This window comes from Oncorhynchus clarkii, chromosome 6 (assembly GCF_045791955.1).
Source record: "Oncorhynchus clarkii lewisi isolate Uvic-CL-2024 chromosome 6, UVic_Ocla_1.0, whole genome shotgun sequence".
Lineage (NCBI taxonomy): Eukaryota > Metazoa > Chordata > Actinopteri > Salmoniformes > Salmonidae > Oncorhynchus > Oncorhynchus clarkii.
In genome coordinates, this window is record NC_092152.1 from 6770553 (window position 1) to 6842641 (window position 72089).

The 72089-nt window shown below is 44.2% G+C and overlaps 3 protein-coding genes across 4 annotated transcripts in view; 1 reads left to right on the forward strand and 2 right to left on the reverse strand.

Moving 5' to 3' along the window:
• The window catches only part of LOC139411888 (C-X-C motif chemokine 13-like), a 5712-nt gene extending 1626 nt beyond the window's left edge, over nt 1-4086 (forward strand). Inside the window, exons 3-4 of the mRNA XM_071158636.1 lie at nt 3858-3938; nt 4035-4086. Coding sequence (XP_071014737.1) covers nt 3858-3938; nt 4035-4086 — 133 coding nt within the window. The remainder of the gene's footprint in view (nt 1-3857; nt 3939-4034) is intronic.
• A 12167-nt stretch (nt 4087-16253) lies between these two features.
• On the reverse strand, nt 16254-32919 carry LOC139410573 (trichohyalin-like). Of its 2 annotated transcripts, XM_071155869.1 has the most exons (9): nt 32594-32919; nt 32393-32419; nt 30688-31020; nt 21193-21314; nt 19670-20932; nt 19416-19484; nt 19215-19289; nt 18549-18626; nt 16254-17951 (listed from the first exon to the last, which is right to left on the reverse strand). In XM_071155869.1, the coding sequence occupies exons 5-9, from the start codon at nt 20922-20924 to the stop codon at nt 16672-16674; spliced, it is 2757 nt and encodes a 918-aa protein (XP_071011970.1). In that variant the 5' UTR covers nt 20925-20932; nt 21193-21314; nt 30688-31020; nt 32393-32419; nt 32594-32919; the 3' UTR covers nt 16254-16671. The 2 variants fall into 2 exon arrangements, with proteins under 2 accessions (XP_071011970.1, XP_071011968.1); XM_071155867.1 differs by lacking the exons at nt 30688-31020; nt 32393-32419; nt 32594-32919 and having other exon boundaries at nt 21193-22788.
• Nucleotides 32920-42355: 9436 nt separating this feature from the next.
• LOC139410574 (trichohyalin-like) lies at nt 42356-55394 on the reverse strand. Its single transcript, XM_071155870.1, has 8 exons — nt 55229-55394; nt 55027-55053; nt 52500-52832; nt 46375-46476; nt 45429-46106; nt 45175-45243; nt 44974-45048; nt 42356-44495 (listed from the first exon to the last, which is right to left on the reverse strand). Exons 2-8 carry the CDS (start codon nt 55046-55048, stop codon nt 43222-43224), a joined length of 2553 nt encoding a protein of 850 aa, XP_071011971.1. The 5' UTR covers nt 55049-55053; nt 55229-55394; the 3' UTR covers nt 42356-43221.
• Nucleotides 55395-72089: the final 16695 nt, after the last annotated feature.

Below are 72089 nucleotides of genomic sequence, written 5' to 3' on the forward strand. Positions count from 1 at the left end.
GGAACCCTTTTTTCTACGTGTGTATATGCCTGTCCTGACAATATTGTTATTCTCAGACAATATTATATTTTAAAACTTGAGCTTTGATTACAAAACAGATCAGTTGGTGGAGCACCTGCTAGGCACAGCTGAGCAGAAATTGAAATAATTGGCTTTTATTTTACTGGACTGATGGTATCTGCATCTGCCATGGTGCTTTCAAGACAACTGGGAACTCTGGGAGATAAACTAGGTCAAATCATGAAGTCAACGGACTTCAGGTTGGAAAGTTGGAGTTCTAGAAAGATGTCTCAGTTACCGACTTGGAATTTAGAGCCGGATGACCGTTCAAAATGATTTTTCCTCGTCGGGTCTCGTTTTTTTTTCAGTTTCCAGTTGTCTTGAACACACTGAAGTCGGAAGTCTGAGATTTCAGAGTTCCCAGTAGTTTTGAACACCGCATTAGTCTCAGCGGAGGGAGGGACAGAAGAGCAGAGGGTCCACCTCTCACGGTCCTGCTCTCTCCTTCCTTTCCTCCGGTGAGACTGACCAGAGAGGTGAGACTGACCAGAGAGAGGTGAGACTGACTAGAGAGAGGTGAGACTGACTAGAGAGAGGTGAGATTGACCAGAGAGAGGTGAGACTGACCAGAGAGAGGTGAGACTGACCAGAGAGAGGTGAGACTGACCAGAGAGAGGTGAGACTGACCAGAGAGAGGTGAGACTGACCAGAGAGAGGTGAGACTGACCAGAGAGAGGTGAGACTGACCAGAGAGAGATGAGACTGACCAGAGACTGACCAGAGAGAGGTGAGACTGACCAGAGAGAGGTGAGACTAACCAGAGAGAGGTGAGACTGACCAGAGAGAGGTGAGACTGACCAGAGAGAGGTGAGACTGACCAGAGAGAGGTGAGACTGACCAGAGAGAGGTGAGACTGACCAGAGAGAGATGAGACTGACCAGAGACTGACCAGAGAGAGGTGAGACTGACCAGAGAGAGGTGAGACTGACCAGAGAGAGATGAGACTGACCAGAGACTGACCAGAGAGAGGTGAGACTGACTAGAGAGAGGTGAGACTGACCAGAGTGAGGTGAGACTGACCAGAGAGAGGTGAGACTGACCAGAGAGAGGTGAGACTGACCAGAGAGAGGTGAGACTGACCAGAGAGAGGTGAGACTGACCAGAGAGAGGTGAGACTGACCAGAGAGAGGTGAGACTGACCAGAGAGAGGTGAGACTGACCAGAGAGAGGTGAGACTGACCAGAGAGAGATGAGACTGACCAGAGAGAGGTGAGACTGACCAGAGAGAGATGAGACTGACCAGAGAGAGGTGAGACTGACCAGAGAGAGGTGAGACTGACCAGAGAGAGGTGAGACTGACCAGAGAGAGGGGACAACGTCTTCCACCTGATGGCTAAAGTCGAGTCACACCACCACCATCTGCTTTCAGACACAAATTCATGTTGTTCCTCTGACCAGAGAAAGTATAATATCCCTCCCTATTAAAATAGACAGGACGAGATGCTAATAATGATAGAAACACAGCGTTGTCCATACACTTGGCTACTCATTCATTACAGTGTGAGTGGAAGTAGAGAGAAACATGTGTTATATTATGTAATAGTGTTGAATCAAAACAGTGACAGAGCAGAATGAAAACTTAAACATGAACTCACTCATAAATAACAGCAGCTGTTTTCTTTGATCATTTCTCTCTGGTCATGGTTTTAAAAGTGCCAAAATCTTACATAGGCTGGTAGCAAACTTTGCGTGGGGTTGTGGAAGCTGTAGGCACAGTGATTTGAGCTATATGATTGGCCAGCGCAGTTAGGCTCACTCGATTTATCCACAGATCTTCCTGTCCGCCGGTTAGGTGGAGTTTGTCTTTCCTGACAAATTAAATGGTTTAAAATGGGAACAGTTTGTCTACCCGGTGCGCAAGGCTTCTGAAGTGCACCTGCCGGTAACAGCGCAACACGAATTTAAAAAAGAAGAACCGCAATCCTTTTTCATATGATTTTCTACAGAAATGTTTGGTGATCGACTAGGAATGCCTTGAAGTCGATCGCGATCGATTGGTTGGTAACCCCTGGCCCAGTGGACTCTCCATGCTTGTTGTTGTTGTTGTTCAGGCTTCATCTGTGTCTTGGAAACCGCACCTAAAACCCATGGTGGCTGTCATTGTCTTCACACATAGATCATGTGAGTCAGTCAGCGAGGTCTTGAACGAAGCGCTAAACTGTGGTTTTCTAATGCATAGGGGGAAGAAGCGTGGGGGATAGGTCGTGGTGGAGGGGAAATTAATTAGTCAGTATAGTCACTTTACTGCATGCTATGCAAACCAATCATTAGTCACTGATGATGAGTTCAATGTTCCTATTCGTAACCAAGGCTAAGACATTGTAATAAATGTGGGCATTTGCAGTGGTAGCCTATAGCAATTCCCCCCGAAACTCAGTATGTGGCAGGGACTCCAGACAATCACAGATTACAAATATGTTTTTCTAGTCAAGGCCATCCTATTCAACTATTGCTGTACATATACTATTATATGCTCCCTATTCTACAGATATACTATATATTCTATCCACATACTGTCCACAATGACTCTACATTCAATCACACATGTAAACATATACATACAGTGTATTCAGAAAGTATTCAGACCCCTTGACTTTTTCCACATTTTATTATGTTTACAGCCTTTTTCTTAAAATGGATTAAATAAAAAATTGTCCTCATCAATTTACACACAATACTCCATAATAACAAAGAGAAAACAGGTTTTTAGACATTTTAGCAAATGTATTAAACATAAAAAACAGAAACACCTTATTTACATAAGTATTCAGACACTTTGCTATGAGACTCTACATTGAGTTTAGATGCATCCTGTTTCCATTGATCATCCTTGAGATGTTTCTACAACTTGATTGGAGTCCACCTGTGGTAAATTCAATTGATTAGACATGATTTGGAACATCTCACACCTGTCTATATAACGGTCCTACAGTTGTCAGTGCCTGTCAGAGCAAAAACCAAGCCATGAGGTCGAAGGAATGCCAAGAGAGTGAAAAGCTGTCATCAAGGCAAAGGGTGGCTACTTTGAACAATCTCAAATATAAAATATATTTTGATTTGTTTAACACTTTCTGGGTTACTACATGATTCCATATGTGTTATTTCATAGTTTTGATGTCTTCACTATTATTCTACAATGTAGAAAATAGTAAAAAATAAAGAAAAACCCTGAAATGAGTAGGTGTTCTAGAACCCTGGAATGAGTAGGTGTTCTAGAACCCTGAAATGAGTAGGTGTTCTAGAACCCTGGAATGAGTAGGTGTTCTAGAACCCTGGAATGAGTAGGTGTTCTAGAACCCTGAAATGAGTAGGTGTGTCCAAACTTTTGTCTGGTATTGTATCTATACATACATTTACATATACAGTACTCTGACTTTGCTCGTCCTAATATTTATTGCGGCTGCAGGGTAGCCTAGTGGTTGGAGCGTTGGCCTAACCTAGTTGCAAGTTCAAACCCCCGTGTTCAGGGGCAAGTTCTGCCCCTGAACAGGCAGTTAACCCACTGTTCCTAGGCCGTCATTGAAAATAAGAATTTGTTCTTAACTGACTTGCCTAGTAAAATAAAGATACAAATAAATAGATTTCTTAATTCCATTCTTCTACTCAGATTTGTGTGTATTGTTAGATATTACTGCACTGTTGGAGCTGGGAACACAACCATTTCACTACAGCCATAATAACATCTGCTAAATATGTGTACTTTCATATTGACGTTTTCTGATAGGTTCAATTCTGCAGTGTATGATATGTAACCATGGCGACGCTGTAATATATATATCCCTCCCTTCATTCATCAGCGTTACCAAGAAGGACAAAGCCACCGTCTGTGTGACTCCAGATGCACGATGGATCAACAAAGTCATTGTCAAGTTACAAAGGTAAATACAACACACACACACACACACACACACACACACACACACACACACACACACACTTCTGTTGACTTTAACACAGACCATCTCTTTCTACAGTACCAACAAGAGGAAGAGAAGTGTAGAACTTCCCCATCTCAACCAGCATTGAGTGAATTGGAACAGGAATGTATCAAGTTGGAGCTAAATGGAAATGTGATACCAATGTGATACCAATGTAATACCAATGTGATACCAATGTGATACCAATGTAATACCAATGTGATACCAATGTGATACCAATGTGATACCAATGTGGTACCAATGTGATACCAATGTGATACCAATGTGATGCAAATGTGATACCAATGTGATGCCAATGTGATGCCAATGTAATGCAAATGGATTCTATTCGAATATGATTCCAATACCAAGTTAATTAGATTATCTGAAATGATCTCAGAATGTATTGTTAGGTTCTTATTTTTCAGAGTAAATAACCCTTGGACACTAGAGAAGCTTTAACCAAGTGTAATTCTTCCCAGAGGTTCTGTACAGCTGTAATTCAGACAACACAACATTTGTCCCATCCAGATATTTATATCCCACTTATTAAGACACTCCTCCTTCTCTTCAATCCTTTCATTTTATGGTTCTACAGGAAGAGAGAAAAAGGGAAACAGGAAACCAAACCTTTATTACTCCCTTCAGGTGACCTGTCCTCACCTCCTGACCTCAACCCCTCCTTCACCTAATCCACAGATGTCCATCTGTCTCCCCTGTTTCACACTTTGCTCTCCTCTCGTCCCCCAACACATTCCACCGCTATCTGTCTTTCTACAGAGACCCAGTCTCTTTTCCTCCTTAATATACTATGTGTCTAATCTGTCATGTCTTTAATGTCTCAATGTTCAAACTGTCGAATCCAACAAGTCCCTCGTCTTGAACAACAGCATCCTAATGTTCAATTCATATAAACTTGGAAATTACTAATAAATGTATAAACAATGATAATAAAACATGAATAAAAACAAACAAACTATTAGAAAACATGAATAAAAACTAACAAACTATTAGAAAACATGAATAAAAACTAACAAATGATTAGAAAACATGAATTAAACAAACAAACAAATGAACAAACAACGAACAGACAGTCACCGTGAGGTGTACAAATTCAGAGACTTATGGCCTCTGAATTATGATCACACAACAAAATGCCATTCCAGCTGAATCTGCTGGCTCCTTCAATGGCAGCTGGAGCAGCTTTTAGTCTCTCCACTTTCCCCTTCTGGTTCCTAACAGAGTGATAGCACAAGACTTGGAAAGCAACAAAAATAAATAAAACATAACATTGTTAATACATAATTGTATTAACAATGTGATGAGCTATGCATAATTATATGTGCATGAAAACCAAAGTCTGAGACCATGACAAGTCCCACTCTCTCTTCACCTGACTCTATGCCTCCAGGATACTTTCCTGTTGGGTTCCACAAAAATGAAAGCCCTAAAAAGCTTCCTCAAGCTTACGCCCAGTCTTCCCCTTTACGCCCAGTCTTCCCCTTTAGGCCCAGTCTTCCCCTTTAGGCCCAGTCTTCCCCTTTAGGCCCAGTCTTCCCCTTTAGGTCCAGTCTTCCCCTTTAGGCCCAGTCTTCCCCTTTAGGCCCAGTCTTCCCCTTTAGGCCCAGTCTTCCCCTTTAGGCCCCAGGGTCCGAGAGGTGTTCCCAAGTCTTGTCACTTTCTCTTTGTTCCCCATCTCCTCCATTTCACCTGATTGGCACGTCAGCTGATATGCTAGGGCGTATCCCTAACCCTGATTGGCACGTCAGCTGATATGCTAGGGCGTATCCCTAACCCTGATTGGCACGTCAGCTGATATGCTAGGGCGTATCCCTAACCCGCATGACATCCTCTTGAGGGAACTCAGCACTGTATCTGCTTTCACATCAATACCTTCAACATGTTGTTCACAGTACAATTACCCCTCTATCCTCTATCATATGATGCATTAACCCATAAAGCAGCTAAACCCCAAACCAACTATGATGTTTATAGTAGTTCCCAGACCCAACCCATCTGTATGTCTTACAGTGGACTGTAGTCTTCCTCTCTCTCGCTCTGCTTCCTGTGTCATGGTGTCTTCACTCACCCATTATGCAGCTGGACTTCATGTGAGAACTATGCCCCCCCCAAGGAGAGACACTACGAGCTGAGAACTATGCCCCCCCCCCCCCCCCCCCCCCCCCCAAGGAGAGACACTACGATCTGAGAACTATGTCCCCGCCCCCAAGGAGAGACACTACGATCTGAGAACTATGCCCCCCCCAAGGAGAGACACTACGATCTGAGAACTATGCCCCCCCCAAGGAGAGACCCTACGATCTGAGAACTATGCCCCCCCCCCCCCCCCAAGGAGAGACACTACGATCTGAGAACTATGCCCCCCCCAAGGAGAGACACTACGATCTGAGAACTATGCCCCCCCCCCCCCCCCCCCCAAGGAGAGACACTACGATCTGAGAACTATGCCCCCCCCAAGGAGAGACACTACGATCTGAGAACTATGCCCCCCCCCCCCCCCCCCAAGGAGAGACACTACGATCTGAGAACTATGCCCCCCCCCAAGGAGAGACACTACGATCTGAGAACTATGCCCCTGACAACATCCTTTCTGATATTTTAATAACCACATCCCCTGTTCTCCAATCGGTCCCCTAGTTACCAGTAACCAATCCATGTGACATGAGTCGTCATAAACTGATATCCCAACAATGCTACTAAAGTAACCAATGCTACTAACAACATGGCCCATGACTATAGTCTCACAATACCCCTCATGTACTGTCCCAACAGCTCCTTCAGTTACTGTCCCTACAGCTCCTTCAGTTACTGTCCCTGCTGCTCCTTCAGTTCCTGTCCCTGCTGCTCCTTCAGTTACTGTCCCTACAGCTCCTTCAGTTACTGTCCCTACAGCTCCTTCAGTTCCTGTCCCTGCTACTCCTTCAGTTACTGTCCCTACAGCTCCTTCAGTTACTGTCCCTACAGCTCCTTCAGTTCCTGTCCCTGCTGCTCCTTCCGTTACTGTCCCTACTGCTCCTTCAGTTACTGTCCCTACTGCTCCTTCAGTTACTGTCCCTACTGCTCCTTCAGTTACTGTCCCTACTGCTCCTTCAGTTACTGTCCCTACAGCTCCTTCAGTTACTGTCCCTACAGCTCCTTCAGTTACTGTCCCTACAGCTCCTTCAGTTACTGTCCCTGCTGCTCCTTCAGTTCCTGTCCCTGCTGCTCCTTCAGTTACTGTCCCTACTGCTCCTTCAGTTACTGTCCCTACTGCTCCTTCAGTTACTGTCCCTACTGCTCCTTCAGTTACTGTCCCTACAGCTCCTTCAGTTACTGTCCCTACAGCTCCTTCAGTTCCTGTCCCTGCTGCTCCTTCAGTTACTGTCCCTACTGCTCCTTCAGTTACTGTCCCTACAGCTCCTTCAGTTACTGTCCCTACTGCTCCTTCAGTTACTGTCCCTACAGCTCCTTCAGTTCCTGTCCATGCTGCTCCTTCAGTTACTGTCCCTACTACTCCTTCAGTTACTGTCCCTACTGCTCCTTCAGTTACTGTCCCTACTGCTCCTTCAGTTACTGTCCCTACATCTCCTTCAGTTACTGTCCCTACTACTCCTTCAGTTACTGTCCCTACTAGCACCTGACCTCTAGGAAGAGTTACTAGATCATGACGTTAGCACCCTAACCCCTCACAGAATTCCCACTCCAGGATCCCAATCTGGTGAAATTTGGATCAAAATAAAAACTCAAAGTGAAATCAGCAATATATATATCACAATATATATATCACAATACATATATCACAATACATATATCACAATATATATATCACAATACATATATCACAATACATATATCACAATATATATATCACAATACATATATCACAATACATATATCACAATATATATATCACAATACATATATCACAATACATATATCACAATACATATATCACAATACAGTATATCACAATACATATATCACAATACATATATCACAATACATATATCACAATACATATATCACAATATATATATCACAATACATATATCACAATACAGTATATCACAATACATATATCACAATACATATATCACAATATATATATCACAATACATACATCACAATACATATATCACAATACATATATCACAATCTATATATCACAATACATATATCACAATACATATATCACAATACAGTATATCACAATACATATATCACAATACATATATCACAATACATATATCACAATATATATATATCACAATACATACATCACAATACATATATCACAATACATATATCACAATCTATATATCACAATACATATATCACAATACATATATCACAATACATATATCACAATACATATATCACAATACATATATCACAATACATATATCACAATACATACATCACAATACATATATCACAATACATATATCACAATCTATATATCACAATACATATATCACAATACATATATCACAATACATATATCACAATACATACAGTATATCACAATACATATATCACAATACATATATCACAATACATATATCACAATATATATATCACAATACATACATCACAATACATATATCACAATACATATATCACAATCTATATATCACAATACATATATCACAATACATATATCACAATCTATATATCACAATACATATATCACAATACATATATCACAATACATATATCACAATACATACAGTATATCACAATACATATATCACAATACATATATCACAATATATATATCACAATACATACATCACAATACATATATCACAATACATATATCACAATCTATATATCACAATACATATATCACAATACATATATCACAATCTATATATCACAATACATATATCACAATACATATATCACAATACATATATCACAATACATATATCACAATCCATATATCACAATACATATATCACAATCTATATATCACAATACATATATCACAATACATATATCACAATACATATATCACAGTACATATATCACAATACATATATCACAATACATATATCACAATCCATATATCACAATACATATATCACAATCTATATATCACAATACATATATCACAATACATATATCACAATACATATATCACAATCCATTAGAAGTTACTGTCTTTCCTTATTAACATATAGTTTCCTTTCTACAGACAGCTTGAACACAGTACCACTGTATTAGTACCCAAAACCAGGACCTCAGGGAACTGGTCATTTTCCCCTTTCAAACACGTGATTTAAAAAAAATAAACCAATTCGACTAACTAATCATCTTAGAATTACAACTCTTTATAACTCTCTACGGAAATGTATTAGTCTCTACGGGGCGGCAGGGTAGCCTAGTGGTTAGAGTGTAGAGGCGGCAGGGTAGCCTAGTGGTTAGAGTGTAGAGGCGGCAGGGTAGCCTAGTGGTTAGAGTGTAGAGGTGGCAGGGTAGCCTAGTGGTTAGAGTGTAGAGGAGGCAGGGTAGCCTAGTGGTTAGAGTGTAGAGGCGGCAGGGTAGCCTAGTGGTTAGAGTGTAGAGGCGGCAGGGTAGCCTAGTGGTTAGAGTGTAGAGGTGGCAGGGTAGCCTAGTGGTTAGAGTGTAGAGGCGGCAGGGTAGCCTAGTGGTTAGAGTGTAGAGGCGGCAGGGTAGCCTAGTGGTTAGAGTGTAGAGGTGGCAGGGTAGCCTAGTGGTTAGAGTGTAGAGGCGGCAGGGTAGCCTAGTGGTTAGAGCGTAGAGGCGGCAGGGTAGCCTAGTGGTTAGAGCGTAGAGGCGGCAGGGTAGCCTAGTGGTTAGAGTGTAGAGGTGGCAGGGTAGCCTAGTGGTTAGAGTGTAGAGGAGGCAGGGTAGCCTAGTGGTTAGAGTGTAGAGGCGGCAGGGTAGCCTAGTGGTTAGAGTGTAGAGGCGGCAGGGTAGCCTAGTGGTTAGAGTGTAGAGGAGGCAGGGTAGCCTAGTGGTTAGAGTGTAGAGGTGGCAGGGTAGCCAAGTGGTTAGAGTGTAGAGGCGGCAGGGTAGCCTAGTGGTTAGAGTGTAGGGGTGGCAGGGTAGCCTAGTGGTTAGATAGTAGAGGTGGCAGGGTAGCCTAGTGGTTAGAGTGTAGAGGCGGCAGGGTAGCCGAGTGGTTAGAGTGTAGAGGCGGCAGGGTAGCCTAGTGGTTAGAGTGTAGAGGCGGCAGGGTAGCCTAGTGGTTAGAGTGTAGAGTTGGCTGGGTAGCCTAGTGGTTAGAGTGTAGAGGCGGCAGGGTAGCCTAGTGGTTAGAGTGTAGAGGTGGCAGGGTAGCCGAGTGGTTAGAGTGTAGGGGCGGCAGGGTAGCCTAGTGGTTAGAGTGTAGAGGGGGCAGGGTAGCCTAGTGGTTAGAGTGTAGAGGCGGCAGGGTAGCCTAGTGGTTAGAGTGTAGAGGTGGCAGGGTAGCCTAGTGGTTAGAGTGTAGAGGCGGCAGGGTAGCCTAGTGGTTAGAGTGTAGAGGCGGCAGGGTAGCCTAGTGGTTAGAGTGTAGAGGAGGCAGGGTAGCCTAGTGGTTAGAGTGTAGAGGTGGCAGGGTAGCCGAGTGGTTAGAGTGTAGAGGCGGCAGGGTAGCCTAGTGGTTAGAGTGTAGAGGGGCAGGGTAGCCTAGTGGTTAGAGTGTTGGACTAGTAACCGGAATGGTTGCAAGTTCATAATCCCCAACCTGACAGAGTACCAATCTGTTGTTCTTCCCCTGAACAGGCAGTTAACCCACTGTTCCTAGGCCATCATTGAAAATAAGAATTTGTTCTTAACTGACTTGCCTAGTTAAATAAAGGTTAAAAAAAACACAAAATAATAATCTCCTAAAGTAATGGTACAATTTGAATAGAGAATAGTGTTTCTCACTAATTATATAATTAAATCCCCCTGTTCTGTTAACTTCAATTGAGGTTGATCATTCCTCATTAGAGATGTCTAGTAAACAGGGCTTTCCACACCATTAAAATGTTTCCTCTCCGTTTCTCTCCCTGTCCTTAGGAAACCATATAAATACCTCTTCAAAACATTTCCATCCTTCTGCAAACCCGATTTACCTGCATTGAAAAGACCCCATCCGATAAATCCCACAACACGGCGACATGATCTCTCCACCGAGTCTAACGATTCACAGGTCTCCTTTTCCCCATGATTCTCCATAACCACCACACCACATCAAAAAATTAAGTTCATTTTAGGTTAGGTAACACCTATACTAATTCCTTGTGACCCCAGTTCATTTTAGGTTAGGTAACACCTATACTAATTCCTTGTGACCCCAGTTCATTTTAGGTTAGGTAACACCTATACTAATTCCTTGTGACCCCAGTTCATTTTAGGTTAGGTAACACCTATACTAATTCCTCGTGACCCCAGTTCATTTTAGGTTAGGTAACACCTATACTAATTCCTTGTGACCCCAGTTAATTTTAGGTTAGGTAACACCTATACTAATTCCTTGTGACCCCAGTTCATTTTAGGTTTGGTAACACCTATACTAATTCCTCGTGACCCCAGGTCATTTTAGGTTAGGTAACACCTATACTAATTCCTCGTGACCCCAGGTCATTTTAGGTTAGGTAACACCTATACTAATTCCTTGTGATCCCAGTTCATTTTAGGTTAGGTAACACCTATACTAATTCCTCGTGACCCCAGTTCATTTTAGGTTAGGTAACACCTATACTAATTCCTTGTGACCCCAGGTCATTTTAGGTTAGGTAACACCTATACTAATTCCTCGTGACCCCAGTTCATTTTAGGTTAGGTAACACCTATACTAATTCCTCGTGACCCCAGTTCATTTTAGGTTAGGTAACACCTATACTAATTCCTTGTGACCTCAGTTCATTTTAGGTTAGGTAACACCTATACTAATTCCTTGTGACCCCTCCACCCTTCCATTCCAGAATCCTATTCCAGATTAAGACAACATAAAATCTACATTTATTTCCAAATAAAACCACATAAAATGTCTCATGATTTAAACCCCCCCAAGGCCTTCTGAGAGTGTTGTGTCATATAATTTAAATGTGTGTCACGTTCTGACCTTTATTTCCTTTGTTTTGTCGTTATTTAGTATGATCAGGGCGTGAGTTGGGGTGGGCAGTCTATGTTTGTTTTTCTATGATTTGGGTATTTCTATGTTTCGGCCTAGTATGGTTCTCAATCAGAGGCAGGTGTCATTAGTTGTCTCTGATTGAGAATCACACTTAGGTAGCCTGGGTTTCACTGTGTGTTGGTGGGTGATTGTTCCTGTCTCTGTGTTGGTGGGTGATTGTTCCTGTCTCTGTGTTGGTGGGTGATTGTTCCTGTCTCTGTGGTAGTGGGTGATTGTTCCTGTCTCTGTGTTGGTGGGTGATTGTTCCTGTCTCTGTGTTGGTGGGTGATTGTTCCTGTCTCTGTGTTGGTGGGTGATTGTTCCTGTCTCTGTGTTTTGCACCAGATAGGGCTGTTTTTGGGTTTCCACGTTTATTGTTTTTTTGTAGTCAGTTGTTCATGTGGACATTTACATATTAAAAGAACCATGGACACTTACCACGTCGCATATTGGTCCTCTGATCCTTTTCGCCTCTCCTCTTCGGAAGAAGAGGAGGAAATCCCTGACAATGTGTTACCTTTAGTATCCATTCCTCTGTCATTTCACCTAGAATCTTCAACCCAAAATATGTTTTCCTGTGTCAAATTTATCCAATTTCTCCTCCGGAACACTTTCTCTCACCAAGGCAGCCACCTCAGCCATTCCCTCTGCTTTATGATTACCTATGGAGATTTGATCTGTACGACTAGTATGAGGACCACATTTCACCACTGTTAATTTACTGGGTAACTGACATGCTTCTAATAATGCCTAATAATGCCTCATTTCTCCTTCTCCCTCACCTTCACCTCCCTCATCTCCATCACTTATGTTTTAGTGGTGTGTGTGTTTGGACTATTCAGGAGTTATGTTTTAGTGGTGTGTGTGTTTGGAGTATTCAGGAGTTATGTTTTAGTGGTGTGTGTGTTTGGAGTATTCAGGAGTTGTGTTTTAGTGGTGTGTGTGTTTGGAGTATTCAGGAGTTGTGTGTTAGTGGTGTGTTTGGAGTATTCAGGAGTTGTGTTTTAGTGGTGTGTGTGTTTGGAGTATTCAGGAGTTGTGTTTTAGTGGTGTGTGTGTTTGGAGTATTCAGGAGTTGTGTGTTTGGAGTATTCAGGAGTTGTGTGTGTGTGTGTGGAGTATTTGTGGAAACTATGAACTCTGCTCCCTCTCCTCTCTCTGTGGGCGAGTGTGTTTATATTCCACATGTCTGTACAATCACTTCAGAGTCTGGGGTTAGAAACCATGTGGAGTCTGGTCTGTTGTCACGATCGTCGTAGTGAGGAGACCAAAGCACAGCGTGATGTGAAGATATATTTTTAATGTAAGATGAATGAACACGAAGTACACTAAACAAACCAACAACATGACCACTAACAACACTGAGTACAAACATGCAACATCACATAGACAATCACCCACAGATTACCCAAGGAATATGGCTTCCTAAATATGGTTCCCAATCAGAGACAACGATAAACAGCTGCCTCTAATTGAGAACCAATCTAGGCAACCATAGACATACAAAACACCTAGACTAGTAAACAACCCCATAAACATACAAAAACCCCAGACAGGACAAAACCCCTAGACAGGACAAAAACCCTAGACAGGCCAAAAACCCTAGACAGGACAAAAACCCTAGACAGGACAAAAACCCTAGACGGGACAAAAACCCTAGACGGGACAAAAACCCTAGACAGGACAAAAACCCTAGACAGGACAAAAACCCTAGACGGGACAAAAACCCTAGACAGGACAAAAACCCATAGACAGGACAAAAACCCATAGACAGGACAAAAACCCATAGACAGGACAAAAATCCTAGACAGGACAAAAACCCTAGACAGGACAAAACCCCTAGACAGGACAAAAACACAACAAACCACCCCTAGTCACACCCTGACCTAACCAAAATAATACAGAAAACAAAGATAACTAAGGTCAGGGCGTGACATCTGTAGACCTCTCACTCTCCTCAACATTAAATAACTCTTACGGACAGATTGGTTTGGAGCCAGAGTCTCGTGTGGATCAGAAGACTGTGTTGGCTTCCACCAGTCTTCAGGTGTCAGATATGGTGACTTATTACACCAGCTTGGTTCACCGAACCACAAGGAGCCATTGAAATGTCGTAAATCATTAAATCAAACGATCAACGAACCGTGACTACGTGGTGCACAAACACAAAACAATATCCCACAAACACAAAACAATATCCCACAAACACAAAACAATATCCCACAAACACAAAACAATATCCCACAAACACAAAACAACATCCCACAAACACAAAACAACAAACACAAAACAATATCCCACAAACACAAAACAACAAACACAAAACAATATCCCACAAACACAAAACAACAAACACAAAACAATATCCCACAAACACAAAACAACAAACACAAAACAATATCCCACAAACACAAAACAACAAACACAAAACAATATCCCACAAACACAAAACAATATCCCACAAACACAAAACAACATCCCACAAACACAAAACAACAAACACAAAACAATATCCCACAAACACAAAACAACAAACACAAAACAATATCCCACAAACACAAAACAATATCCCACAAACACAAAACAATATCCCACAAACACAAAACAACAAACACAAAACAATATCCCACAAACACAAAACAATATCCCACAAACACAAAACAATATCCCACAAACACAAAACAACAAACACAAAACAATATCCCACAAACACAAAACAATATCCCACAAACACAAAACAACAAACACAAAACAATATCCCACAAACACAAAACAACAAACACAAAACAATATCCCACAAACACAAAACAACAAACACAAAACAATATCCCACAAACACAAAACAATATCCCACAAACACAAAACAATATCCCACAAACACAAAACAATATCCCACAAACACAAAACAATATCCCACAAACACAAAACAACAAACACAAAACAATATCCCACAAACACAAAACAATATCCCACAAACACAAAACAATATCCCACAAACACAAAACAATATCCCACAAACACAGGTGGGAAAAACAGTTATTTAAATATGATCCCCAATTAGTGACAACGATTACCAGCTGTCTCTAATTGGGACCATACAAAACACCAACCAAGAAAATATAAAAGTAGGAGACAGAAGTTTCAACATGAAACAATTTGAATAAGAACAGGAAGTAGTGTGTGGTAAATACAGTATGGTTCTCTGTTCAATAGTAGACCTCCTCAAACACTGAGTAAAAGTCTCACTCAGATCTTTAGAGTTCTCAGTCTCTGACTCCGCCCGCTGACCTCCTGACTCCCCACAACCCTCTCCATTCTAAAAGGCTGCAGTGCAAATGTCAATAATCTACGTTGGTTTGGAATTCTGTGTTAAATCTCATCAATATCTTTACAGACCTCCCTAACTCTCTCTCTAGACACTGTAAAAGGGGGGGGGGGGGACGTAATCCGTTTTCAACTGAATTTATTCAACTGAAATGTGTCTTATGCATTTAACCCAACCACTCTGAATCAGAGGTGGGGGGGGGGGCTGCCATAATCGACATCCGTGTCTTCGGCGACCGGAGATCATTCGGTTAACTGCCTTGCTCAGGGGCAGAAGTACAGATTTTAACCTAGACAGGATCAGTATTCTGACCTGTTTTCCCACCATGACACTCATCACAGGACAGAGTATCAGGTTGTTCTAGACAGGATCAGACAGTATTCTGACCTGTTATCCCACCATGACACTCATCACAGGACAGAGTATCAGGTTGTTCTAGACAGGATCAGTATTCTGACCTGTTTTCTCACCATGACACTCATCACAGGACAGACTATCAGGTTGTTCTAGACAGGATCAGACAGTATTCTGACCTGTTATCCCACCATGACACTCATCACAGGACAGAGTATCAGGTTGTTCTAGACAGGATCAGACAGTATTCTGACCTGTTTTCTCACCATGACACTCATCACAGGACAGAGTATCAGGTTGTTCTAGACAGGATCAGTATTCTGACCTGTTTTCTCACCATGACACTCATCACAGGACAGACTATCATGTTGTTCTAGACAGGATCAGACAGTATTCTGACCTGTTTTCCCACCATGACACTCATCACAGGACAGAGTATCAGGTTGTTCTAGACAGGATCAGACAGTATTCTGACCTGTTATCCCACCATGACACTCATCACAGGACAGAGTATCAGGTTGTTCTAGACAGGATCAGACAGTATTCTGACCTGTTTTCCCACCATGACACTCATCACAGGACAGAGTATCAGGTTGTTCTAGACAGGATCAGACAGTATTCTGACCTGTTTTCCCACCATGACACTCATCACAGGACAGAGTATCAGGTTGTTCTTGCATTGTCAGATAAATATAATGTGATTATCTCTAGCTTCTCCAATCCCTCCATGAAAAAGTCATCTCATCTCTAACCTCGTTGTCAGGCCAATTCAGTGAAATGGTGAACTAGGTTACATATTCCCAAACATTCCTCAGATCTTCATCAGTTCTCCCTGTCTTCTTCCTCTCTCTTCTTCTACCTCTCCATGTATCCCAGCACTTCTTCAGGCTGGTTACAATAACTCATTTACACATTTCCCTCAGTCTTTCTATCAGTCCCTCTATATCTCCATCCCTTTCCACAATCACTCTATCCTTCTCCTCCATCTCTCTATCCTTCTCCTTCATCTGTCTATCCTTCTCCTTCATCTGTCTATCCCTCTCCTCCATCTGTCTGCTGAACTCCCTCTGCATCTTTGTCTGTGAGATCATGATGTTCCTCTGTAACTCAGGCAGGACTATCTTCATCAGGTTTCTCTCTGCTTCAACTCTGGCCTCTCCTTCATAGTTCTCCATCATCTCCTCTATCTCCTGTCTGTGTCTCTCCTCCATCTCCCTCCTCTCATTCTCTCTCTTCTCTCTAAATCTCTCCTGCTTTCTCTCCATCTCCTCCCTCCTATCAGACTCCCTCTTCAGCTCCCTCTCCAGCTCTCTTTTCTTCTCCTCATCCCTCTCTTCTTCCACCTGTCTCTCCAGTTCACTGGTTCTTTCCCTGAGTGTTCTGATATCTCCCTCATGTTCCTGGATCACTCCCTCTATCTTTATCAGAGAGTCCTGCAACTCCTTCTGAAGCCTCTCTCTCAAGTCTCTCTCATCCCTCTGTTTCCTCTCTCCTCTCTCTCTCTGGATCTTTCCCTCCATCTCTCTAACCTGGTCCTCTGCCTCCTGGTAGGTCTGACTGCTGTAGAATCTCTCTCTGTTTCCTGCCACCATCTCCTCTACCTGATCCAGCAGCTCTGATACCTGAGTGCCATGGGCCCTGTCCTTAATGTTGAGGACGTGGTACCTGCTCCCACTTTTCTCTACAAGCTGCTGGAGGTCCTGACTTCCTGCTTGGAGAAACTCCTCAATGCTCTGCTCTTTCAGGCCATCATCATGGGTGAATAGAATCACAGTGTGTCCCCAACAACCCTCCCCAAACATCTCCTCTATTCTCTCCAACACCCCTCTCTCCTCCCCCTTAGAGGGCTCCACTGGTATCACCAGGAGGAAGGCGTGGGGTCCCGGGGCAGACAGACGGACACAGAGCCCCACATCCTGTCTCATCTCCTCCAGAGAGAGTCCAGGACAGAACCAGTCTGGAGTGTCCACCAGCACCAGCCGTCTCCCACACACGTCCCCCTCTCTCCTCTTACTCCTCTGGGTCACTGCAGAGGGGCTGGCCTGGGCCCCAAACTCCTCTCTGCCCAGGATGGTGTTTCCTGCTGCACTCCTCCCAGCCCCTGTCCTCCCCAGCAGCACCAGTCTCAGCTCAGACACACTGGGAGACACTGGGGAGTCTGGACTGCTGCTCTCTCCTCCCACTGCAACACAACACACAGCACTGATCAACACCCTGACTCTCTGGAGGATGTACAACAGTGTCTAATATAATATCATCTACATCCATAACTCACTAGATGGAGGATGTACAACAGTGTCTAATATAATATAATCTACATCCATAACTCACTATGTGGAGGATGTACAACAGTGTCTAATATAATATAATCTACATCCATAACTCACTATGTGGAGGATGTACAACAGTGTCTAATATAATATAATCTACATCCATAACTCACTATATGGAGGATGTACAACAGTGTCTAATATAATATCATCTACATCCATAACTCACTAGATGGAGGATGTACAACAGTGTCTAATATAATATAATCTACATCCATAACTCACTATATGGAGGAGGTACAACAGTGACTAATATAATATCATCTACATCCATAACTCACTAGATGGAGGAGGTACAACAGTGTCTAATATAATATCATCTACATCCATAACTCACTATATGGAGGATGTACAACAGTGTCTAATATAATATCATCTACATCCATAACTCACTATATGGAGGATGTACAACAGTGTCAAATATAATATCATATACACCCATAACTCACTATCTGGAGGAATTAACTCCATGCTGTTTGTCCTCCTCAGTGGTAATGTGGGGTCTGTATCTGAGGTCTCTCCTCTCACTGTAACACAACATAGTCAACATACAGACTCATTAGTGACAAAAACATAGTATAGTATTTATTTAAAACATAGTATAAACAAACTACAAATACACTACAAATACATTACACATCATAGTGAAATATAGATTATTGGAGAACATAGAGAGACAACAGTAGGAGACAACAGGACAATATTGATAACTCACTAAGTGAAGGATGGTCACTATAGACTAGAAACAGTAGGAGACAACAGGACAATATTGATAACTCACTAAGTGAAGGATGGTCCACTATAGACTAGAAACAGTAGGAGACAACAGGACAATATTGATAACTCACTAAGTGAAGGATGGTCCACTATAGACTAGAAACAGTAGGAGACAACAGGACTATATTGATAACTCACTAAGTGAAGGATGGTCCACTATAGACTAGAAACAGTAGGAGACAACAGGACAATATTGCTAACTCACTAAGTGGAGGAAGGTCACTATAGACTAGAAACAGTAGGAGACAACAGGACAATATTGATAACTCACTAAGGGAAGGATGGTCCACTATAGACTAGAAACAGTAGGAGACAACAGGACTATATTGATAACTCACTGTATGGAGGAAGGTTCAGGCTGTTTCTCCTCCTGACTGGGAGGATGGAACCTGTATCTGACATCTCTCCATGTTCTAGAATAATAGAACAACCATTTAGAATGGGAACATTTACCTCAGTGACACATGAAGGCACATAGACCTACTGAAGGGGAGTTCTGGGTTTCTCCTGAAATGTTAAGTATCACATATCTCACTCACCAGTCATCTGGGCTGAGATCTCTCTTCTCAGTCTCTCTACCTCAGTCTTCACATCACATATCTGTTGAGCTGAAATAACAAAGGAGGACTAGGATCTGAATTCTGTGTTAAAGACTTTAGACAGAAATATGATGCAGAGGGAAAGTATGAAGTGATGGACAACAATATTCACAACTCAGTGGAGAGTCGACAATAACCTGAGAATTGAGGAAAGTACAGAAGACTAAATGTATTAATGGTGTGAATAATCTTACCCAGTTCAGCATTTTCATTGTTGACATCCTCCACCTGTTTGTCTCTCTCCTTTAACTGGTTCTCTCTCTCCTCTAGTAGGTTGTCTTTCTCTTCTACTTCCTGTCTCCTCTCCTTTAGTTCCTGCCTCCTCTCTTCTACTTCCTGCTTCCTCTCTTTAATTTCATTTTCTTTTCCCTCCAGTAGTTTGTCTCTATCTTCCAGTTGCTTGTCTCTCTCTTCCAGTACTTTGTCTCTCTCTTCCAGTAGTCTGTCCTTCTCTCCCAGTCTGTGGTTTCTGTCCTCTAGTTGAATGTCTTTTTCCTTTAGTAGTTTGTCTCTCTCTTCCAGTACTTTGTCTCTCTCTTCTAGTAGTCTGTCCTTCTCTCCCAGTCTGTGGTTTCTGTCCTCTAGTTGAATGTCTCTATCCTTTAGTTGTTTGACTCTCTCTTCCAGTAGTCTGTCCTTCTCTCCCAGTCTGTGGTTTCTGTCCTCTAGTTGAATGTCTCTATCCTTTAGTTGTTTGACTCTCTCTTCTAGTAGTCTGTCCTTCTCTCCCAGTCGGTGGTTTCTGTCCTCTAGTTGAATGTCTCTATCCTTTAGTTGTTTGTCTCTCTCTTCCAGTAGTCTGTCCTTCTCTCCCAGTCTGTGGTTTCTGTCCTCTAGTTGAATGTCTCTATCCTTTAGTTGTTTGACTCTCTCTTCCAGTAGTCTGTCCTTCTCTCCCAGTCTGTGGTTCCTGTCCTCTAGTTGAAGGTCTTTTTCCTTTAGTCGGTTCTCTTTCTCTTCCAGTAGTCTGTCCTTCTCTCCCAGTCTGTGGTTGCTGTCCTCTAGTTGAATGTCTCTATCCTTTAGTTGTGTGTCTCTCTCTTCCAGTAGTCTGTCCTTCTCTCCCAGTCTGTGGTTCCTGTCCTCTAGTTGAAGGTATTTTTCCTGCAGTAGGACTCTGAAGTTCTCTACTTGGCTTTTCTTGTCCTGCAGGTTCTTTCTCAGAGCCTCTAGTTGAATGTCTCTATCCTTTAGTTGCTTGTCTTTCTCTTCCAGTTGGTTTTCTTTCTCTTCTAATAGTTTGTCCCTCTGTTCCATTATCTGGTTCTTCTCCTCCAGGAGTCTCTCTTTCTCTCTCATTTCCTGGGTCATATCGTCCAGTTGTGTGTCTTTCTCTCTCACTTCCTGGGTCATATCATCCAGGAGTCTCTCTTTCTCTCTCACTTCCTGGGTCATATCATCCAGTTGTGTGTCTTTCTCCTCTAGTTGATTCATCATCTCTTTAAACATCTTCAACTCTGAGAGCAATTAACATATTTAATTGGTTGCTTGAATAAGTAATGTATTAATTAATTCAATAGTATGTCTATAAAGACATTATCATTTGATGGAGGTGGTACAATTATTTCCTCCAGTCAACAGTTATCTGAGCTGAACCAATCATCAACTGGTCTATTGACTATTTGATACATTACAAATGAATTAGTCTGAAAAACTGAATGACATCACTCATGTTCCCTGATTCAATCCTCTCTCCTCCAGACTCTCTCATACTTACCAAGCTCACCAGCTGATGCCTCCCTCTTCAGCTTGTCCTCCTGGGTCTCACATTGTAAATACTGTGATCCTGAGACTATGGTGTAAAACAGAGAGGTGAGTTCTGTGTGGTAGACGACATCACTATATACAGAACAAACAGGACCAATCAGATGTATCCTGTCACTCAAGCCTCCCTCATGTAGGGACTGTGGCCACCAATAAGATCTGGTTAACTTCATAAATAATGTTGTTTTGATATTGGCCTATCTCTGATCAAATGATTATTGTCATTGTTTGTGATAACCAGCATTGGGCTCTATGTCAGTGTGGCAAAGAAGGGGGTTGAGTGATAAATGGCAGATATGTGAGAGCAGAACTAATAAACGGGATCTCCCCTGTCAGAACTACAGATCACAAAATGGCCGACCGCCAAAACTACAAGTCCCAGAAGCAAGGGGAACCATCAGAAGGTGGAGCCGACCCACAGATAAAGGGTCAAGAAAAACCAGGAAGAGAGAGAGAGAGTGCTGGAAGGATCTATGAACAATAGATAAAGAGACAATAGAGATTGGCTGGATTTACCGTGTATGAGCTGGATTGTTTTGGACTTACCTTTAGGCGTTTGGACCTAGACCTACCGAGAACCCGATTCGTGTACCGAACCCTGCTATCCTTGACCTCGCCTACGGCCTGAGTGGACCAGGACGGAGAAACAAACACACAGGTACTGTCCTGTTCGAAAGAACTCTCATTCTTGGGTGATTTGGTGACAGTTTACCACTTAATTTGTGACATACGCTCCTAACCTTGAAGAGGTTTGCCATACGTGGTGGAGAATGCGGGCATGGACTAACCATACCACTGGTTAGGTAGAAGAAAAATAAAAAATGTTCAGTTAGCACTCCAAAGGGAAGTCAGGTTTTTTTTTGTGGCTTTGTTTGGTTAGGACAGTTTCTCAGGAAAATGAGTATGGAGGGAGCCATACAGGCCCTGTTACAAGCGGCGGCTGCCCAACAAGAGGCAACTAGAGCTCAACAAATAGCTCATCAGGATGCAATGCGAATGTATCAGGACACGTTACAGGTCCAGCACCGCACCAACCAGCTGCTCAGAGAAGAGCAAGAAACACCCGGGAGTTAAGAGAAGGCCTAAAGGGGCTAGCGGACCAAATTGGGGCTCAATTACCAGCTGCAAATACCCAGAGGTGGGCCAATCATTTTCTTCAAAAAATGACAGCGCAGGATGATGTGGAAGCATATCTTACCACCTTCGAGAGGACGGTCTGCTGGATTATGAGGTCGGCGTGGTCCCAAAGATGCCATATGATGTAATATTGGGTAGAGACTTTCCTAACTTTGCGAAGTTAGGCCACAAGAATGGCATATTTGAGAAGCCAACAACCCTGACCAAGCAGGAAGAAGCATGGGGCCTTCAACCAAAGCCAAGAAAAGAGGTCTCCCAGGGGACAACATCACAGGTGCTAGTAGGGGAGGAGGAGGATGAAGTGGCAAACCTCGCTGATAACGAACAGCCCGGTACTAGTGGGGCTGGGGTCGATCTGAATCCAGAGGACGACGATCTAGAACCAGCAGACCTGGCAGGGTCCTTGACTAATTTCGGGACTGCCCAAAACCAGGATCCAACCCTGCAGCAAGCCAGAGCAGATGTGCAGGTCGTAGATGGTACTCCCATAACTGTTGGGATGATGCCTAATAGTTTTCCCCACTTCATCATGAAAAAGGGTTTGGTGTACAGAGTCTCGAAAATAGGGGTTGATGTGGTGGAACAGTTGTTGGTTCCCACTCGGTACCGGAGGACAGTACTGGATCTAGCTCATGGGCACATTCTGGGTGGACACCTTGGTATCGATAAAACCCGAGACTGTAATTGTGTACTGTAACCCGGATTGTAAGGAGGTTTTACTGGCCAGGAATTCAAGCTGAAGTGGCTCGGCATTGTGGAGAGTGCCCGGAGTGCCAGTTAACAGCTCCCCGACCAGCTGTTAGAAGCCCGTTAGTGCCACTCCCCATAATCGAAATGCCATTTGAGAGGATAGCGATGGATTTAGTGGGCCCACTACCCAAATCCGCCAGAGGGCACCAATGCATTCTGGTCATTCTAGATTATGCCACTCGCTACCCAGAAGCCATTCACCTTCGGACGATGGCTTCCAAAAATATCGCCAAGGAATTAGTGCTCTTGTTCACCAGGGTAGGGGTTCCAAAGGAGATCCTTACTGACCAGGGGACCCCCTTTATGTCCCGCCTTATGGCGGACCTTTGTAAACTGTGGCAGGTGAAACAGTTGAGGACATCGGATTACCATCCTCAGACGGACGGGCTGGTTGAGAGATTCAACCGAACCCTGAAGTCAATGCTCAGGAAGGTAATCGATAAAGATGGGAAAAACTGGGATTACATGTTGCCGTATCTGATGTTTGCCATTAGAGAGGTTCCTCAAGCCTCGCTGGGGTTTTCTCCCTTTGAGCTGGTATATGGGAGGCATCCCTGTGGAATCTTAGACATCGCCCGGGAAACCTGGGAGCACCAATCCACCCTGTATACTAGTGTCATAGAGCACGTCACGGCAATGCAAGACAGGATAGCCACAGTCATGCCCATCGTCAGAGAGCACATGAGACAAGCACAGGAGCACCAGCGGCACACTTATAACCGGCAGGCTACCCTGAGGGAATTTCAACCGGGAGATAAGGTGTTAGAGCTGATCCCCACGGTAGAGTCTAAACTACTAGCCACATGGAAAGGACCATATGAAGTATTGGAGAGAATAGGAGAAGTCAATTATCGGATCCGACAGCCAGGTCGACGGCCCCAGGAACAGATTTATCACATAAACCTGTTAAAAGCATGGAGAGAGAGAGAAACACTAATGGTCACATACCCCACACACACTCAGGAGACAGCCAAAGTAAATATTTCACCCACTCTGTCCCCAGTGCAAGTACAGGAAGTAAAGACCCTGATCCAGAAAAACAGAGATGTGTTTTCAGAGGTACCTGGCCGAACTGAGGTTACGGCTCATGATATCGTTTCCCTACCAGGGAGAAAAGTGAGTATGAGGCCATATCGCAGGGGTGTCAAAGTCAAATGGACGGAGGGCCAAATAAAAAAATCAGCTACAAGACGAGGGCCGGACTGTTCGAATGTTCATTGAAAAATTTTTAAATGACGCATATAGTCTAGTGAACCTAATTGAACCTACTGAAAACCTAACAAATATATTACAATATGATCAGATAAATAAAGCAATATTTTCTTATGGCTCTGTCAGTAATCTTTAATTTCAACAGACACAAAAGACAAATTTCCTTTATATAAATATCCCCATAACATGAACATTAAATGAAAGAAACCGGTATTCAAGGCACCATCAGTAGACTATATTTTCTATTTTAGCAAAAGTGGGCTAAATTTACTTCAAAGAAAAAACAATAATAGCAATTTTCTATCATCCACTCAACTGAAATATTTTTAAAATATAATTGGATTGAAATACAAAAAAATAAAGTGCAAAAATCTATTAATCAAAAACAACACTTTGTTTAAGGAGAAGTAACATGCAGTGAAAACAAATATTAAATTTTAACTTTTAAACTTGAACTGAGTAAAAACTCTAAATATGTGATTGCACAGTAATGTTCACTTGTTTGAGGTTGAGGGTGATACTTGGTGGTGTCCCATCTTTTCCACAAGTTCATCAATGTTCGGGGTAAGGCTCTGAGCTGAAGAAATCCTCAGAATTGAGTGGAGGTGTTCAGCAGTAAGTCGACTTCTGTGTGATGTTTTGTTCAGGTTCATCAAAGAAAACAGTTGTTCACACAGGTATGTGCTGCCAAACATAGACAACGTTTGAGCAGCCTGGATGCGCAGCTGGGGCATTGTGCCGGGGAGGAAACGGGCGAACTCCGCAGCACCCACTGCCGCATATTTTGCCCTCAGTGCATCATTGCATTGGAGGTCAATCAACTCCATTTGGAGGTTTGGTGGTGAGCTTTCCACGTCAACAGCAAATGGGTTACCGAGCAGTTCCTGTGTGCTCGGGAACGCACTGGTAGAGAGCTTCTCTTTCATGGTCTGGCAGCTGGGAAAGTGGCTCAAATTTTCTTTCCGCATCTGCGTCTCCCACAGAGTCAGTTTGGTTTTAAATGCCTTCACTGTACTGTACATATCAGAGATGACACGATCCCGACCCTGCAGCTGCAAGTTTATTGCATTCAGATGACTCGTAATGTCACACAGAAAAGCCATTTCACACAGAAACATTTCGTCTCGGAGTTGTGTTGTGTCTTTCCCTTTGCTGTCCAAGAACAGACAAATCTCCTCACGAAGCTCGAAACATCTTTGAAGCACCTTTCCCTGGCTTAGCCATCGCACCTCTGTGTGATAAGGCAAATCACCATGCTCCGTTTCTAACTCCGTCAGAAATGCCTTGAACTGGCGGTGATTCAAACCTTTGGCTCTGATAAAGTTAACTGTGCGCGTGATGATGCTCATTACATGCTCCATTTTCAAGGCTTTACCGCACAACGCTTCCTGGTGTATGATACAATGATAAGCTGTCAGCTCACCTGTCGCGTTTTCCTCTTGCATCTTTTCCCGTATCTTCGCCACCAGTCCGCTCCTGTGTCCACACATCGCAGGTGCTCCGTCGGTTGTCAAACCCACGAGTTTTTCCCAAGGCAGCTCCATCTCATTTACACATCTTGACACCTCTTCATACAAATCATGCCCCGTAGTTGTGCCATGCATAGGACGTAAAGCCAAAAACTCCTCTGTCACGCTTAGGTTGGAGTCCACTCCGCGGATGAAAATTGACAACTGGGCAATGTCAGAAATGTCGGTGCTCTCATCCACAGCCAAGGAATATGCAATAAAATCTTTTCCCTTTTTCACAAGCTGCTCTTTTAGATTGATGGACAACTGGTCTACTCTCTCGGCAATGGTGTTTCTGCTCAGACTCACATTTAAAAAGAGTTGCCTTTTTTCTGGGCAAACTTCGTCACAAACTTTAATCATGCAGTTTTTGATGAAATCCCCCTCCGTAAATGGCCGGGCTGATTTAGCGATCTCTTCTGCCAAAATAAAACTGGCCTTGACAGCAGCCTGGCCTTGTGATTTGGCTTTTTTGAACAGAGCCTGTCGAGATTTGAGGCCTCGTTTTAATTCCTCTGCCTTTTGTAGCCTTTGTTCCATGTCCATATTCTTGTTTTTGTCCGCGTGTTTCGTTTCATAATGTCGTCTCAGATTATACTCTTTCAGTACCGCCACACTTTCTCCACACAGAAGACACACAGGTTTTCCAGCTACCTTCGTGAACATATACTCCGACTCCCACCTTGTTTGAAACCCCCGGTTCTCAGTATCCACCTTCCGTTTTGCCATTTTTGATGGGTATCTGAAAGTTAATTTTACTGTGATGCTGACGACTGCTGTGCCAATAAATATTGAAATGAAGCAGCCTACTGCTCGGTGCGTCACCTTTGCATTGTGGGAAATGTAGTATTGGTGCGTGTAAAAGATCTGCGGGCTGCCGGCTTGCTGCGGGCCGGTTCTAATAATAAATCAAGATCATCCCAGGGGCCGTAAAAAACCTTCTTGCGGGCCGGATGTGGCCCGCGGGCCTTGACTCTGACATATGTGCCATATCGGGTACCCGAGGCTCGACGGGCCGCGATTAGAGCAGAGACGGAGAAAATGTTGACAGCTGGAGTGATCGAAGAGTCACATAGTGAGTGTTCTAGCCCAATTGTGATGGTCTCCAAGCCCGATGGGTCTTTGCGGTTCTGTAACGACTTTCGGAAGGTAAATGAAATCTCCAAGTTTGATGCCTACCCAATGCCCCGAGTAGATTAACTACTGGAGAAAATTGGTAATGCTCGGTACATTACGACCCTTGATCTGACAAAAGGGTACTGGCAAATTCCTCTGACCCCCAGGGCCAAAGAAAAGACAGCCTTTGCAACCCCTGACGGTTTGTTTCAATACACCGTCATGCCATTCGGCTTACACGGGGCACCAGCCACCATTCAACGGCTCAAGGACAAAGTCCTAAAACCGCACAAAGCATACACCGCAGCTTATTTAGATGACGTGGGGATCTACATCCCAGATTGGGAATCCCACTTACCCCGGGTACAGGCAGTGTTAGACGCCCTTAGAAAGGCAGGGCTCACGGCAAACCCTGCCAAGTGTTATGTGGGGTTAGAGGAAACAGAGAATCTGGGATACACTGTGGGAAGAGGGTTAATCAAACCCCAACGTAAGAAGGTGAAGGCAATTAGAGAATGGCCGAAACCAGTAAATAAGAAGCAGGTTCGAGCCTTCCTAGGGCTGACCGGTTACTACCGGAAGTTCATCCCAAGTTATGCCACAGTGGCCGCCCCACTTACCGACATGACTAGAGCCAGAGGGCCAAACATGGTCAAATGGGATGAAAGGGCCACCAAAGCATTTAGGACATTACAGGAGGCTCTCTGCTGTAATCCAGTGCTGGTGGTACCAGACATTGAGAGAGAGTTTGTGGTTCAGACGGATGCCTCAGAGGTCGGCTTGGGAGCAGTGCTATCCCAAGAGGTAGAAGGGGTGGAACACCCCATCCTGTTTTTAAGCAGGAAGCTGGAACCACGGGAAACCAACTACTCAGTCGTTGAGAAAGAGGCGCTGGCAGTAAAGTGGGCTCTAGAAAGCCTGAAGTACTACCTGCTGGGGCGCCACTTCACCCTCATCAGTGACCATGCCCCACTCACCTGGATGCATAGGGCTAAAGAGAAGAACGCTCGGGTGATGCGGTGGTTTTTGAGTCTCCAACCGTTTCATTTTGACTTGAAACACAGAGCAGGGAAGGAAATGGGAAACGTGGATGGGTTATCCCACATGCGCGCATATTTTGCTGCGGTAGCCCGACCTAGGGGGTCGGATCTAGGGGGAGAGATGTGTGGCAAAGAAGGGGGTCGAGTGATAAATGGTAGGTATGTGAGAGCAGAACTAATAAACGGGCTCTGCCCGATCACTAAAATGGCCACCCCTGTCAGAACTACAGATCACAAAAAGGCAGACCGCCAAAACTACAAGTCCCAGAAGCAAGGGGAACCCTCAGAAGGTGGAGCCGACCCACAGATAAAGGGTCAAGAAAAACCAGGAAGAGAGAGAGTGCTGGAAGGATCTATGAACAATAGAGAAAGAGACAATAGAGATTGGCTGGATTTACCGTGTATGAGCTGGATTGTTTTGGATTTACCTGTTGGCGTTTGGACCTGGACCTACCGAGAACCCGATTCGTGTACCGAACCCTGCTATCCTTGACCTCGCCTACGGCCTGGGTGGACCAGGACGGAGAAACAAACACACAGGTACTGTCCTGTTCGAAAGAACTCTCATTCTTGGGTGATTTGGTGACAGTTTACCACTTAATTTGTGACAAACGCTCCTAACCTTGAAGAGGTTTGCCACAGTCAGATACAGGATATTGTGTCAGGAGGCAGGGTTCTATGGAATATACATTCAGTAGAATGTGAAGAACATCTATACATCTTAATCCAACCTTCCTTGAGAACATTTTGGGAGAGTTTTGATAAATGTAAAGAAACTGACTTAATTTGTGGTCTTGAAGAAGACACACTGCTGATCACAAGGCCTGTAGTTTTTATAGTATCAGATTAACACTCTGGTGTGTTCTTTGTCTTGTGTTATTGGTTGTCAATAAACAAAACAGACAAATAAGTAATTACTCACGTTGTCCTGATCATCCATTATCCAAGATGGAGAGTCATGAATAATGATCATGTAAAACAGAATGCATTATTCATTATTGTTCATTGAATTTCTGTCTCATTAAAATAATTTAATAAAATACCATCCGTCATATTGGAATGACTGTTCATCACATTCATTCCTAATGTACATCTAGGGAAAGGGATGTAAGTGGTGCTACTATTGGAACAGTCTAAACATCACAGAATGATTCATACTGGGACATCAAACTGAATTCAAGCTGATTCTATTTTCATTTAAGAGTGTGAAATGTTGACCTCTATGGCAGATATATAGTGGGAGGACTATGTGAAATGTTGACCTCTATAGCAGATATATAGTGGGAGGACTATGTGAAATATTGACCTCTATAGCAGATATATTGTGGGAGAACTATGTGAAATGTTGACCTCCATAGCAGTTATATTGTGGGAGATCTATGATATGAAAATTCTGGATAATTTGAAGAACATCTATACATCTTAATCCAATCTACCTTGCGAACATTTGGGGAGAGTTTTGATAAATGTGAAGAAACTGATTTAATTTGTAGCCTTGAAGAAGACACACTGCTGTTCACAAGGCCTGTAGTTTTTATAGTATCAGATTAACACTCTGGTCTGTTCTTTGTCTTGTGTTATTGGTTGTCAATAAACAAAACAGACAAATAAGTAATTACTCACCAAATGCTGATCATCCATTATCCAAGATGGAGAGTCATGAATAATGATCATGTAAAACAGAATGCATTAGTTATTATTGTTCATTGAATTTCTGTCTCATTACATAATTCAATGAAATACCATACATCATATTGATATGACTGTTCATCACATTCATTACTAATGTACATCTAGGGAAAGGGATGTAAGCAGTGCTACTATTGGAACAGTCTAAACATCACAGATTGATTCATACTAGGACATCAAACTGAATTCAAGCTGATTCCATGTTCATTTTGGAGTGTGAAATGTTGACCTCTATAGCAGATATATTGTGGGACAACAATATGAAATGTTGACCTCTATGGCAGATATATTGTGGGAGGACTATGGTATAAACATTCTGGATAATTTGAAGTACATCTATACATCTTAATTCAACCTACCTTGAGAACATTTGGGGAGAGTATTGATAAATGTAAAGAAACTGATTTAATTTGTAGCCTTGAAGAAGACACACTGCTGTTCACAAGGCCTGTAGTTTTTATAGTATCAGATTAACACTCTGGTCTGTTCTTTGTCTTGTGTTATTGGTTGTCAATAAACAAAACAGACAAATAAGTAATTACTCACCTGATCCTGATCATCCATTATCCAAGATGGAGAGTCATGAATAATGATCATGTAAAACAGAATGTATTAGTTATTATCGTTCATTGAATTTCTGTCTCATTACATAATTTAATGAAATACCATACATCCTATTGGAAATACAATAGTGATGTGATATACATCAGAGGGGTGTGAGTGTTCATCACATTCATTACTAATGACAATCAAGGGACGTGACATTAATGTTGGAATGGTTCTAATGCTTTAGGACCAGCTCAAAGCTCAGAGTGATGGTAATATGCATTGTAACTAGTTGATATTCAGAATGAATCTAGTCTATTCATCTGTAACTCCTACTATGAACTCCTACCTACATGAGAAAGTACAAGTGTTCTGTACAGGGAAAGAGACTGGTTGTTATTGTTGTTGTTTAGGTGTTTAGAAACATTACTGGAGTTCTAGAACACTTACCTCCTCTGTCCAATAAACCCACTGCAGCCTCCTCCTTCTGTTCTCCATGGATGACCTGACAGATGTAGACTCCTGTATCTGGCCTCCTGAAGTCTCTCAGCCTCAGAGACACGCTGCCTCTCTCCAGCTCCTGGGTGATCAGACTCACTCTGCCCTCATAGCCACTCCTCTCTGTCACCTGGCCATTCTTATACAGGTAAATACACTCTGTCCCTTTAAACCACCTGATCGTCGTGGCAACAGCACTGGTGTCAGGTGAGAGGTGACAGGGGAGGGTGACCTCTTCACCAACATCAGCCCTCACATGGTCTTCTGATGTGAGTTTAAACTGATCTGTTCAGAAAGAGAGAACATTTTATGTTTAATGACATCATCTGTGTCAGGAACACAAATCCTCTCAGTACATTTATAAACACAGCTGAATTAAAAACTACAACAGACATACAACAACCAGGACCATGTCAATTCTAAAATACAACCCCCACAATCCCAGACAGACAGATTCATTTGAAGGAAAGTCTATATGTCATAGAAGAATGTGATGCTACAATCTAGAATGATATTATCCCATTTGTTCCCACATCTTTCCCAGACATGCCACTATGCTAATCTTATGCCACTAGTAGCCTAACATGTCATCCATTTTGATTATTTATTTATTTAAAAGTATGTTTTATTCTTGGTCACAGTTGTGACAGAGTGCTCTGTCTATAATAACATGAACAGATATTTACCCCTATTCCTCAACCTCAATATCTATATACCTCAGCCCACTTACCCACACACCTAAACTCAATGACCCACACACCCCAGTCCTGTTACCCCTATTCCTCAACCTCAATATCTATATACCTCAGCCCACTTACCCACACACCTAAACTCAATGACCCACACACCCCAGTCCTGTTACCCCCATGCCCTAATCCCCACATGCCAATACCCTCAAACCTATACAATCAAGTACAGATACAGGCGTCTAAAATAAATTATAAAATTACAATAAATTAGAGGCTCTGTATTTCTCCATTAGTCAGACATGTTTGTCAGGAAGCTGAGCACTTAAGAGCATTGGACCAGTAACCCAAACGTTGCTGGGTTGAATCCCTGAGGAAACTAGGAAAACATCTGTTGATATGCCCTTGAGCAAGGCACTTAATCCTAATTGCTCTGGATACATATTTATTTCACAAGGCAAGTCAGTTCAGAACAAATTCTTATTTACAATGACACCCAGAAAACACTGGACCAATTGTGCTCTGCCCTATGCCACTCCCAATCATGTGATACAGCCTGGAATTGAACCAGAGTCTGTAGAGACACCTCTCACACTGAGATGCAGTGCCTTAGACAGCTGTGCCACTCAGGAGAACAACTTATTTGTTGATATGTACAACTTGAACTTCTCTAGAGCCAGTAAAGTACAAAAGGTTGATTTTCTTCCATATTGTGTCAGACTGGATTAAATGGGTTCTATAATAAAGAGATGTTTGGAGGGAGAGGTCACTGTGGAGCAGTAGAGCTGTTTCTCACAGACACAAACTCAGCTACAACTCCTCATGTTACAAACACATTTCATCCAGACACACATTTACACATAAAGACAAATTAAACCACAAACACATTTCATTTTCAATAGTTGGTTTAGTTCTGTTCTCCCAGATACATGAAAGAAAAGTTAATCATTAATTATAGCATGGTGACTTACTATGAACTCTGGACTCTGCCATTTTAACTGCAATAAAAAGAGAAAACATTCATATTTACATCATTACCTTTCATCAAATTCTCTCTTTTGCTCAATCACACAGATACAAACATCACTTCCTCGTTCTCCAGTCCTCATTGTTTTAAAACAGGACTGTTGTGTCTAGTTTGGAAAGTGAAATATACTGAGATCTCCTCTTACCTTTACTGGTCTTCACGTCCTCCACTTCACATTCAAAATAGTTTATTTAAATCCATAACCACTCTAATAGTCACTATATGTGCATATCTACACGTTTTTACAGAACAATCTACACCTCAGTCCTATACTGAGACACAACTTTCCCCTTTGCTCAGGTATTTGGAGTAAACTCCTCCCCCCAGCCTCTCTGGTTATTAGAAAACCCAGCCACAAAGTCCAAATTGTCTACAGGCCTTCGTAACATGTCATGAAAACAGAAATGTACATTTCTGATCTTAGTTTAATGTTAGGCATAAGGTTAGCAGTGTGATTTAGGGTTAAAATCAGATTTTAAGAATGTAGCTCAGTTGGTCGAGCATAGCGCTTGCAATGCCAAAGTTGTGGTTTCGATTACTAAAAAAGTATGACAATTACTGGACTCCAGATCTTATGGTAAAATGTAAAAATACAGCACGGTGCCATCTTCTATCATCTATTTTAGTTCATCATCTCTGAAGTTCTGAAAACTGTTTCAATTAAAATCAGAAGACCGATCCAGCCAGCAGATGGTAGTGATGATCTTTAATTATAGTCATATTATCCTGAGCTGTAAAGATTTAACAGTGACTATCAATATTAGCTTCTCTTATCTCTTTGGACACATTCACATGAGTAAATGAGTGAAATTGCTTCCATGACAAATAGTCTCAATGCTTTTCCATCCCCTCCTAACAAAATAAATGTAGCTGACTGGTGGTCATTTACTGTCTGAGAAGAGAGTATCATTACCACCTGCTGGTCAATGTTGGGAACTGCGGTGAATTTACAAATCAGAAAGTCAGACATACCACTGTCGAGTAAAGGCTGATTTTGGGTTATGTTGTGCAGGTGTAACAGTATAACTTTAGACCGTCCCCTCGCCCATACCCGGGCGCGAACCAGGGACCCTCTGCACACATCAACAACTGACACCCACGAAGCATCGTTACCCATCGCTCCACAAAAGCCACAGCTCTTGAAGAGCAAGGGGAACCACTACTTCAAGGTCTCAGAGCAAGTGACGTCACCGATTGAAACGCTATTTAGCGCTCACCGCTAACTAAGCTAGCCGTTTCACATCCGTTACACAGCGGACAGGCCTGGGGGTAAGGGCTGTAAGTATGGGAGGCTGAATTAAGGCGTCTGCATGCTTCCCAGCCAAAACAATTCTGAACAGTTCTTCCATATTTATGATGATTGTAGGGGCTTCCTTCCTCTTGACCAGAACCACTTCCCAAGCCTGAAGTGGGGTTGTTTCAGACGCATACAGTCCACATTCCAAGTTCCCAAACGGCCAAAACATTCAATGAGATCCAGGGATATGGTGCAACAAAAAGGTTTATTCTTCTTATATCTCACAAAAAAACATATTCTCCGATCAACTTAAAGCATAGATTACTTGACGTGAAAAATACATAATATGACCTGTATGTTGTCTGGTTAAAAGACTATACCACTCCCGTGTCTAGCTAGGACTCCCCATCCCCCGAAGGCCCAACTTCCTGTCTTTATCCTGTCACTAACACACTGACCACAGTACAATGAATGGTCAAGAGGAGGAGCTAAAACCTAAGGTACACTTATAACAAAGGAATATATCTCAATGAGGTCAATTTAAATCATCAAGGTACCTGATATTTCATCATATACATTCATATTTCATATATTTACACACCTTTACATGGAGCTCTGTATGTTCTGTCTTTTATAGAAATATGTCCACATCGGCTCTAACATACCGGCCCATAATTGTTAACAGCACTGAAAACATTACAGTTACTTAATATTTAAAAAATAGAGCCAATTCACAAAACATTCTATACCAGAGCACTATTACGGTTCATAGCTACACTACCGTTCAAAGTTTGGGGTCACTTAGAAATGTCCTTGTTTTTGAAAGAAAAGCATTTTTTTTTGTCCATTCAAATAACATCAAATTGATCAGAAATACAGTGTAGACATTGTTAATGTTGTAAATGACTATTGTAGCTGGAAACGGCTGATTTTTAATGGAATATCTACATAGGTGTACAGAGAACCATTATCAGCAAACCATCACTCCTGTGTTCCAATGGCACGTTGTGTTAGCTAATCCAAGTTTATCATTTTAAAAAGGCTAACTAATCATTGTAATTATGTTAGCACAGCTGAAAACTGTTGTTCTGATTAAAGAAGCAGTAAAACTGGCCTTCTTTAGACTAGTTGAGCATCTGGAGCATCAGCATTTGTGGGTTCGATTACAGGCTCAAAATGGTCAGAAACAAAGACTTTCTTCTGAAACTTGTCAGTCTATTCTGGTTCTGAGAAATGAAGGCTATTCCATGTGAGAAAATGCCAAGAAACTGAAAATCTCATACAACGCTGTGTACTTCAAAGAACAGCGCAAACTGTCTCTAACCAGAAGAGAAAGAGTGGGAGGCCCCGGTGCACAACTGAGCAAGAGGACAAGTACATTAGAGTGTGTAGTTTGAGAAACAGATGTCTCACAAGTCCTCAACTGGCAGCTTCACCCCATGATGGAAGAGTTGCAAAGAAAAAGTCAGATCGCTGTCCAGTGTCTGTGTTCTTTTGCCCGTCTAAATCTTTCCTTTTTATTGGCCAGTCTGAGATGTGGCTTTTTCTTTGCAACTCTGCCTAGAAGGCCAGCATCCTGGAGTCACCTCTTCACTGTTGACGTTGAGATTGGTGTTTTGTGGGTACTATTTAATGAACCTGCCAGTTGTTGACATTTCTAAGTAACCCCAAACTTTTGAATGGTTTTGTATATACAAGTATACAAGGTCCCATATAGGTCAAGAGTCCACTGATCTCAGTCTCAGAGTTCAAGTGTTCAACATCCAAAAATTGACGTCCAAAAATGTAAGAGTTTGACTTGACTCAAAGATGGATCTGTGTGTGTGTGTGTGTGTGTGTGTGTGTGTGTGTGTGTGTGTGTCTCACTCAGCTGCCTCCAGGAGAAGACAGCGTTTATTGATAGGTCTCTGTAATATGTTGATCTTGGTCTTTAACCATGACGCTCCGGACAAGACCTTTGACCCTGGAAAAGCCTTCACCACACGCCCCATTAGCCAAGAGTTCCTTGGCGCGGTGTCATCGACGATGACCACAAGGTCACTAGCACTGAGGTTTCTCTTAGTTTTTGTTCCACTCCTGCATAAGTGGAAGATACTCCCTGATCCATCTCTTCCAGAAGAGGTGATATATTGTACTTGCTTCCATCTCCATCATGAGTGTAGATCTCCTCTCTGGAATAGTCCTGGTGGTAGGACTGGCTTTGTTTTCAGATGAAGCTGATGGTAGCAGTCAGGGGTTCTAGATCATTATGGTCATTTGTTACAGTTGTGATTGGTCTGTTGTTCATGATCACCTCAACTTCTGCAAAGCCTCATCATCCAGTACTTGCTCTTTAGGGACTGAATAGAGGATCTTTTTCCACCAGTCTGCTCAACCTCTCCCATAACCCCCCATGGTGGGCTCCAGACGGATCAACCTCTCCCATAACCCCCCATGGTGGCTCCAGACGGATCAACCTCTCCCATAACCCCCCATGGTGGGCTCCAGAGGGATCAACCTCTCCCATAACCCCCCATGGTGGGCTCCAGACGGATCAACCTCTCCCATAACCCCCCATGGTGGGCTACAGACGGATCAACCTCTCCCATAACCCCCCATGGTGGGCTCCAGAGGGATCAACCTCTCCCATAACCCCCCATGGTGGGCTCCAGAGCGAGGGTTGATTGGCCATGTTACTCCATCCTTCAGTAATTCATTTGAATCTTGTTGTGTTCCAGCTCTACCAGAGCTTCTCCTAGCTCTCTGTGTGTTCCAACAAAGTTGGTGCCGTTGTCTGTTTTGACACTTGTTACTGAGCCCCTTCGACAGATGAACCTGACCATTGATACAGGAATCAGTATCCAGATAACTAGCAACTTCTAGATGGACAGCTCAACTCACTAGGTAAGTAAAGATCCCACCATACCATTACACATGAACGCGGCCTCGCTTCACCTCTATGGGGCTGAAGTAATCTATGCCCACATGGGTGAATGGCAGCAAATCAGGTGACACCCGATCTTGTGGAAGGTCGGCCATCTTCTGTTCTCCAGCTCTAGCTTACATCACCTGCATAAGACACATCTCTTAAGGATCTTCCTTGCTAAGAGTTTGGCACAGGGTATCCAATATTGCTGGTGAAGTATGGAAAGCATGTGACCTCTCCCAGAGTGGCGAACCTGCTCATGGATGTGGAATAAGATCAGTCTGGAGATGTGGGAGTCTTTGGCCAGGATCGTAAAAGTCTTTAGTTCCGTAGGCATAGCAGCTTTGCTTAACCTTCCTCCCACTCTCACGCTTTTACAAACGTCAGTTTGAACTTGTCAATTTGTAGGGCAGGTGTCTGGTCTCTTTACTACTGGGAGCATCAGAAGGGCAGGTGTCTGGTCTCTTTACTACTGGGAGCATCAGAAGGGCAGGTGTCTGGTCTCTTTACTACTGGGAGCATCAGAAGAGCAGGTGTCTGGTCTCTTTACTACTGGGAGCATCAGAAGGGCAGGTGTCTGGTCTCTTTACTACAGGGAGCATCAGAAGGGCAGGTGTCTGGTCTCTTTACTACTGGGAGCATCAGAAGAGCAGGTGTCTGGTCTCTTTACTACTGGGAGCATCAGAAGGGCAGGTGTCTGGTCTCTTTACTACTGGGAGCATCAGAAGGGCAGGTGTCTGGTCTCTTTACTACTGGGAGCATCAGAAGGGCAGGTGTCTGGTCTCTTTACTACTGGGAGCATCAGAAGGGCAGGTGTCTGGTCTCTTTACTTTGAATGTTTGTTCTTTTAAAGTTTTTTTAGAGTTGCAAACTGACACTACATCTACTGCAGTGGCAAAGCTGCTTCCCCTACTCTTGGACTTGAACTGCTGTTTTGAATCTGCTGATGTTTAGTTTTTTAAAAAACCTTTTGTTGGACAGGGGATATTGAATATCTCCATACAACGTATCCTGCAATATTTTGGCCTGTTATGTTGGAGGGAAGATTAAGCTCTTCCATGTTCTGTAGGTCTTGCATAGCGTTACAACAACCTCTATGATAGAGTGCATAGCATTACAACAACCTCTAAGATAGAGTGCATAACATTACAACAACCTCTAAGATAGAGTGCATAGCATTACAACAACCTCTAAGATAGAGTGCATAGCATTACAACAACCTCTATGATAGAGTGCATAGCGTTACAACAACCTCTATGATAGAGTGCATAGCATTACAACAACCTCTAAGATAGAGTGCATAGCATTACAACAACCTCTATGATAGAGTGCATAGCATTACAACAACCTAGATAGAGTGCATAGCATTACAACAACCTCTATGATAGAGTGCATAGCATTACAACAACCTAGATAGAGTGCATAGCATTACAACAACCTCTAAGATAGAGTGCATAGCATTACAACAACCTCTAAGATAGAGTGCATAGCATTACAACAACCTCTAAGATTGAGTGCATAGCATTACAACAACCTCTATGATAGAGTGCATAGCATTACAACAACCTAGATAGAGTGCATAGCATTACAACAACCTCTAAGATAGAGTGCATAGCATTACAACAACCTCTAAGATAGAGTGCATAGCATTACAACAACCTAGATAGAGTGCATAGCATTACAACAACCTCTAAGATAGAGTGCATAGCATTACAACAACCTCTATGATAGAGTGCATAGCATTACAACAACCTAGATAGAGTGCATAGCATTACAACAACCTAGATAGAGTGCATAGCATTACAACAACCTCTAAGATTGAGTGCATAGCATTACAACAACCTAGATAGAGTGCATAGCATTACAACAACCTCTAAGATAGAGTGCATAGCATTACAACAACCTAGATAGAGTGCATAGCATTACAACAACCTCTATGATAGAGTGCATAGCATTACAACAACCTAGATAGAGTGCATAGCATTACAACAACCTCTAAGATAGAGTGCATAGCATTACAACAACCTAGATAGAGTGCATAGCATTACAACAACCTCTAAGATAGAGTGCATAGCATTACAACAACCTAGATAGAGTGCATAGCATTACAACAACCTCTATGATAGAGTGCATAGCATTACAACAACCTAGATAGAGTGCATAGCATTACAACAACCTCTAAGATAGAGTGCATAGCCACCCAGTCCCTTTCCATCATCTGCTTTGATGTTTGTCCAGTTCCTTTTTCCATGTTAGTAGTGGTGACTTTGATTTCATTGCCAAAGTGTTCCTTTAACAACCTCTTAGACTCCGCGTTGCCTCTTCTGCCTTCCATATGCAGACAACTACAGACCAGATCCTTGGGCTGACCAGAGGTGTACTGTTCCAGGTAATAGAGCCTATCCTGGTGACTGCTGACCAGAGGTGTACTGTTCCAGGTAATAGAGCCTATCCTGGTGACTGCTGACCAGAGGGGTACTGTTCTAGGTAACAGAGCCTATCCTGGTGACTGCTGGTCTTCTCTTCTATGCCATGCTCAAATGCACGCATGAATGAAAACATAGGTATCTCCCTAACAGCGAGTGTAGCCTGTTTGTGCTGTAGTACAAGGAGGTCAGCAATTTCATTCTGCTTTTGCATGACAGTAGAGAGGTTATCATGGCTGGTATTATGGCTGATACTGTCGTAGAAAATCGGTTCAAATATGACACTTGCAAGAACTTGTGAAATCAATATAGGCTTTTAATACAACGGAAAGCAAGCCGGAGTGGTCCGCGGAACACACGCCTTTTTCAGAGCACTGGCTCTGATTTATACACATACAACATATGAGTCCATCCCACATGCAAATGAAGTTACTTCCCTCAGTCCATCTGCCACCATTATATCCCAATCTGTGCATCCTGCTTGTTCAGCTCGATAACGCCCATATCTGCTTTCAGTCAAGTTATAATGGTGACAGGACCTCTTCATGTCCCAAAAATAATACATGCCTATCTTATGCTATGGGCCCCCTTACGTTCAGCCTGGTGTGTTCTTTGGTATGTCTGTCCTTATTAGGATTCGTAGACTATGTGTCTCTACTGACATTCCTTCAGCATCTCCATGTCCTAAAATATGTGGCCTATTTCTATAGTCCATCAGTTGGTCATTTGGCTGACCCCCTCCTTTGTATATCCCTCTGACCTTGGTATGTCCAGCTGTCCTAGGCGCCTATGTGTCACCTTCTCTTCATGTGGTTATTTAAGATCAGCAGACTATGTGTCTCCATCTTTAGTGTGTCCAGTTGCCCTAGGCGCCTATGTGTTTGTCTATGTGTTTTATTTGCTCCCACAATACCCATAGTGTTGATTCTGTGTTGATTGCTAGACCTTGCTGTTGGCTGCTGAGGGATGGGGTTTATGACTGTTTTCTGAATAGGTTTTGATGTCTTTGTTGTCGTTTGTTGTAAAACCCTTTGTAGTGGGATCTTTGGAACTGCACCTAATGCCGCAAACTCAACAGGTGATGGTTCAGGTTCCTCATAGACCTCAGGTTCCTGGTTCTCAAAATAAGAGTTCGTTCCATCTGGTTGGTTTAGTAAGTGGGCTGCCACAGCATGGGATTGAGAAGTTGACTCAACACTCTCCAGGATATTCAGTCTGACATTATATGCTGCTGTGTCTGTTTCCAGTTCCATTTTTCCATTCTAACATTCAGTTCATCTTTTCGAGGTGCAGAGGACACTGAGGATGATGCAGCCTTAGAATACTTTGTTTTACTTGATGTTTTTGACACATTGGAAATGCTGTCATGTGGTTCAATGAGCGTTTGTGGCTCAAATACAGCATTTTTCCATATTGTCACCTCTTCAGGAAATGTTCTTAAGTCCTCATTCTTGGTTGATAATAGTTAATGCTCTCATGTTCCTGTTCCTCCTCTGTGACCAGCTCTAGTACAGATTCATCAGCATTCTGAAAGTCATTTCCTGTTCCTCCTCTGTGACCAGCTCTAGTACAGATTAATGAGCATTCTGAAAGTCATTTCCTGTTCCTCCTCTGTGACCAGCTCTAGTACAGATTCATGAGCATTCTGAACGTCATTTCCTTGTTCCTCCTCTGTGACCAGCTCTAGTACAGATTCATGAGCATTCTGAAAGTCATTTCCTGTTCCTCCTCTGTGACCAGCTCTAGTACAGATTCATGAGCATTCTGAAAGTCATTCAAGACGCTCTAGTAATATTTTACTAAATACATATACTGGGACATCTTTTAACACTTTCCTCACAGTAACACACATGTTCAGTCTATATTCGTCTTATGAAACCAATTATTTATTCATTTCTGCCCAGAAAAATCTGTTCAGTTCCTCCACATTGAAATGAATGGCGGCCAACTTGAAAATAGGCTGCTGTGACTGATTTTACACTGAATCCATGATGACTCTATGAAACCTTTCCAACGTGTCTCCTTGTTCTGTGGAGAGTTTGTTGTAGTTATCATCTATGGTACGATGTGATAACAAAGCACATCCCAATGCTGCCCATTCTGTCTCATCAATATACCCCAAAATGCATACAGGTATGACCTTTGACTCCCCAAGATGGACCCATGGAGATGTCATTAACATTCCAATTATTGTACTGCAGCGCCAGCTGTGCCATCAGAGTCCTCGGTTCGCGCCCAGGCTCTGTCGTAACCGGCCGCGACCGGGAGGTCCGTGGGGCGACGCACAATTGGCCTAGCGTCGCCCGGGTTAGGGAGGGCTTGGTCGGTAGGGGTGTCCTTGTCTCATCGCGCACCAGCGACTCCTGTGGCGGGCTGGGCGCAGTGTGCACTAACCAGGGTGGCCAGGTGCACGGTGTTTCCTCCGGCGCATTGGTGCGGCTGGCTTCCGGGTTGGATGTGCGCTGTGTTAAGAAGCAGCGGCTTGGTTGGGTTGTGTATCGGAGGACGCATGACTTTCAACCTTCGTCTCTCCCGAGCCTGTACGGGAGTTGTAGCGATGAGACAAGATAGTAGCTACTACAACAATTGGATACCACGAAATTGGGGAGAAAAAGGGGGTAAAAAAAAATTATAATAATTAAAAAAAAAAACATTCCAATTATTTTATACTTAATTTCATACCTTATACCTTATTTCATACATCAATTTAATAACATATCAATTGCCTTATTTTGCAAAGATTGTTCCCTGATAAGACATTAATTTATATTTTCTGAATATCAATAGTTTTTCTTCTGAAGTAACAAGCTATAACTCCATGTGAAAACAAATCCCCTCCATTGTGTATTCATTACTTTATAGTAACAATATGTTCCTCCAGCCTTTGTCTTGAATGTTGATTTCCTATTCATTCTAATGACACGATACATCCACTAGATGGGGGTGTTTGACTAACGTACCTACTTTTCCAAAACCCCTCTGTTTGATAATTAGATGAATGTATGAAGAGTCACGACCCTTTCCAAGACACAAAGCCTGGAGGAAAGGACCTGGCTACAGTGGAGGAAAGGACCTGGGTCATTCCAAAGGCCATTTATTCTGGAACAGAGCAATGGGATGGGATGATTGGGTGACCATGATGGTATGAGGCACAGCTTGGGAATTTAGCCAGGACACCAGGGTTAAAACCCCTACTCTTACGATAAGTGTCATGGGATCTTTAATGACCTCAGAGAGTCAGGAAACCCGGTTAACGTCCCTTCCGAAATGGATACACTGCCCTGGGGCATTGGGATAAAAACAAATGATACCAGAGGAATGACTATGTTACGGATACAAGTGTCCTGTGTGTGTGTTTCTTTTCTCTCCTTCTCCCCTCAGGTGAAAATCATCATTCCCCAAACAGTCACCAATCATCAATCAGAAGACACACCTCCTCCTGTTTCCTACCCTATCACAGTTCCTTTCCCTTGTTTAAAAACCCTGTCAGTTGTTTGCTCCAGAGCTCAATCTCTCTGTAAATGCCATGTCTGTAGATCTCTCTTTTGTTTGAGCACCTCCATAGCACTTTGTCCTCACCTGTGAGTATTGTTTTTGGTTATGGTGTTTGTGTTTGTTTGCTGGTGGGAGAAGGGGGAACCAAGACAAGTCGCCCATGGGCATACACCACCCGTAGGTGAACTTTGTTAAATACACTAGTTAGAACTGGGCGGACCACCCACTGTATTTTTGGTTAGTTAGCTGTTGTTAAAGTAGGCTAGTCTAGCTTAGGGGTGTTTTTGGTTAGTTAGTTAGCTGTTAAAGTAGGCTAGTCTAGATTAGGGGTGTTTTTGGTTAGTTAGTTAGCTGTTGTTGAAGTAGGCTAGTCTAGCTTAGGGGTGTTTTGAATATTTATTGTTTTTTTCCTTGGGTCCAGCTCAGCCCCTTTTCCTGCTTCCCCCATTACCGTGTGTTAATTAATAAACCCTGAGTTTGACGGTAGATTTCTGTTGTCCTGGTTATTTCGTTCACACTTTGTCACAATTATAATTTGCATGAGTTATGTTACGGTTCTCATTACCATCCCCCCCTAGACTGTCGGGCCAAAAGGGATTCGTAACACCCCTACACAACAGTTGTCTTTAACTTGTCTCCTCTCTAACCCCTACACAACAGTTGTCTGTAACTTGTCTCCTCTCTAACCTCTACACAAAACAGTTGTCTCTCTAACTAGTCTCCTCTCTAACCCCTACACAAAACAGTTGTCTCATCCAACTCATCCTTCTTCCCTCTCTTCCTCTAATTCCTATTGGTCCTTGCTCTGAGTTCTGTTTCAGTCTCTTTATCTCTCTATCCTTCTCCTCCATCTGTCTGCTGAACTCCCTCTGCATCTTTGTCTGTGAGATCATGATGTTCCTCTGTAACTCAGGCAGGACTATCTTCATCAGGTTTCTCTCTGCTTCAACTCTGGCCTCTCCTTCATAGTTCTCCATCATCTCCTCTATCTCATGTCTGTGTCTCTCCTCCATCTCCTTCCTCTCATTCTCTCTCTTCTCTCTAAATCTCTCCAGCTTTCTCTCCATCTCCTCCCTCCTATCAGACTCCCTCTTCAGCTCCCTCTCCAGCTCTCTTTTCTTCTCCTCATCCCTCTCTTCTTTCACCTGTCTCTCCAGTTCTGTTATTCGTTCTCTGAGAATTATGATATCTCTCTTGAGCTTCTGGATCTCTCCATCTTTCTTCTTCAGAGAATCTTGCAGCTCCATCTCAAGCCTCTCTCTCATCTCTCTCTCCTCCATTTGTTTCCTCTCCACGTTCAACCTCTGGATGTTTCCCTCCATCTCTCTAACCTGGTCCTCTGCCTCCTGGTAGGTCTGACTGCTGTAGAATCTCTCTCTGTTTCCTGCCACCATCTCCTCTACCTGATCCAGCAGCTCTGATACCTGAGTGCCATGGGCCCTGTCCTTAATGTTGAGGACGTGGTACCTGCTCCCACTTTTCTCTACAAGCTGCTGGAGGTCCTGACTTCCTGCTTGGAGAAACTCCTCAATGCTCTGCTCTTTCAGGCCATCATCATGGGTGAATAGAATCACAGTGTGTCCCCAACAACCCTCCCCAAACATCTCCTCTATTCTCTCCAACACCCCTCTCTCCTCCCCCTTAGAGGGCTCCACTGGTATCACCAGGAGGAAGGCGTGGGGTCCCGGGGCAGACAGACGGACACAGAGCCCCACATCCTGTCTCATCTCCTCCAGAGAGAGTCCAGGACAGAACCAGTCTGGAGTGTCCACCAGCACCAGCCGTCTCCCACACACGTCCCCCTCTCTCCTCTTACTCCTCTGGGTCACTGCAGAGGGGCTGGCCTGGGCCCCAAACTCCTCTCTGCCCAGGATGGTGTTTCCTGCTGCACTCCTCCCAGCCCCAGTCCTCCCCAGCAGCACCAGTCTCAGCTCAGACACACTGGGAGACACTGTGGAGTCTGGACTGCTGCTCTCTCCTCCCACTGCAACACAACACACAGCACTGGTCAACACTCTGACTCTCTGGAGGATGTACAACAGTGTCTAATATAATCTACATCCATAACTCACTAGATGGAGGATGTACAACAATGAAACAATGAAATGTTTAGACAATATTGATAACTCACTAAGTGAAGGATGGTCACTATAGACTAGAAACAGTAGGAGACAACAGTACAATATTGATAACTCACTAAGTGAAGGATGGTCCACTAGACTAGAAACAGTAGGAGACAACAGGACAATATTGATAACTCACTAAGGGAAGGATGGTCACTATAGACTAGAAACAGTAGGAGACAACAGGACAATATTGATAACTCACTAAGTGAAGGATGGACCACTATAGACTAGAAACAGTAGGAGACAACAGGACAATATTGATAACTCACTAAGTGAAGGATGGTCCACTATAGACTAGAAACAGTAGGAGACAACAGGACAATATTGATAACTCACTGTATGGAGGAAGGTCCAGGCTGTTTCTCCTCCTGACTGGGAGGATGGAACCTGTATCTGACGTCTCTCCATGTTCTAGAATAATAGAACAACCATTTAGAATGGGAACATTTACCTCAGTGACACATGAAGGCACATAGACCTACTGAAGGGGAGTTCTGGGTTTCTACTGAAATGTTAAGTATCACATATCTCACTCACCAGTCATCTGGGCTGAGATCTCTCTTCTCAGTCTCTCTACCTCAGTCTTCACATCACATATCTGTTGAGCTGAAATAACAAAGGAGGACTAGGATCTGAATTCTGTGTTAAAGACTTTAGACAGAAATATGATGCAGAGGGAAAGTATGAAGTGATGGACAACAATATTCACAACTCAGTGGAGAGTCGACAATAACCTGAGAATTGAGGAAAGTACAGAAGACTAAATGTATTAATGGTGTGAATAATCTCACCCAGTTCAGCATTTTCATTGTTGACATCCTCCACCTGTTTGTCTCTCTCCTTTAACTGCTTCTCTCTCTCCTCTAGTAGGTTGTCTTTCTCTTCTACTTCCTGTCTCCTCTCTTCTACTTCCTGTCTCCTCTCTTTTAGTTCGTTTTCTTTCTCTTCCAGTAGTCTGTCTCTCTCTTCCAGTAGTTTGTCACTCTCTTCCAGTCGTCTGTCTCTCTCTTCCAGTAGTCTGTCTCTCTCTTCCAGTAGTTTGTCACTCTCTTCCAGTAGTCTGTCTCTCTCTTCCAGTTGTCTGTCCTTCTCTCCCAGTCTGTGGTTCCTGTCCTCTAGTTGAAGGTCTTTGTCCTGCAGTAGGACTCTGAAGTTCTCTACGTGGCTGTTCTTGTCCTGCAGGTTCTTTCTCAGAGCCTCTAGTTGAATGTCTCTATCCTTTAGTTGCTTGTCTTTCTCTTCCAGTTGGTTTTCTTTCTCTTCTAATAGTTTCTCCCTCTGTTCCATTATCTGGTTCTTCTCCTCCAGGAGTCTCTCTTTCTCTCTCACTTCCTGGGTCATATCATCTAGTTGTGTGTCTTTCTCTCTCACTTCCTGGGTCATATCATCCAGTTGTGTGTCTTTCTCCTCTAGTTGTTTCATCATATCCTGTCTTAATATCTCTTTTAATTCTTTTTCCATCTTCAACTCTGACAGAAAGCAATTAACATATTTAATTGGTTGTTTGAATAAGTAATGTATTAATTCAATCGTATGTCTATAAAGACATTATCATTTGATGGAGGTGGTACAATTATTAGTAATTATTTCCTCCAGTCAACAGTTATCTGAGCTGAACCAATCATCAACTGGTCTATTGACTATTTGATACATTACAAATTAATTAGTCTGAAACTGAATGACATCACTCATGTTCCCTGATTCAATCCTCTCTCCTCCAGACTCTCTCATACTTACCAAGCTCACCAGCTGATGCCTCCCTCTTCAGCTTGTCCTCCTGGGTCTCACGTTGTAAATACAGTGATCCTGAGACTATGGTGTAAAACAGAGAGGTGAGTTCTGTGTGGTAGACGACATCACTATATACAGAACAAACAGGACCAATCAGATTTCTCCTGTCACTCAAGCCTCCCTCATGTAGGGACCGTGGGCACCAATGAGATCTGGTTAACTTCATAAATAATGTTGTTTTGTTGTTGGCCTATCTCTGATCAAAATATTTTTTCATTGTTTGTGATAACCAGCATTGGGCTCTATGTCAGATACAGGATATTGTGTCAGGAGGCAGGGTTCTATGGAATATACATTCAGTAGAATGTGAAGAACATATGACATCATAATACAACCTACCTTGAGAACATTTGGGGAGAGTTTTGATAAATGTAAAGAAATTTAATTTGTAGCCTTGAAGAAGACACACTGCTGTTCACAAGACCTGTAGTTTTTATAGTATCAGATTAACACTCTGGTCTGTTCTTTGTCTTGTGTTATTGGTTGTCAATAAACAAAACAGACAAATACGTAATTACTCACCTAATACTGATCATCCATTATCCAAGATGGAGAGTCATGAATAATGATCATGTAAAAGAGAATGCATTAGTTATTATTGTTAATTGAATTTCTGTCTCATTACATAATTTAATGAAATACCATACATCATATTGGAATGACTGTTCATCACATTCATTACTAATGTACATCTAGGGAAAGGGATGTAAGCAGCACTACTATGTGAGCAGTCTGAGAATGACTGAATGCTTCATAATAAGACATCAAGCTAAATTCAAGCTGATTCTATTTTCATTTTGGAGTGTGAAATGTTGACCTCTATGGAAAATCATTTGTGTAAAATCTGGATAATTTGAAGAACATCTATACATCTTAATCCAACCTACCTTGAGAACATTTTGGGAGAGTATTGATAAATGTAAAGAAACTGATTTAATTTGTAGCCTTGAAGAAGACACACTGCTGTTCACAATGCCTGTAGTTTTTATAGTATCAGATTAACACTCTGGTCTGTTCTTTGTCTTGTGTTATTGGTTGTCAATAAACAAAACAGACAAATAAGTAATTACTCACCAAATGCTGATCATCCATTATCCAAGATGGAGAGTCATGAATAATGATCATGTAAAACAGAATGTATTAGTTATTATTGTTCATTGAATTTCTGTCTCATTACATCATTTAATGAAATACCATCCATCATATTGGAATGACTGTTCATCACATTCATTACTAATGTACATCTAGGGAAAGGGATGTAAGCAGCACTACTATGTGAGCAGTCTGAGAATGACTGAATGCTTCATAATAAGACATCAAGCTGAATTCAAGCTGATTCTATTTTCAATTTGGAGTGTGAAATGTTGACCTCTATGACAGATAAATCAAATCAAATCAAATTTTATTTGTCACATACACATGGTTAGCAGATGTTAGTGCGAGTGTAGCGAAATGCTTGTGCTTCTAGTTCCGACAATGCAGTAATAACCAACAAGTAATCTAGCTAACAATTCCAAAGAATATGTACATAAAGATATATGAATGAGTGATGGTACAGAGCGGCATAGGCAAGATACAGTAGATGGTATCGAGTACAGTATATACATATGAGATGAGTATGTAAACAAAGTGGCATAGTTTAAAGTGGCTAGTGATACATGTATTACATAAGGATACAGTCGATGATATAGAGTACAGTATATACGTATGCATATGAGATGAATAAAGTAGGGTAAGTAACATTATATTAGGTAGCATTGTTTAAAGTGGCTAGTGATATATTTACCTCATTTCCCATCAATTCCCATTATTAAAGTGGCTGGAGTTGAGTCAGTGTCAGTGTGTTGGCAGCAGCCACTCAGTGTTAGTGGTGGCTGTTTAACAGTCTGATGGCCTTGAGATAGAAGCTGTTTTTCAGTCTCTCGGTCCCAGCTTTGATGCACCTGTACTGACCTCGCCTTCTGGATGATAGCGGGGTGAACAGGCAGTGGCTCGGGTGGTTGCTGTCCTTGATGATCTTTATGGCCTTCCTGTGACATCGGGTGGTGTAGGTGTCCTGGAGGGCAGGTAGTTTGCCCCCGGTGATGCGTTGTGCAGACCTCACTACCCTCTGGAGAGCCTTACGGTTGTGGGCGGAGCAGTTGCCGTACCAGGCGGTGATACAGCCCGACAGGATGCTCTCGATTGTGCATCTGTAGAAGTTTGTGAGTGCTTTTGGTGACAAGCAAAATTTCTTCAGCCTCCTGAGGTTGAAGAGGCGCTGCTGCGCCTTCTTCACGATGCTGTCTGTGTGGGTGGACCAATTCAGTTTGTCTGTGATGTGTACGCCGAGGAACTTAAAACTTACTACCCTCTCCACTACTGTTCCATCGATGTGGATAGGGGGGTGTTCCCTCTGCTGTTTCCTGAAGTCCACAATCATCTCCTTAGTTTTGTTGACGTTGAGTGTGAGTTTTTTTCCTGACAACACACTCCGAGGGCCCTCACCTCCTCCCTGTAGGCCGTCTCGTCGTTGTTGGTAATCAAGCCTATCACTGTTGGGTCGTCCGCAAACTTGATGATTGAGTTGGAGGCGTGCGTGGCCACGCAGTCGTGGGTGAACAGGGAGTACAGGAGAGGGCTCAGAACGCACCCTTGTGGGGCCCCAGTGTTGAGGATCAGCGGGGTGGAGATGTTGTTGCCTACCCTCACCACCTGGGGGCGGTCCGTCAGGAAGTCCAGTACCCAGTTGCACAGGGCGGGGTCGAGACCCAGGGTCTCGAGCTTGATGACGAGCTTGGAGGGCACTATGGTGTTAAATGCCGAGCTGTAGTCGATGAACAGCATTCTCACATAGGTATTCCTCTTGTCCAGATGGGTTAGGGCAGTGTGCAGTGTGGTTGAGATTGCATCGTCTGTGGACCTATTTGGGCGGTAAGCAAATTGGAGTGGGTCTAGGGTGTCAGGTAGGGTGGAGGTGATATGGTCCTTGAATAGTCTCTCAAAGCACTTCATGATGACGGAAGTGAGTGCTTTCTTGGGAACAGGAACAATGGTGGCCCTCTTGAAGCATGTGGGAACAACAGACTGGGATAGGGATTGATTGAATATGTCCGTAAACACACCAGCCAGCTGGTCTGCGCATGCTCTGAGGGCGCGGCTGGGGATGCCGTCTGGGCCTGCAGCCTTACGAGGGTTGACACGTTTAAATGTTTTCCTCACGTCGGCTGCAGTGAAGGAGAGTCCGCATGTTTTAGTTGCGGGCAGTGTCTGTGGCACTGTATTGTCCTCAAAGCGGGCAAAAAAGTTATTTACGCTATTTAGTCTGCCTGGGAGCAAGACATCCTGGTCCGTGACTGGGCTGGTTTTCTTTTTGTAATCCGTGACTGACTGTAGACCATGCCACATACCTCTTGTGTCTGAGCGGTTGAATTGAGATTCTACTTTGTCTCTATACTGACGCTTAGCTTGTTTGATTGCCTTGCGGAGGGAATAGCTACACTGTTTGTATTCGGTCATGTTTCCAGTCACCTTGCCCTGATTAAAAGCAGTGGTTCACGCTTTCAGTTTCACGCGAATGCGGCCATCAATCCACGGTTTCTGGTTTGGGAATGTTTTAATCGTTGCTATGGGAACGACATCTTCAACGCACGTTCTAATGAACTCGCACACCGAATCAGCGTATTCGTTAATGTTGTCGTCTGACGCAATACGGAACATATCCCAGTCCACGTGATGGAAGCAGTCTTGGAGTGTGGAATCAGATTGGTCGGACCAGCGTTGAACAGACCTCAGCGCGGGAGCTTCTTGTTTTAGTTTCTGTCTGTAGGCAGGGAGCAACAAAATGGAGTCGTGGTCAGCTTTTCCGAAGGGAGGGCGGGGCAGGGCCTTATATGCGTCGCGGAAGTTGGAATAGCAATGATCCAAGGTTTTTCCCGCCCTGGTTGCGCAATCGATATGCTGATAAAATTTAGGGAGTCTTGTTTTCAGATTAGCCTTGTTAAAATCCCCAGCTACAATGAATGCAGCCTCCGGATATATGGATTCCAGTTTGCAAAGAGTCAAATAAAGTTCGTTCAGAGCCATCGAGGTGTCTGCTTGGGGGGGATATATACGGCTGTGATTATAATCGAAGAGAATTCTCTTGGTAGATAATGCGGTCTACATTTGATTGTGAGGAATTCTAAATCAGGTGAGCAGAAGGACTTGAGTTCCTGTATGTTATTTTGGCCCGTTAACCATAAAGCATACGCCCCCGCCCCTCTTCTTACCAGAAATATGTTTGTTTCTGTCGGCGCGATGCGTGGAGAAACCAACTGGCTGCACCGACTCCGATAGCGTCTCTCCAGTGAGCCATGTTTCCGTGAAGCAAAGAACGTTACAGTCTCTGATGTCTCTCTGGAATGCTACCCTTGCTCGGATTTCATCAACCTTGTTGTCAAGAGACTGGACATTGGCGAGGAGAATGCTAGGGAGTGGTGCACGATGTGCCCGTCTCCGGAGTCTGACCAGAAGACCGCTTCGTTTTCCCCTTTTTCGAAGTCGTTTTTTGGGGTCGCCGGCTGGGATCCATTCCGTTGTCCTGGGTGAAAGGCAGAACACAGGATCCGCTTCGCGAAAGTCATATTCTTGGTCGTACTGATGGTGAGTTGACGCTGCTCTTATGTTCAGTAGTTCTTCTCGACTGTATGTAATGAAACCTAAGATGACCTGGGGTACCAATGTAAGAAATAACACGTAAAAAAACAAAAAACTGCATAGTTTCCTAGGAACGCGAAGTGAGGCGGCCTTCTCTGTCGGCGCCGGATTAAATATATATATATATATATATATATATATTTATTGTGGGAGGTTTATGGTATTGATACTGATCATCCATTATCCAAGATGGAGAGGAATTAATATTGATAATGTATAACAAAATGTGTGAGTTATTACAGTAACATTCAATCCTATGAGGATGAGGTCATTTGATGGGCTATTTACAGATGCGATATATACAGGTGCAGTGATCTGTGAGCTGCCCTGACAGTGAAATATACCTGCTGGAGTGCGTGCTACGGGTGGGTGCTGCTTTGGTGACCAGTGAGCTGAGATAAGGTGGGGCTTTACCTAGCAAAGACTTATAGATGACCTGTAGCCAGTGGGTTTGGCGAGGGCCAGACAACGAGAGCATACAGGTCGCAGTGGTGGGTAGTATATGGGGCTTTGGTGACAAAACAGATGGCACTGTGATAGACTGGATCCAGTTTGCCTAGTAGAGTGTTGGAGGCTATTTTGTAAATTACATTGCCGAAGTCAAGGATCGTTAGGATGGTCAGGGTTTGGCTGCATGAGTGAAGAATGCATTGTTGCAAAATAGGATTCCTATTCTAGATGTCATTTTGGATTGGAGATGCTTAATGTGAGTGTTTACAGTCTAACCAGACACCTAGGTATTTATAGTTGTCCATATATTCTAAGTCAGAACCGTCCAGAGTAGTGATGTTGGAAGGGCGGGCAGCGATCGGTTGAAGAGCATTCAGTTTTACTTGCATTTAAGAGCAGTTGGAGGCAACAGAAGGAGAGTTGGCATTGAAGCTCATCTGGAGGTTAGTTAACACAGTGTCTTGTGTTATTAGTTGTCAATAAACAAAACAGACAAATAAGTAATTACTCACCCTGTACTGCTTCTGATCATCCATTATCCAAGATGGAGAGTCACGAATAATGATCATGTAAAACAGAATGCATTAGTTATTATCATTACCTTCAAATCACCATCTGTCACATTATCCTCTCAAATACCATAGTGATGTGATGTTCATCAGAGGGGTGTGAGTGTTCATCACATTCATTACTAATGACAATCAAGGGACGTGACAGTAATGTTGGAATGGTTCTAATGCTTTAGGACCAGCTCAAAGCTCAGAGTGATGGTAATATTGTAACTAGTTGATATTCAGAATGAATCTAGTCTATTCATCTGTAACTCCTACTATGAACTCCTACCTACATGAGAAAGTACAAGTGTTCTGTACAGGGAAAGAGACTGGTTGTTATTGTTGTTGTTTAGGTGTTTAGAAACATTACTGGAGTTCTAGAACACTTACCTTCTCTGTCCCATAAACCCACTGCAGCCTCCTCCTTCTGTTCTCCATGGATGACCTGACAGATGTAGTCTCCTGTATCTGACCTCCTGCAGTCTCTCAGCCTTAGAGACACGTTGCCTCTCTCCAGCTCCTGGGTGATCAGACTCACTCTGCCCTCATAGTCACTCCTCTCTGTCACCTGGCCATTATTATACAGGTAAATACACTCTGTCTCTTTAAACCACCTGATCGTCGTGGCAACAGCACTGGTGTCAGGTGAGAGGTGACAGGGGAGGGTGACCTCTTCACCTACATCAGCCCACACATAGTCTTCTGAGGTGAGTTTAAACTGATCTGTTCAGAGAGAACATTTCATGTTTAATGACATCATCTGTGTCAGGAACACAAATCCTCTCAGTACATTTATAAAACACATCTGAATTAATAACTACAACAGACATACAACAACCAGGACCATGTCAATTCTAAAATACAACCCCCACAATCCCAGACAGACAGATTCATTTGAAGGAAAGTCTATATGTCATAGAAGAATGTGATGCTACAATCTAGAATGATATTATCCCATTTGTTCCCACATCTTTCCCAGACATGCCACTATGCTAATCTTATGCCACTAGTAGCCTAACATGTCATCCATTTTGATTATTTATTTATTTAAAAGTATGTTTTATTCTTGGTCACAGTTGTGACAGAGTCCTCTGTCTATAATAACATGAACAGATATTTACCCCTATTCCTCAACCTCAATATCTATATACCTCAGCCCACTTACCCACACACCTAAACTCAATGACCCACACACCCCAGTCCTGTTACCCCTATTCCTCAACCTCAATATCTATATACCTCAGCCCACTTACCCACACACCTAAACTCAATGACCCACACACCCCAGCCCTGTAACCCCCATGCCCTACCCTAACACCCACATGCCAATACCCTCAAATCTATACTATCAAGTACAGATTCAGGCATATCCTGTCCCTAAATGAACTGTGTGTTACTCAAGACCCCAGTTCCTTTGCCAATGCACCTCATCCCTGTTACTTTCCTATCTCAGCCCTGTTACCCACGTTCCTTAGGCCTGTATTCCCCAAGTCACCAACAGTAACCTTTATCCAGCTATTCGCTGCACACCACAACCCTGTTATCAGCATGTTTTAGTGCTGTGACATCTGACCTGTAAACACTAATCATTTCATAGATAAACTAATATAACAGTGGTATAACACATGTGTCACAGCCCCAATCTCTTTTTCTACCACAAACGTTGTTGCCAGAAAGGATTTGAATGGGCAATAGACCAATAGACCACCCAGCCCCATTACCTGTATGAACCTTGTGTATCCCTACACCCCATTATAAACCAGGGAGATCCATGGGCATAATCATATAAAACAGGTCTACCCCAGTGTCCAAGACTCAACATTCACACTAACCAGGTCTACCCCAGTGTCCAAGCCTCAACATTCATACTAACCAGGTCTACCCCAGTGTCCAAGCCTCAACATTCACACTAACCAGGTCTACCCCAGTGTCCAAGACTCAACATTCATACTAACCAGGTCTACCCCAGTGTCCAAGCCTCATTTATTATACTAATTCACTTTATGGGTCTATACATAGCCAATTCCCCCTGAAATAACAACATATGATGTTTTACAGTAAACATCTCTGATTTAAACCTCAGTGAAGGTTAATGGATGATGGTAAATCATCTGTAACATCATTTAGAAGTAAATCCTGAACCGAACTCAACTTAAATCTACTGAAGAAAAGGATCTGTTATGACTAAATATATAGAATAAATTAGAGGCTCTGTATTTCTCCATTAGTCAGACATGTTTGTCAGGTAGCTGAGCACTTAAGAGCATTGGACCAGTAACCCAAACGTCGCTGGGTTGAATCCCTGAGGAAACTAGGAAAACATTTGTTGATATGCCCTTGAGCAAGGCACTTAATCCTAATTGCTCTGGATACATATTTATTTAACGAGGCAAGTCAGTTAAGAACAAATTCTTATTTACAATGACAGCCTACCCCAGACGACGCTGGACCAATTGTGTTCCACCCTTTGGGAGACTCAATCATGGGCGGTTATAATACAGCCTGGAATTGAACCAGAGACTGTAGAGACACCTCTCACACTGAGATGCAGCACCATAGAGAGCTGCTCCACTCAGGAGAACAACTTATTTGTTGAAATGTACAACTTTAACTTCTCTAGAGCCAGTAAAGTACAAAAGGTTTATTTTCTTCCATATTGTGTCAGACTGGATTAAATGGGTTCTATAATAAAGAGATGTTTGGAGGGAGAGGTCACTGTGGAGCAGTAGAGCTGTTTCTCACAGACACAAACTCAGCTACAACTCCTCATGTTACAAACACATTTCATCCAGACACACATTTACACATAAAGACAAATTAAACCACAAACACATTTCATTTTCAATAGTTGGTTTAGTTCTGTTCTCCCAGATACATGAAAGAAAAGTTAATCATTAATTATAGCATGGTGACTTACTATGAACTCTGGACTCTGCCATTTTAACTGCAATAAAAAGAGAAAACATTCATATTTACATCATTACCTTTCATCAAATTATCTCTTTTGCTCAATCACACAGATACAAACATCACTTCCTCTGTCTCCAGTCCTCATTGTTTTAAAACAGGGCTGTTGTGTCTAGTTTGGAAAGTGATTATATACTGAGATCTCCTCTTACCTTTACTGGTCTTCACGTCCTCCACTTCACATTCAAAATAGTTGATTTAAATCCATAACCACTCTAATAGTCACTATATGTGCATATCTACACATTTTTACAGAACAATCTACACCTCAGTCCTATACTGAGACACAACTTTCCCCTTTGCTCAGGTATTTGGAGTAAACTCCTCCCCCCAGCCTCTCTGGTTATTAGAAAACCCAGCCACAAAGTCCAAATTGTCTACAGGCCTTCGTAACATGTCATGAAAACAGAAATGTACATTTCTGATCTTAGTTTAATGTTAGGCATAAGGTTAGCAGTGTGATTTAGGGTTAAAATCAGATTTTAAGAATGTAGCTCAGTTGGTCGAGCATAGCGCTTGCAATGCCTGAGTTGTGGTTTCAATTACTAAAAAAGTATGACAATTATTGGACTCCAGATCTTATGGTAAAATGTAAAAATACAGCATGGTGCCATCTTCTATCATCATATTTTAGTTCATCATCTCTGAAGTTCTGAAAACTGTTTCAATTAAAATAAGAAGACCGATCCAGCCAGCAGATGGTAGTGATGATCTTTAATTATAGTCATATTATCCTGAGCTGTAAAGATTTAACAGTGACTATCAATATTAGCTTCTCTTATCTCTTTGGACACATTCACATGAGTAAATGAGTGAAATTGCTTCCATGACAAACAGTCTCAATGCTTTTCCATCCCCTCCTAACAAAATAAATTAAGCTGACTGGTGGTCATTTACTGTCTGAGAAGAGACCACCTGCTGGTTATTACCACCTGCTGGTCAATGTTGGGAACTGCGGTGAATTTACAAATCAGAAAGTCAGACATACCACTGTCGAGTAAAGGCTGATTATGGGTTATGTTGTGCAGGTGTAACAGTATAACTTTAGACCGTCCCCTCGCCCATACCTGGACGCGAACCCTCTGCACACATCAACAACTGACACCCACGAAGCATCTTTACCCATCGCTCCACAAAAGCCACGGCCCTTGAAGAGCAAGGGGAACCACTACTTCAAGGTCTCAGAGCAAGTGACGTCACCGATTGAAACGCTATTTAGCGCGCACCGCTAACTAAGCTAGCCGTTTCACATCCGTTACACAGCGGACAGGCCTGGGGGTAAGGGCTGTAAGTATGGGAGGCTGAATTAAGGCGTCTGCATGCTTCCCAGCCAAAACAATTCTGAACAGTTCTTCCATATTTATGATGATTGTAGGGGCTTCCTTTCTCTTGACCAGAACCACTTCCCAAGCCTGAAGTGGTTTTGTTTCAGACGCATACAGTCCACATTCCAAGTTCCCACACGGCCAAAACATTCAATGAGATCCAGGGATATGGTGCAACAAAAAGGTTTATTCTTATTATATCTCACAAAAAAACATATTCTCCCATCAACTTAAAGCATAGATTACTTGATGTGAAAAATACATAATATGACCTGTTTGTTGTCTGGTTAAAAGACTATACCACTCCCGTGTCTAGCTAGGACTCCCCCTCCCCCGAAGGCCCAACTTCCTGTCTTTATCCTGTCACTAACACACTGACCACAGTACAATGAATGGTCAAGAGGAGGAGCTAAAACCTAAGGTACACTTATAACAAAGGAATATATCTCAATGAGGTCAATTTAAATCATCAAGGTACCTGATATTTCATCATATACATTCATATTTCATATATTTACACACCTTTACATGGAGTTCTGTATGTTCTGTCTTTTATAGAAATATGTCCACATCGGCTCTAACATACCGGCCCATAATTGTTAACAGCACTGAAAACATTACAGTTACTTAATATTTAAAAAATAGAGCCAATTCACAAAACATTCTATACCAGAGCACTATTACGGTTCATAGCTACACTACCGTTCAAAGTTTGGGGTCACTTAGAAATGTCCTTGTTTTTGAAAGAAAAGCATTTTTTTTTGTCCATTCAAATAACATCAAATTGATCAGAAATACAGTGTAGACATTGTTAATGTTGTAAATGACTATTGTAGCTGGAAACGGCTGATTTTTAATGGAATATCTACATAGGTGTACAGAGAACCATTATCAGCAAACCATCACTCCTGTGTTCCAATGGCACGTTGTGTTAGCTAATCCAAGTTTATCATTTTAAAAAGGCTAACTAATCATTGTAATTATGTTAGCACAGCTGAAAACTGTTGTTCTGATTAAAGAAGCAGTAAAACTGGCCTTCTTTAGACTAGTTGAGCATCTGGAGCATCAGCATTTGTGGGTTCGATTACAGGCTCAAAATGGTCAGAAACAAAGACTTTCTTCTGAAACTTGTCAGTCTATTCTGGTTCTGAGAAATGAAGGCTATTCCATGTGAGAAAATGCCAAGAAACTGAAAATCTCATACAACGCTGTGTACTTCAAAGAACAGCGCAAACTGTCTCTAACCAGAAGAGAAAGAGTGGGAGGCCTCGGTGCACAACTGAGCAAGAGGACAAGTACATTAGAGTGTGTAGTTTGAGAAACAGATGTCTCACAAGTCCTCAACTGGCAGCTTCACCCCATAATGGAAGAGTTGCAAAGAAAAAGCCATATCTCTGTCCAGTGTCTGTGTTCTTTTGCCCATCTTAATCTTTCCTTTTTATTGGCCAGTCTGAGATGTGGCTTTTTCTTTGCAACTCTGCCTAGAAGGCCAGCATCCCGGAGTCGCCTCTTCACTGTTGACATTTAGACTGGTGTTTTGCGGTTACTATTTAATGAACCTGCCAGTTGTTGACATTTCTAAGTAACCCCAAACTTTTGAATGGTTTTGTATATACAAGTATACAAGGTCCCATATAGGTCAAGAGTCCACTGATCTCAGTCTCAGAGTTCAAGTGTTCAACATCCAAAAATTGACGTCCAAAAATGTAAGAGTTTGACTTGACTCAAAGATGGATCTGTGTGTGTGTGTGTGTGTGTGTGTGTGTGTGTGTGTGTGTGTGTGTGTGTGTGTGTGTGTGTGTGTGTGTGTGTGTGTGTGTGTGTGTGTGTGTGTGTGTGTGTGTGTGTGTGTGTGTGTGTGTGTGTGTGTGTGTGTGTGTGTGTGTGTGTCTCACTCAGCTGCCTCCAGGAGAAGACAGCGTTTATTGATAGGTCTCTGTAATATGTTGATCTTGGTCTTTAACCATGACACTCCGGACAAGACCTTTGACCCTGGAAAAGCCTTCACCACACGCCCCATTAGCCAAGAGTTCCTTGGCGCGGTGTCATCGACGATGACCACAAGGTCACTAGCACTGAGGTTTCTCTTAGTTTTTGTTCCACTCCTGCATAAGTGGAAGATACTCCCTGATCCATCTCTTCCAGAAGAGGTGATATATTGTACTTGCTTCCATCTCCATCATGAGTGTAGATCTCCTCTCTGGAATAGTCCTGGTGGTAGGACTGGCTTTGTTTTCAGATGAAGCTGATGGTAGCAGTCAGGGGTTCTAGATCATTATGGTCATTTGTTACAGTTGTGATTGGTCTGTTGTTCATGATCACCTCAACTTCTGCAAAGCCTCATCATCCAGTACTTGCTCTTTAGGGACTGAATAGAGGATCTTTTTCCACCAGTCTGCTCAACCTCTCCCATAACCCCCCATGGTGGGCTCCAGACGGATCAACCTCTCCCATAACCCCCCATGGTGGGCTCCAGACAGATCAACCTCTCCCATAACCCCCCATGGTGGGCTCCAGAGGGATCAACCTCTCCCATAACCCCCCATGGAGGGCTCCAGACGGATCAACCTCTCCCATAACCCCCCATGGTGGGCTACAGACGGATCAACCTCTCCCATAACCCCCCATGGTGGGCTCCAGAGGGATCAACCTCTCCCATAACCCCCCATGGTGGGCTCCAGAGCGAGGGTTGATTGGCCATGTTACTCCATCCTTCAGTAATTCATTTGAATCTTGTTGTGTTCCAGCTCTACCAGAGCTTCTCCTAGCTCTCTGTGTGTTCCAACAAAGTTGGTGCCGTTGTCTGTTTTGACACTTGTTACTGAGCCCCTTCGACAGATGAACCTGCGCAGGGCATTGATACAGGAATCAGTATCCAGATAACTAGCAACTTCTAGATGGACAGCTCAACTCACTAGGTAAGTAAAGATCCCACCATACCATTACACATGAACGCGGCCTCGCTTCACCTCTATGGGGCTGAAGTAATCTATGCCCACATGGGTGAATGGCAGCAAATCAGGTGACACCCGATCTTGTGGAAGGTCGGCCATCTTCTGTTCTCCAGCTCTAGCTTACATCACCTGCATAAGACACATCTCTTAAGGATCTTCCTTGCTAAGAGTTTGGCACAGGGTATCCAATATTGCTGGTGAAGTATGGAAAGCATGTGACCTCTCCCAGAGTGGCGAACCTGCTCATGGATGTGGAATAAGATCAGTCTGGAGATGTGGGAGTCTTTGGCCAGGATCGTAAAAGTCTTTAGTTCCGTAGGCATGGCAGCTTTGCTTAACCTTCCTCCCACTCTCACGCTTTTACAAACGTCAGTTTGAACTTGTCAATTTGTAGGGCAGGTGTCTGGTCTCTTTACTACTGGGAGCATCAGAAGGGCAGGTGTCTGGTCTCTTTACTACTGGGAGCATCAGAAGGGCAGGTGTCTGGTCTCTTTACTGCTGGGAGCATCAGAAGAGCAGGTGTCTGGTCTCTTTACTACTGGGAGCATCAGAAGGGCAGGTGTCTGGTCTCTTTACTACGGGGAGCATCAGAAGGGTAGGTGTCTGGTCTCTTTACTACTGGGAGCATCAGAAGGGCAGGTGTCTGGTCTCTTTACTACTGGGAGCATCAGAAGGGCAGGTGTCTGGTCTCTTTACTTTGAATGTTTGTTCTTTTAAAGGTTTGTTAGAGTTGCAAACTGACTCTACATCTACTGCAGTGTCAAAGCTGCTTCCCCTACTCTTGGACTTGAACTGCTGTTTAGAATCTGCTGATGTTTTTTTTTTTTTTTTAAACCTTTTGTTGGACAGGGGATATTGAATATCTCCATACAATGTATCCTGCGATATTTTGGCCTGTTATGTTGGAGGGAAGATTAAGCTCTTCCATGTTCTGTAGGTCTTACATAGCGTTACAGCAACCTCTATGATAGAGTGCATAGCATTACAACAACCTCTAAGTTAGAGTACATAGCATTACAACAACCTCTAAGATAGAGTGCATAGCATTACAACAACCTAGATAGAGTGCATAGCATTACAACAACCTAGATAGAGTGCATAGCATTACAACAACCTCTAAGATAGAGTGCATAGCCACCCAGTCCCTTTCCATCATCTGGTTTGATGTTTGTCCAGTTCCTTTTTCCATGTTAGTAGTGGTGACTTTGATTTCATTGCCAAAGTGTTCCATTAACAACCTCTTAGACTCCGCGTTGCCTCTTCTGCCTTCCATATGCAGACAACTACAGACCAGATCCTTGGGCTGACCAGAGGGGTACTGTTCCAGGTAAAGGAGCCTATCATGGTAACTGCTGACCAGAGGTGTACTGTTCCAGGTAAAGGAGCCTATCCTGGTGACTGCTGACCAGAGGTGTACTGTTCCAGGTAACAGAGCCTATCCTGACCAGAGGGGTACTGTTCCAGGTAACAGAGCCTATCCTGGTGACTGCTGGTCTTCTCTTCTATGCCATGCTCAAACGCACGCATGAATGAAAACATAGGTATCTCCCTAACAGCGAGTGTAGCCTGTTTGTGCTGTAGTACAAGGAGGTCAGCAATTTCATTCTGCCTTTGCATGACATTAGAGAGGTTATCATGGCTGGTATTATGGCTGATACCTATGGTGTTGATTTGGGTTGATTGCTAGACCTTGCTGTTGGCTGCTGAGGGATGGGGTTTATGACTGTTTTCTGAATAGGTTTTGATGTCTTTGTGGTCGTTTGTTGTAAAACCCTTTGTAGTGGGATCTTTGGAACTGCACCTAATGCCGCAAACTCAACAGGTGATGGTTCAGGTTCCTCATAGACCTCAGGTTCCTGGTTCTCAAAATAAGAGTTCATTCCATCTGGTTGGTTTAGTAAGTGGGCTGCCACAGCATGGGATTGAGAAGTTGACTCAACACTCTCCAGGACATTCAGTCTGACATTATATGCTGCTGTGTCTGTTTCCAGTTCCATTTTTCCATTCTAGCATTCAGTTCATCTTTTAGAGGTGCAGAGGACACTGAGGATGATGCAGCCTTAGAATACTTTGTTTTACTTGATGTTTTTGACACATTGGAAATGCTGTCATGTGGTTCAATGAGCGTTTGTGGCTCAAATTCAGCATTTTTCCATATTTTCACCTCTTCAGGAAATGTTCTTGAGTCCTCATTCTTGGTTGATAATAGTTAATGCTCTCATGTTCCTGTTCCTCCTCTGTGACCAGCTCTAGTACAGATTCATCAGCATTCCGAAAGTCATTTCCTGTTCCTCCTCTGTGACCAGCTCTAGTACAGATTAATGAGCATTCTGAAAGTCATTTCCTGTTCCTCCTCTGTGACCAGCTCTAGTACAGATTCATCAGCATTCTGAAAGTCATGTTCCTGTTCCTCCTCTGTGACCAGCTCTAGTACAGATTCATCAGCATTCTGAAAGTCATTTCCTGTTCCTCCTCTGTGACCAGCTCTAGTACAGATTCATGAGCATTCTGAAAGTCATTTCCTTGTTCCTCCTCTGTGACCAGCTCTAGTACAGATTCATGAGCATTCTGAAAGTCATTTCCTGTTCCTCCTCTGTGACCAGCTCTAGTACAGATTAATGAGCATTCTGAAAGTCATTTCCTGTTCCTCCTCTGTGACCAGCTCTAGTACAGATTCATGAGCATTCTGAACGTAATTTCCTTGTTCCTCCTCTGTGACCAGCTCTAGTACAGATTCATCAGCATTCTGAAAGTCATTTCCTTGTTCCTCCTCTGTGACCAGCTCTAGTACAGATTCATGAGCATTCTGAAAGTCATTTCCTGTTCCTCCTCTGTGACCAGCTCTAGTACAGATTAATGAGCATTCTGAAAGTCATTTCCTGTTCCTCCTCTGTGACCAGCTCTAGTACAGATTCATGAGCATTCTGAAAGTCATTTCCTTGTTCCTCCTCTGTGACCAGCTCTAGTACAGATTCATGAGCATTCTGAAAGTCATTCAAGACGCTCTAGTAATATTTTACTAAATACATATACTGGGACATCTTTTAACACTTTCCTCACAGTAACACACATGTTCAGTCTATATTCGTCTTATGAAACCAATTATTTATTCATTTCTGCCCTGAAAAATCTGTTCAGTTCCTCCACATTGAAATGAATGGCGGCCAACTTGAAAATAGGCTGCTGTGACTGATTTTACACTGAATCCATGATGACTCTATGAAACCTTTCCAACGTGTCTCCTTGTTCTGTGGAGAGTTTGTTGTAGTTATCATCTATGGTACGATGTGATAACAAAGCACATCCCAATGCTGCCCATTCTGTCTCATCAATATACCCCAAAATGCATACAGGTATGACCTTTGACTCCCCAAGATGGACCCATGGAGATGTCATTAACATTCCAATTATTTTATACTTAATTTCATACCTTATACCTTATTTCATACATCAATTTAATAACATATCAATTGCCTTATTTTGCAAAGATAAAATGTCTGATAAGACATTAATTTCTATTTTCTGAATATCAATAGTTTTTCTTCTGAAGTAACAAGCTATAACTCCATGTGAAAACAAATACCCTCCATTGTGTATTCATTACTTTATAGTAACAATATGTTCCTCCAGCCTTTGTCTTGAATGTTGATTTCCTACTCATTCTAATGACACGATACATCCACTAGATGGGGGTGTTTGACTAACGTACCTACTTTTCCAAAACCCCTCTGTTTGATAATTAGATGAATGTATGAAGAGTCACGACCCTTTCCAAGACACAAAGCCTAGAGGAAAGGACCTGGCTACAGTGGAGGAAAGGACCTGGGTCATTCCAAAGGCCATTTATTCTGGAACAGAGTAATGGGATGGGATGATTAGGTGACCATGATGGTATGAGGCACAGCATGGGAATTTAGCCAGGACACCAGGGTTAAAACCCCTACTCTTACGATAAGTGTCATGGGATCTTTAATGACCTCAGAGAGTCAGTAAACCCGGTTAACGTCCCTTCCGAAATGGATACACTGCCCTGGGGCATTGGGATAAAAACAAATGATACCAGAGGAATGACTGCCTCCTACTGGCCCTCCAAAACCACTTCCAGGAGCATCTGGTCTCCCATCCAGGGACCAGAACCAACGCTGCTTAGCTTCAGCAGGAAGCAGTGGGATGCAGGGTGGAATGCTGCATTAATGCAACACAATGCACTTCACAGGAAACAACGAGGAAAATAAAATCTGAAATATTTACACAAGAAACAAAAGAATAACAATTTTAAACTAAAAGACTAAAAAAGCACGCTAAGGAAAAGCAAAGATAAAATGATAATAATACCTAAAGGCTGTCTCTCCATGCCTCTTGGTCCCAGACTGGGGGCATAATAACTAAAGGCTGGGGACATAATAACTAAAGGCTGTCTCTCCATGCCTCTTGGTCCCAGGCTGGGGGCATAATAACTAAAGGCTGGGGACATAATAACTAAAGGCTGTCTCTCCATGCCTCTTGGTCCCAGACTGGGGGCATAATATCTAAAGGCTGCCTCTCCATGCCTCTTGGACTCAGGCTGGGGGCATAGTAACTAAAGGCTGCCTCTCCATGCCTCTTGGTCCCAGGCTGGGGGCATAATAACTAAAGGCTGCCTCTCCATGCCTCTTGGTCCCAGACTGGGGACATAATAACTAATGGCTGCCTCTCCATGCCTCTTGGTCCCAGGCTGGGGGCATAGTAACTAAAGGCTGCCTCTCCATGTCTTGGTCCCAGGCTGGGGGCATAGTAACTAAAGGCTGTCTCTCCATGCCTCTTGGTCCCAGGCTGGGGACATAATAACTAAAGGCTGCCTCTCCATGCCTCTTGGTCCCAGGCTGGGGGCATAGTAACTAAAGGCTGTCTCTCCATGCCTCTTGGTCCCAGGCTGGGGACATAATAACTAAAGGCTACCTCTCCATGCCTCTTGGTCCCAGGCTGGGGGCATAGTAACTAAAGGCTGCCTCTCCATGCCTCTTGGTCCCAGGCTGGGGGCATAGTAACTAAAGGCTGTCTCTCCATGCCTCTTGGTCCCAGGCTGGGGACATAATAACTAAAGGCTGTCTCTCCATGCCTCTTGGTCCCAGGCTGGGGGCATAGTAACTAAAGGCTGTCTCTCCATGCCTCTTGGTCCCAGGCTGGGGACATAATAACTAAAGGCTACCTCTCCATGCCTCTTGGTCCCAGGCTGGGGGCATAGTAACTAAAGGCTGCCTCTCCATGCCTCTTGGTCCCAGGCTGGGGGCATAGTAACTAAAGGCTGTCTCTCCATGCCTCTTGGTCCCAGGCTGGGGACATAATAACTAAAGGCTGTCTCTCCATGCCTCTTGGTCCCAGGCTGGGGGCATAGTAACTAAAGGCTGTCTCTCCATGCCTCTTGGTCCCAGGCTGGGGACATAATAACTAAAGGCTACCTCTCCATGCCTCTTGGTCCCAGGCTGGGGGCATAGTAACTAAAGGCTGCCTCTCCATGCCTCTTGGTCCCAGGCTGGGGGCATAGTAACTAAAGGCTGCCTCTCCATGCCTCTTGGTCCCAGGCTGGGGTCATAATAACTAAAGGCTGTCTTTCCATGTCTCTTGGTCCCAGGCTGGGGGCATAATAACTAAAGGCTGCCTCTCCATGCCTCTTGGTCCCAGGCTGGGGTCATAATAACTAAAGGCTGTCTCTCCATGTCTCTTGGTCCCAGGCTGGGGGCATAATAACTAAAGGCTGCCTCTCCATGCCTCTTGGTCCCAGGCTGGGGGCATAGTAACTAAAGGCTGTCTCTCCATGCCTCTTGGTCCCAGGCTGGGGGCATAGTAACTAAAGGCTGTCTCTCCATGCCTCTTGGTCCCAGGCTGGGGGCATAATAACTAAAGGCTGCCTCTCCATGCCTCTTGGTCCCAGGCTGGGGTCATAATAACTAAAGGCTGTCTCTCCATGTCTCTTGGTCCCAGGCTGGGGGCATAGTAACTAAAGGCTGCCTCTCCATGCCTCTTGGTCCCAGGCTGGGGGCATAGTAACTAAAGGCTGCCTCTCCATGCCTCTTGGTCCCAGGCTGGGGTCATAATAACTAAAGGCTGGGGGCATAATAACTAAAGGCTGCCTCTCCATGTCTCTTGGTCCCAGGCTGGGGTCATAATAACTAAAGGCTGTCTCTCCATGTCTCTTGGTCCCAGGCTGGGGGCATAGTAACTAAAGGCTGTCTCTCCATGCCTCTTGGTACCAGGCTGGGGGCATAATAACTAAAGGCTGCCTCTCCATGTCTCTTGGTCCCAGGCTGGGGTCATAATAACTAAAGGCTGTCTCTCCATGCCTCTTGGTCCCAGGCTGGGGGCATAATAACTAAAGGCTGGGGGCATAATAACTAAAGGCTGGAGGCAAAATAACTAAAGGCTGTCTCTCCATGCCTCTTGGTCCCAGACTGGGGGCATAATATCTAAAGGCTGCCTCTCCATGCCTCTTGGACTCAGGCTGGGGGCATAGTAACTAAAGGCTGCCTCTCCATGCCTCTTGGTCCCAGGCTGGGGGCATAATAACTAAAGGCTGCCTCTCCATGCCTCTTGGTCCCAGACTGGGGACATAATAACTAAAGGCTGCCTCTCCATGCCTCTTGGTCCCAGGCTGGGGGCATAGTAACTAAAGGCTGCCTCTCCATGTCTTGGTCCCAGGCTGGGGGCATAGTAACTAAAGGCTGTCTCTCCATGCCTCTTGGTCCCAGGCTGGGGACATAATAACTAAAGGCTGCCTCTCCATGCCTCTTGGTCCCAGGCTGGGGGCATAGTAACTAAAGGCTGTCTCTCCATGCCTCTTGGTCCCAGGCTGGGGACATAATAACTAAAGGCTACCTCTCCATGCCTCTTGGTCCCAGGCTGGGGGCATAGTAACTAAAGGCTGCCTCTCCATGCCTCTTGGTCCCAGGCTGGGGGCATAGTAACTAAAGGCTGTCTCTCCATGCCTCTTGGTCCCAGGCTGGGGACATAATAACTAAAGGCTGTCTCTCCATGCCTCTTGGTCCCAGGCTGGGGGCATAGTAACTAAAGGCTGTCTCTCCATGCCTCTTGGTCCCAGGCTGGGGACATAATAACTAAAGGCTGTCTCTCCATGCCTCTTGGTCCCAGGCTGGGGACATAATAACTAAAGGCTACCTCTCCATGCCTCTTGGTCCCAGGCTGGGGGCATAGTAACTAAAGGCTGCTTCTCCATGCCTCTTGGTCCCAGGCTGGGGGCGTAGTAACTAAAGGCTGTCTCTCCATGCCTCTTGGTCCCAGGCTGGGGACATAATAACTAAAGGCTGTCTCTCCATGCCTCTTGGTCCCAGGCTGGGGGCATAGTAACTAAAGGCTGTCTCTCCATGCCTCTTGGTCCCAGGCTGGGGACATAATAACTAAAGGCTACCTCTCCATGCCTCTTGGTCCCAGGCTGGGGGCATAGTAACTAAAGGCTGCCTCTCCATGCCTCTTGGTCCCAGGCTGGGGGCATAGTAACTAAAGGCTGCCTCTCCATGCCTCTTGGTCCCAGGCTGGGGTCATAATAACTAAAGGCTGTCTCTCCATGTCTCTTGGTCCCAGGCTGGGGGCATAATAACTAAAGGCTGCCTCTCCATGCCTCTTGGTCCCAGGCTGGTGTCATAATAACTAAAGGCTGTCTCTCCATGTCTCTTGGTCCCAGGCTGGGGGCATAATAACTAAAGGCTGCCTCTCCATGCCTCTTGGTCCCAGGCTGGGGGCATAGTAACTAAAGGCTGCCTCTCCATGCCTCTTGGTCCCAGGCTGGGGGCATAGTAACTAAAGGCTGTCTCTCCATGCCTCTTGGTCCCAGGCTGGGGGCATAATAACTAAAGGCTGCCTCTCCATGCCTCTTGGTCCCAGGCTGGGGTCATAATAACTAAAGGCTGTCTCTCCATGTCTCTTGGTCCCAGGCTGGGGGCATAGTAACTAAAGGCTGCCTCTCCATGCCTCTTGGTCCCAGGCTGGGGGCATAGTAACTAAAGGCTGCCTCTCCATGCCTCTTGGTCCCAGGCTGGGGTCATAATAACTAAAGGCTGGGGGCATAATAACTAAAGGCTGCCTCTCCGTGTCTCTTGGTCCCAGGCTGGGGTCATAATAACTAAAGGCTGTCTCTCCATGTCTCTTGGTCCCAGGCTGGGGGCATAGTAACTAAAGGCTGTCTCTCCATGCCTCTTGGTCCCAGGCTGGGGGCATAATAACTAAAGGCTGCCTCTCCATGTCTCTTGGTCCCAGGCTGGGGTCATAATAACTAAAGGCTGTCTCTCCATGCCTCTTGGTCCCAGGCTGGGGGCATAATAACTAAAGGCTGCCTCTCCATGCCTCTTGGTCCCAGGCTGGGGGCATAATAACTAAATGCTGTCTCTCCATGCCTCTTGGTCCCAGGCTGGGGACATAATAACTAAAGGCTGGCGACATAGTAACTAAAGGCTGTCTCTCCATGCCTCTTGGTCCCAGGCTGGGGTCATAATAACTAAAGGCTGCCTCTCCATGCCTCTTGGTCCCAGGCTGGGGTCATAATAACTAAATGCTGTCTCTCCATGCCTCTTGGTCCCAGGCTGGGGTCATAATAACTAAATGCTGCCTCTCCATGCCTCTTGGTCCCAGGCTGGGGTCATAATAACTAAATGCTGTCTCTCCATGCCTCTTGGTCCCAGGCTGGGGGCATAATAACTAAAGGCTGCCTCTCCATGTCTCTTGGTCCCAGGCTGGGGTCATAATAACTAAAGGCTGTCTCTCCATGCCTCTTGGTCCCAGGCTGGGGGCATAGTAACTAAAGGCTGTCTCTCCATGCCTCTTGGTCCCAGGCTGGGGACATAATAACTAAAGGCTGTCTCTCCATGCCTCTTGGTCCCAGGCTGGGGACATAATAACTAAAGGCTACCTCTCCATGCCTCTTGGTCCCAGGCTGGGGGCATAGTAACTAAAGGCTGCTTCTCCATGCCTCTTGGTCCCAGGCTGGGGGCGTAGTAACTAAAGGCTGTCTCTCCATGCCTCTTGGTCCCAGGCTGGGGACATAATAACTAAAGGCTGTCTCTCCATGCCTCTTGGTCCCAGGCTGGGGGCATAGTAACTAAAGGCTGTCTCTCCATGCCTCTTGGTCCCAGGCTGGGGACATAATAACTAAAGGCTACCTCTCCATGCCTCTTGGTCCCAGGCTGGGGGCATAGTAACTAAAGGCTGCCTCTCCATGCCTCTTGGTCCCAGGCTGGGGGCATAGTAACTAAAGGCTGCCTCTCCATGCCTCTTGGTCCCAGGCTGGGGTCATAATAACTAAAGGCTGTCTCTCCATGTCTCTTGGTCCCAGGCTGGGGGCATAATAACTAAAGGCTGCCTCTCCATGCCTCTTGGTCCCAGGCTGGTGTCATAATAACTAAAGGCTGTCTCTCCATGTCTCTTGGTCCCAGGCTGGGGGCATAATAACTAAAGGCTGCCTCTCCATGCCTCTTGGTCCCAGGCTGGGGGCATAGTAACTAAAGGCTGCCTCTCCATGCCTCTTGGTCCCAGGCTGGCGACATAGTAACTAAAGGCTGTCTCTCCATGCCTCTTGGTCCCAGGCTGGGGTCATAATAACTAAAGGCTGCCTCTCCATGCCTCTTGGTCCCAGGCTGGGGTCATAATAACTAAAGGCTGTCTCTCCATGTCTCTTGGTCCCAGGCTGGGGGCATAGTAACTAAAGGCTGCCTCTCCATGCCTCTTGGTCCCAGGCTGGGGGCATAGTAACTAAAGGCTGCCTCTCCATGCCTCTTGGTCCCAGGCTGGGGTCATAATAACTAAAGGCTGGGGGCATAATAACTAAAGGCTGCCTCTCCGTGTCTCTTGGTCCCAGGCTGGGGTCATAATAACTAAAGGCTGTCTCTCCATGTCTCTTGGTCCCAGGCTGGGGGCATAGTAACTAAAGGCTGTCTCTCCATGCCTCTTGGTCCCAGGCTGGGGGCATAATAACTAAAGGCTGCCTCTCCATGTCTCTTGGTCCCAGGCTGGGGTCATAATAACTAAAGGCTGTCTCTCCATGCCTCTTGGTCCCAGGCTGGGGGCATAATAACTAAAGGCTGCCTCTCCATGCCTCTTGGTCCCAGGCTGGGGGCATAATAACTAAATGCTGTCTCTCCATGCCTCTTGGTCCCAGGCTGGGGACATAATAACTAAAGGCTGGCGACATAGTAACTAAAGGCTGTCTCTCCATGCCTCTTGGTCCCAGGCTGGGGTCATAATAACTAAAGGCTGCCTCTCCATGCCTCTTGGTCCCAGGCTGGGGTCATAATAACTAAATGCTGTCTCTCCATGCCTCTTGGTCCCAGGCTGGGGTCATAATAACTAAATGCTGCCTCTCCATGCCTCTTGGTCCCAGGCTGGGGTCATAATAACTAAATGCTGTCTCTCCATGCCTCTTGGTCCCAGGCTGGGGGCATAATAACTAAAGGCTGCCTCTCCATGTCTCTTGGTCCCAGGCTGGGGTCATAATAACTAAAGGCTGGCTCTCCATGCCTCTTGGTCCCAGGCTGGGGTCATAATAACTAAAGGCTGGGGGCATAATAACTAAAGGCTGGGGTCATAATAACTAAAGGCTGTCTCTCCATGCCTCTTGGTCTCAGGCTGGGGACATAATAACTAAAGGCTGCCTCTCCATGCCTCTTGGTCCCAGGCTGGGGGCATAGTAACTAAAGGCTGGGGTCATAATAACTAAAGGCTGTCTCTCCATGCCTCTTGGTCCCAGGCTGGGGTCATAATAACTAAAGGCTGTCTCTCCATGCCTCTTGGTCTCAGGCTGGGGACATAATAACTAAAGGCTGCCTCTCCATGCCTCTTGGTCCCAGGCTGGGGACATAATAACTAAAGGCTGCCTCTCCATGCCTCTTGGTCTCAGGCTGGGGACATAATAACTAAAGGCTGCCTCTCCATGCCTCTTGATCCCAGGCTGGGGACATAATAACTAAAGGCTGCCTCTCCATGCCTCTTGGTCCCAGGCTGGGGGCATAATAACTAAAGGCTGCTTCTCCATGCCTCTTGGTCCCAGGCTGGGGGCATAATAACTAAAGGCTGCCTCTCCATGCCTCTTGGTCCCAGGCTGGGGGCATAATAACTAAAGGCTGCCTCTCCATGTCTTGGTCCCAGGCTGGGGTCATAATAACTAAAGGCTGCCTCTCCAAGCCTCTTGGTCCCAGGCTGGGGGCATAGTAACTAAAGGCTGTCTCTCCATGTCTCTTGGTCCCAGGCTGGGGTCATAATAACTAAAGGCTGCCTCTCCATGTCTCTTGGTCACAGGCTGGGGGCATAGTAACTAAATGCTGTCTCTCCATGCCTCTTGGTCCCAGGCTGGGGTCATAATAACTAAAGGCTACCTCTCCATGCCTCTTGGTCCCAGGCTGGGGGCATAGTAACTAAAGGCTGTCTCTCCATGCCTCTTGGTCCCAGGATGGGGGCATAATAACTAAAGGCTGTCTCTCCATGCCTCTTGGTCCCAGGCTGGGGACATAGTAACTAAAGGCTGCCTCTCCATGCCTCTGGTCCCAGACTGGGGGCATAGTAACTAAAGGCTGTCTCTCCATGTCTCTTGGTCCCAGGCTGGGGACATAGTAACTAAAGTCTGCCTCTCCATGCCTCTGGTCCCAGACTGGGGGCATAGTAACTAAAGGCTGTCTCTCCATGCCTCTTGGTCCCAGGATGGGGGCATAATAACTAAAGTCTGCCTCTCCATGCCTCTTGGTCCCAGGCTGGGGTTATAATAACTAAATGCTGCCTCTCCATGCCTCTTGGTCCCAGGCTGGGGTCATAATAACTAAAGGCTGTCTCTCCATGCCTCTTGGTCTCAGGCTGGGGACATAATAACTAAAGGCTGCCTCTCCATGCCTCTTGGTCCCAGGCTGGCGGCATAATAACTAAAGGCTGCCTATCCATGTCTTGGTCCCAGGCTGGGGGCATAGTAACTAAAGGCTGTCTCTCCATGTCTTGGTCCCAGGCTGGGGGCATAATAACTAAAGGCTGTCTCTCCATGCCTCTTGGTCCCAGGCTGGGGTCATAATAACTAAAGGCTGCCTCTCCATGCCTCTTGGTCCCAGGCTGGGGGCATAGTAACTAAATTCTGCCTCTCCATGTCTTGGTCCCAGGCTGGGGGCATAGTAACTAAAGGCTGTCTCTCCATGCCTCTTGGTCCCAGGCTGGGGGCATAGTAACTAAAGGCTGCCTCTCCATGTCTTGGTCCCAGGCTGGGGGCATAATAACTAAAGGCTGCCTCTCCATGCCTCTTGGTCCCAGGCTGGGGGCATAGTAACTAAAGGCTGCCTCTCCATGTCTTGGTCCCAGGCTGGGGGCATAGTAACTAAAGGCTGTCTCTCCATGTCTCTTGGTCCCAGGCTGGGGTCATAATAACTAAAGGCTGCCTCTCCATGTCTCTTGGTCCCAGGCTGGGGGCATAATAACTAAAGGCTGTCTCTCCATGTCTCTTGGTCCCAGGCTGGGGGCATAATAACTAAATGCTGTCTCTCCATGCCTCTTGGTCCCAGGCTGGGGGCATAATAACTAAAGGCTGTCTCTCCATGTCTCTTGGTCCCAGGCTGTGGTCATAATAACTAAATGCTGTCTCTCCATGCCTCTTGGTCCCAGGCTGGGGGCATAATAACTAAAGGCTGCCTCTCCATGCCTCTTGGTCCCATGCTGGGGGCATAATAACTAAAGGCTGGGGGCATAGTAACTAAAGGCTGCCTCTCCATGCCTCTTGGTCC

Excerpts from the sequence above, each read along its gene's own strand:
- LOC139410573 (XM_071155867.1), bottom strand. The coding sequence starts at position 21,412 with ATGAAGTTAACCAGATCTTATTGGTGGCCACAGTCCCTACATGAGGGA. Across the intron at positions 19,485-19,669 it reads CAATGAAAATGCTGAACTGG|CTCAACAGATATGTGATGTG; the intron begins GTAAGATTATTC and ends TTGTTATTTCAG. Across the intron at positions 17,952-18,548 it reads GGAGTTAATTCCTCCAGATA|TGGGAGGAGAGAGCAGCAGT; the intron begins GTGAGTTATGGG and ends GTTGTGTTGCAG.
- LOC139410574 (XM_071155870.1), bottom strand. The coding sequence starts at position 55,048 with ATGGCAGAGTCCAGAGTTCATA. Across the intron at positions 45,244-45,428 it reads CAATGAAAATGCTGAACTGG|CTCAACAGATATGTGATGTG; the intron begins GTGAGATTATTC and ends TTGTTATTTCAG. Across the intron at positions 44,496-44,973 it reads CCTGGACCTTCCTCCATACA|TGGGAGGAGAGAGCAGCAGT; the intron begins GTGAGTTATCAA and ends GTTGTGTTGCAG.